Consider the following 60,504-nt stretch of genomic DNA (forward strand, 5'->3'; position numbering starts at 1 on the left):
CTCTTTTCCATGGCCAGAGATCACAGCCAGTGTCTCTGGGGGCTCTGTCCAGGGGGTTCCTGACCCCTGCCAGGGTCCCAGGGCAGCCAGAGGGAAGCTCTGGGTTCCCACAGGGAGGGACCCTAAAACTCATCCCATTCCACGCCCTGCCATGGCAGGGACACCTCCCACTGTCCCAGAGGGTTTTCCAAACCCTGTCCAACCTGACCTTGGACACTTCCAGGGATTTGGCAACCTGTGCCAGGGCCTCCCCATGCTCACAGAGAAGGATTCCTCCCTCAGATCCCATCTAACCTGCTCCCTGTCAGTCTGAAGCCATTCCCCCTTGTCCTGGCTCTCCACCCCTGTGAAAAGCCTCTTTTTGTGTTCCTGGTCAGCTCCCTGGTATTTTTGTTTCCTGCAGGAATATTGAGCTGCTCTCCCACTATTCCCCTGCACCACAGAGGGTGTTTGAGGTGTTTGAGGTGTTTGAGGGCTGTGGGCTCTGTCCCCCCAAAACTGGAGCAGAGCCAGGCCAATGCTGGGGAACAGGGAAGGATCCTGGATGCAGCCACGGGAAATAATTCCCCTGGGGATGTGAAATAATAATAATTCCCTTTCCTCAAAGGGAAAGAGCTGCTGATCCCCCTTTTCTCATCCCCACGTTGGTCTCTGGCCATAATGGATCAGCCATAAAAAGCGAGTAACACACTGTGCTCTCATTCCTTTGGCTTTGGACAGTACCAGCATAGCAGACACATATTGTTTATTTATTCTGCTGTGGAGCAAGGCAAGGAGGCAGTGCCCAGTGTTTCGATGGGGTGTTTTTAAATGCTTCCATTCCCTGGGCCCTTATGATGCATTAGCCATCAGTAGTCAAATTGCCTCATATTTGCAATTTTATGGGTTCATTTTATCAAGCACACTGGAGCTGCATTCAAAGCACGGAAATAAAGTATTCCACTTTTGTTAGGCAAGAGCTGCTTCAATGCAAGAGATGGCCAGAGAGCAGAAATCTCTTTTTATTTTCCCTGCCTTTGCTCCAGATTCATCCCCAGATATTGCTTCTCCTTTGCAGCAGAGAGCCCCTTTATGGCTGTGGAAGGTTCTGAGCACTCCAGGAGCTCCCCACCTCTGGATTTGTCCTGCTGGGAATCTCTCCCTGCTCCCTGGTGCTTTAAAAGAACTCCCAGCAAAGCCTTGCCCTGCTTGTCCCCAATTCCAGCAGCTCTGAGTGGCACCTCCTGAGCCACCCCCAGACCTCAGCTCCCACCATGGGGCAGGGAAAGTTTGGAAGCAGCAAATCCACCAGGAATCAGTGGAAAAGAAACGTTCAGGGTGGATTTGGCGTCGGGCAGCTCGTGCTCAGCCCATCCCAAGGACTTGGGGTCACCCAGTCTCGGGGTCTGGGTGTTGGGGTGACCCCAGCAGTGTCAGAGTCCTCATTTCCCAGCCAGAGAAGGAGTCTGAATGTGTAGGATCAGCTCCTCAAGGTTATTTATTTTTCCTTCTTTCTCTGCCCTGCTGAGCTCTGTCCAGCAGCTCGGCCATGCCATCCTGTCTGCCCTCAGAGCTGTGTTTATATTTTATAGAAAAAACTACCTGAACTATATTTACAATAATGTGCCAATATCTATAATTTATATTGGACAGTGTGTCTGTACCTTAAACCAACAGAAAAGTGTCACCAGCACAGCAAGACATGGAGGGCAAGGAGAAGGAGAAGAAGGTCAGGACATGCCCAAATCCATCTTGTCCTTTGAACCCCATTCCAAAAACCCCCAAAATTCCAAAGGAATAACTTTAAAAGTAATATTTGTTGTATATCTTTTATGGGTATGTATACGTTTTATTTAAAATAAGAACTTTGTTGTATGCTGTGTCTTTTCATTTTTAAGGTGTTTTTGAGTAAGGTTTGAAGAAATTAGCTTCTTCTGATAAGAAAATTATAAAATTTTTTGGAAGATGTAGGTGTTCTTTGAAGCGAGTATTTTATTCTTTTAAAAAAAACTTTCTTTACATATATAGTCTCTATTTTAACATTATTTTGGAACTTAAAACTATATTTAACACGCTACTTAAGAGAATTAACATAGTATAACTTTCTAACATTACACATATACTATTTATTGTAATACTTGTGAAAAGCCAATCATAAAATATATATTTTGCACAATATTATAAGACAATAAAAAGTAAAGCATTATGGATGTTTGAATGTTTTAGGATACTAAGTTATGGAAAATATACTTTGTGAACAAAGGAATAACTTTAAAAGTAATATTGTGTTGTATATTTCTATATCTTTTATGGTTATGTATATATTTTACTTAAAATAAGAATTTTGTTTGTTGTTTGTTAACTGTTTCTTTTAATTTTTAAGGTGTTTTTGAGTTTGAGTAAGGTTTGAAGAAATAGCTTCTTCTGATAAGAAAATTATAATTTTTTTTTCCCGGAAGATTAAGGTGTTCTTTGAAGTGAGTATTTTATTCTTAAAAAAACAAACAAACAAACAAACAAAAAAACCCCAAAAAAAGCCAAAACCAACTTTCTTTACATATATAGTCTCTATTTTAACATTATGTTGGAACTTAAAACTATATTTAACACGCTACTTAAGAGAATTAACATAGTATAACTATCTAACATTGCGCATGTATTTTTATTGTAATATTTTCGAAAATCCAATCATAAGCCATGTATTTTTCACAATATCAAAGTTAACTTTGATATTAAAGCTTTAATAATACGATATCAAAAGGACCGAGGGCAGCGGGGAGCGGCGGCCCGCGGGCTCCCTCTACCGGCCCGCCGGGGAACTGCCGCTGCCCGCGGCCGCTCCGCCCGGCCCCGCTGGGCACGGCAGCACGGCCCGGTGCCTCCCGCCGTCCCGGGGGCTCCGCGACCCCTCCGCCCGGCCCCGCTGGGCACGGCAGCACCGCCCCGGTGCCTCCTGCTGTCCCGGGGGCTCCGCGACCCCTCCGCCCTGCCCGGGCCGCCGCGGGGACCCCCGAGCCTCACGGTGCGGAACTACAACTCCCGGCATGCACCGGGACATGGGGGGAGACGCCGCGATCCCACAATGCATCCGGGCAACTCCGTCATAACTGCGGCGCGGAGGTGCCGTTGATAAAAGGACTTAAACGTCATTAAACGTCACTCAGTGCCGTTAATCGTTTATTGAAGGTTTATTAAAGATTTATTAAAGATTGAAAGCCTCAGGGGCGCGAAGGGGAGGAGGCGGCGGTTTTACTCCTTCACTTCCGGAGAAGCCCACCCCGGTAGAACTACACCTCCCAGCATGCCGCCGCGCTGCGCAGCGTTTCCGTTTCCGGCCGCGGCCGTGTCCCCGGAGGGACGGCGGGGCCCGGGCGGTGACAGCGGCGGTGCCACCGGGCAGGGCCGGGCCGGGCCGGGCACAGCCACCGCCGCTCCCCGGGCCGGGCCGCCGCTCCCCGGGCCGCCCGGGGTCACCTGCATGGGCGGGCGGGAGCGCGCGGCGCTGCCCGGGGCCTGCTGAGGCGGCGGCGGCGAAGCGCCGGGAGCGGGACCGGGAGCGATGTTCGTGCAGGAGGAGAAGATCTTTGCGGGGAAGGTGCTGAGGCTCCATGTGTGCACCATGGAGGGCGCCGAGTGGCTGGAGGAGGTGGCCGAGGACACCACGGTGGAGAAGCTGAAGGAGCGGTGCCTGAAGCACGTAAGGAGCGGGAGCGGGGCCGGGCGGAGGCGCCGGGGTTGCTCTGGGGGCTGGGAACCAGCAGGGAACGACGGGGAAACAGTCCCGGCAAAAGGAGAATTGTCCCCCGAGGAAAGCTGGCTTTTTTTTTTTTTTTTCAACGCCCTGTAAATGGTTTTTAAAAGAGGATGGGGTAAAAAATCAGCTCAGGTGGGCAGGTGGCTTTGTGCGCCGTGTCTGCTTTTCCCCAAGGATTGCCTGGAACTGCTCCGTGTGGGAATAAAATAAATCCGCCTTCTGGAGAGCTGTGTGTGTTGGCAGAGGGGGGTTTGGGCAGGGATCGCTTGGGGATGTTTTGTTCCAGAGTTTGGGGTGTGTTTTGGGGTGTCGGAGCAGTCTGTGCTGTGTGAGTTGAACTCCAGCCTGGTTTTTCTGTGGCTGAGCAAAGGAAGAAGAAACTGAGAACTGAAGAGCACAAATTGCCTGCTCTGTTAAAATCCGAGTGCAGCCTCCCCCTGTGCTGGCACTGAGGCGTTTCTGGGGGAGATCAAATGCCTCCTAACGCTCTCCCCGTGCTTTAAACAGGGAGATTTTGGTGGAGGTGGCCAAAGTGTCACCGTGTGGCAGGAGATTGTGCCCAGGGGCACAGGCAGTGCCAGGCTGCTGTCCCCAGAGCCCCACACACTGTGGGAGTGCTGGCCTGACTGACAGCAGCAGTGTGTGACACGGTGACCCGTGGCCAGGAGCCTGGGCTGGCAGCTGCACTCCTGACCTGCTGCATTTCTTCTTGGGGCTGGCAAGAGCTGGAGCCTCAGCCCGTCCCTCTGGGAGCACAGTTCACTAAATCACATTTAATGGTGGGGGGGGGTTTGCCTTCAAAGTCCTACAAAGATTTCTTTTTACATAAAACCTGTGCAATAGGAGAAAATCCTGTATTTTCTAACCGCTTAACTCCCGTTTGAAGGGTTAAATTTTTATTTCCTGGGTGAAATAAAGGTGCCCAGGATCCCTTCCAGTACAGGGAGAGAGGGATGGAGTTCTACAGGACGAGGGGGAATGGCTTCACACTGCCAGAGAGCAGGTTTAGGCACAATTTGATAACTCAGGGTGATATTTGATTTCAATCTCTGCTGCTTTGTGCAAAAATCCATCCTGGAGTGGATTCCCATAACCATAATGGATAATAAATGGTTTTATGAGGGGGAAAACAGATCTGGAGAAATCACAGCTCCTGCTCATGGACTGAATCTTGATAACACCTTGAGATCATTTCTGCAGCCACCTCTTCCAAGAGACTGATGAGTCTGTTCCTGAATGTCTCTGAAATTTGAAATCTTTCAGGAAGCAGAGGGAGATGTTTGTAACAGATTGCAGCTGGGGAAGTGGCCACTTTTCCCTCCATAACCTTCAAATGCTGGCTGATCTCTGAAGTGCCACTCTGGATGTCTTTATCTCCCCCAAATTTGATGTTTTGGGCTCTTTAGTTAGGCAAAGAAACAAACCTCTCCCACTGGTTTTATCCCCATTTGTTTAAACAGATGGTTTCAACCACCCAAGTTTAATAGGAGGGAGTGTCAGGGCTACTTTCAAATGTTTCTGTTATTAAAAGCAAGAAAAAAAAGAAGCCTTTTTTTTTTTTGTATTTTAAAACAAACAAAGCTTTGTGGTTTTACCAGGATTCCAAGCTTTGCAAGAGGTGTTTGGCATCACCAGGGCTTAGGATTTCAGCAGTTGCTTGGGCACCTGTGATAAATATTTGTCCCCTGCCAGGCAGAGCAAGCCTGCTGGGAACTCCAAAACTAAAAAGCAAAGGTGAGAATGAGTAAAGGCACTGCTGGTCAGGTGTTTTTTTCTATTTCCAGGGCATTTAAAATGTGAATATAAGCCATCTTAACTTAAGTGTCACTGATAACTGTTTCACTCAGCAGCCTCTTTGGTGTCTCTAGTGCCCATATCTGCCCTGTTATTCTCTGCAGTTGTTATCAAAATGGTTGGAAGAACTGGAAATAAGATTTGGTGGCCACAGAACTTTATTTTTTTGCTTAAACTCTTACCTGATTAGTTTTATGATTAATTACTGCCCACATCTATTATGTGATTGTCCTACATACTTTTTTATATGTGGTGGGGGAAATGGAAGTAGGTCTGTGTGCCCACCCCAAAAACACCTCCCAGCTGCCCTTTTCAGCTCCTCCTAGCTCAGGATCTGTCCCAGGAATATTCTGAGCTGCTTTGCAGAGATGTTCCACTGATGTCCCCAGGCATTTTGGACACCTTATCAGATCCATTCCAGGAGGTGCTCCCAGCTGCTGATGTGTTCTTTGGCCTGGGTTCAGCACTTCATGGGCTGGAGGCTCCCTGAGAAGCTCCTGTCAGACAAAGCAGGACTCAGATATTCTCACCTCAGTCTCACTGAGGCATCAGAACCAAAGTTCAGGTGAGAATCTGTATTGGGAGCAAGAGTGTTTTGTTGGACAAACAGCAGGGAGCTGAGTTTTCCATCAGTTGCAGGCAGCAGGAAAGGTGGTGATGGAGTTAAAATGCTCCTTTGCAGGAGGCTGGTGAAGAACAGCACTAAATGCTCCACCGAAATTAGGATTTTCAGTGGGATTTCTGGGTGCACAAAAGGTGCACACTCTCTTCTGCAGACATGGTGGAAGTGGCTTGGTGGAAATATTTAGAAGTGTCATTAAAAGCAGTTTGCTGTGGACACAGCAGGCAAGGTCAGTATGAAGTGTCCTGTTTTGTGGTGAGAACAGCAGCAGCAATTTCAGGTTGTTATTTCTAATCTTTGCCTTTCTGGAATTGCAAGCACTTTGCTTTCTTTTTTTGCACTCAAACAAATCGGAAGCCTTTAGATCCATTGATGGAATAATGTTCCTGAAGTCTTTCAGCGTGCATCTGGAGCCACTCTGGTGTGAGGAGGAGTCAGCTCAAGGCCTGTGTGAGCACTCTTTTTTTAGGATTTGAACTGATTTCCTGGTGAATTAATTGACATGCAATTTAGAATTGCAGTAAGGGAATGAACACACAAAAAAATCCATTGTATTCTGATTATTTATGGTTGGGAGGAAGAGCTGTGAATGGAAATTTAGTTCAGCCCTTTCAGCAGGAACCCAGGTTAGGGCTATAGCAGCAAAATCTCTTGATTTCAGCTTGAAACAAGGTGCAGAAACTGCCCAGTTTAAGGTCAGAGAAACCAAAACCACTGCTGGCAGTGCCCTGTTTACTCAGAGAGTAAATAATAATTATGAGGTGAAGCAGGGAGTCTGTCCTGTTTGGACACTCCAAATGAGGACATGAATCATTCCAGCCTTCCCTCCTGTAAAACACTGCTGCTCTTGGTAGATCTGCATTTTTATTTTGTGAAACCAGTTTCTGAGGGACCTCAGTGATCAGAATTAATGTAGCAGTGGGTCCTGGAGCATCCTTGCTTTGCTCCAAATCTCCAGCACTTCAGAGTTTAGTGTGAGAGAGATGTCCCGAGAAAGCACAAATCCACCGACACAGGCACAAATCAAACCTCATTTTCTTTAATAAAATGCTTCATGTGCACTGACCTCTGGCTCAGGCTCTTGAGAAGCCAGGAAATGATGCAGAGTTTGTATGTGGAGAATCCTGAGTGCCAGATGGTTCCCGAGGAGCCTCATTTTTGTCCTCTGATGTGCAGTATTTATTTATTGTCTCCTGCAGTGCCTTCCTGGGAGCTTGGAGGATCCCAAAACTGTGACACATCATAAGCTGATCCATGCTACTTCTGAGAAGGTGCTGACAGACACAAAAACAGTGCTGGAGGAGAACATTCAGGACAGAGGTGAGATTGTCTGGGTTTGAATTTTATCAGTCTGGAAGGAGGAGCTTGGGTTTCATCTGGCAAATTCCAAACGTTTTTAAGATCTTCTCTCTGCTCTAACATAGGAAGCTAAATAAATGGAACTAATACAAAATTCATCTCCAGGAGCAGTTGAATTTGAGGGATATCTTGCAGAGCTGCTCTCCCAGACCCTCTAACTTGTGGCAGTGTCCTTCCCTCTCTCACAGATGTGTTGCTGCTGGTCAAGAAGCGTGCACCAACGCTGCTGCCCAAGATGTCAGATGTGGTTGCAGAGGAGAAAGTGAGTCTGGAACACTTTAATTGTTTTATTGATGAAGTGTGGAGGGATTACTGTGATGTACTCTCCTTGTGGAGGCAGATGATGCCAGTTAAATTCTACAGGAACTGCTTCTTATTTCTTCCAAACTTAGAGGAAGCTGATGATGCATTTTTAACTGTCATTCTGAGAACATTTGACTTAAAATAAGACACACAGATATACTCTGTTAAAGTGTTACAGATTTGATCTTTGCACAAATGTCTAATAGCTAAAATACAGTTCAGCAAGTGCCTTAGTTTGTTAGAAAACCCAAAGAAATATGTTGGCTTGCTGTCAAGTTGTCTTCTGCCTTTAGCTCTGTGTGGTTTGTCACCCTCTAAGCAGCCTCTGGAGCTGGAATGTTGCCCTTCACTGTTTTATTTTGTTTTATTGGAGTTATTCCTGAGGGTCAGGGTGGTGTTGATGTATCACAGAAACTCAGAAGCCTCCAAGTTCTCTGGGATGCATCAGTCTCCCTCTTTGTGCTGGAATTTCCCTGCATGTTTGGGTGTAAGGACTGAGGGTGGGGCAGCCCAACAGGCCCAGCTGAGCTCTGTAATTGCAGGGAGACACTGGCGCTGTTAATCCGTGGCGTTACAAGTGACAGAGTGCTGCCTGGTGTCTTGGGGAGCAATATGAAACTCTGTGCTGTGGCTAATGGGTTATGAAACCTGCTCCTGTTCCCTTCCCTGCAGAGGAAGCAGGAACAGAAGGCTCCTGACAAGGATGCCATCCTCAAAGCCACTGCCAACCTTCCTGCCCGCAGCGTGGACCGCAGCGTGAGCCACCACAACATGAGGGATGTAAGTACTGCATCTCTTTGAAAACACACACCCAGAGCCCAACAGGCTGCTTTCTAGTTATGTACTAATCTTTTTTTTTTAATATAGTTCTCTTTTTTCTAGAAGAGAAATTTAGATGTCTGTAATGTGTATTAAATAGCTTAAGGTTTAGACATATGGTAATAAAATACCGTCCTAAATTGTGATTTAAACGTTTTGCTTGTGCTTGGAAAAAAGCCTCAGAGCATATTCAAAATCTGGAAAATGTGAAGCTATGGGGTTTTATTTCTTCAGTCTTAAATAATTCAGGGGTTTCCTGTGGTTTATTTCCCTTCCTTGACCACTGCCCAAGGGGTGTGGTAGAAATAAAAGGACCTTTCTGCCCAGGAGCTTTTACTTCCATGTAACACTTCACAGGAAGGTCGCAGACCTCCTGAGAGACTAAACAATGAAAAGAAAGCCCTAATAAAGCAACTTTGTGTACAGAGGGCCAGGCTGCTGCTGTGTTACTAACAATAGATAGATTAAGATTCACTGCTGGCTGGTAACTTCCTGTCTAAATGCTTTGACAGTTTCCTTTCTTGCAGTTCCAGACAGAGCTCCGGAAGATTTTAGTGTCTCTCATAGAAGTTGCACAGAAATTGCTAGCACTGAACCCCGATGCAGTTGAGCTGTTTAAGAAGGCAAATGGTATGAACATATCTTTAGCGTTGTTGGTTCAACACTGGGAATTTGTTTTTGGAGCATAAGAACAGGCTCAGAGTGAAGTTCAAACACTGATGTGGCAGCAAAGCTGCTGAGAACTTTGTGGTGAGAGTTTCACCTCGTGGATAAAAATCATGGATATAAAAAGTCCCTTTGGAATGGGTGAGAAGTTCCATTTAAAAATTGGTAGTAGGGGTGGTAAAGAACAGTTGAAAATTCACAAGGATGTAGTGAGATGAGGAGAAATGGTGGGGTTGGCAGGAAATGCTCATCCTTGAGATCTGCTACAGCCAGATCTAACTTAATTTCTGGAGAAATGCTTAATAGATCTTCAGTGAATCTCCTATGTTTAATTGTGTGGAAATCCCGTGGTCATGTGGCAGTTAGTGGCCTTTTGTTTGAGATCTTGAACACATCTGGACAAAGCCTTTGTCCTGGAAGAATCAATCTGAGCCGGAGCGAGCTGAGTGCGGCAAATTACATGATGAGGTGGCAAACTGAGGGCAGAAACAAAAGGAGGGATGGGAGAGAGAACGAGGCTTGAACTTAACACGTGCCTTTCCATTGACACAGGGGTTTATGTGAGGCTGCAATGCATCTGAGCTCTGTTTTGTTTGTGTGTGTGCAGCCATGCTGGATGAGGACGAGGAGGACAGGGTGGATGAGATCGCGCTGCGCCAGCTCACCGAGATGGGCTTCCCTGAGAGCAGAGCTGTCAAAGCCCTCCGCCTGAACCAGTGAGTGTGCAGCACTGCCTGGCACTTAAAACAGCTCTGCCTCGCCACACATTTGCATCTTTTTTGTCTCCTTATATGGGTCACCTCAGTGGAGGCTGGAGAAAGCCTGAACTCCAAGAAGTGCTGCCTCAGGCACAGCGCAGGTGGCACAGGAAGGGGGATCAGGGCTGGATGTGCTCTGCAAGGTCTGTGGGTCACAGGGCTGCCAGGCTGGCACTCTTTCCAAGTATCATACTCACATTTTCTTCATCTTTCAAAGTCAGATTTTACAGAGGAAAGGGCAAAGTTAGCCCATCCACACTGGCCTTTCAGCTGTAGAAATATGCTTTGTGCTGATCTTTAAAAAATTCAAAGACTATTGTCAAGTCCAGAGAGCAGCTGCAGTAAAATAGGAGGTTATGTAGTTCTCCTGCCCCAAGAACAGCCAGCTGTACTGTCTCACTCCTCAGAGGGGTTTGTTAGGCCATTCTTGAAAAATCTTGGTGATAAGAGTCCACAACATATTCCAATCTCACTTTTCCAGTATCTCAGGAAGACTTTCTCCCCTGCTGTCCTGCAGCTTTCATGTTGTAACAGAAAAGCCAAATAGGCAAAGGCTTTCCCTTCCATGAATATGCAGTAATTCCTGTGTGTCAAATGGAATGACACATTCCTTGCACTGTTGTTGTCTTGGCTTTTTCCTTTCTACCTGTTGGGGAGAGGTGTTTGGGAGCTCTGAGGACCCCCTAGCTGGAGCAGTTACACTGCACAGCAAGTGATGGTGTCACACTGTGGTGTTCTGCTCCCTCTCCCTGAGGAACAGAGCCCCTGGCACCTGAGACGTGGCTCCAGTGCACATTTGGAATGTGCTTTGTTGGCAGTTCTGTCCACAGCTGCATACAGCCAGTTCTTCTTTGGGAAACAAAGCAGATGCTGCAGAGAGAGAGGTGACTCCCTCAGAAACACCTTTCAAAATCTGGGTTGCAGGCCCAAGCTGGACTTGGAGCCTCCCTTTTCCTGAATTCAGAGACAATTGTGGATGCCCAGAGAATTGAAGTGCTCTGAGATTTCCTCCAAAACTTCATTTATGAGTTTTCAGGTCCTAATTAAGCTGCAGGTGCATCTGGCATGGGGTAGATGGATGCAGGTGGAGCGTGTCTGTCACATCCTCAGCGGTGTTCCCGTGTGTTTTCCAGCATGTCTGTCACCCAGGCCATGGAGTGGTTGATAGAACACGCTGATGACCCTTCTGTGGATGCTCCTCTGCCAGGTTCTGCTCCTGCAGAAGCCCCAGCTGAAGGTGCTGCCTCCTCTGCTGAGGCAGCTGCGGGTCCCAGCTCAGAGGAGGGCGGGGAGGAGGCCAAGGATGAGCTGACGGAAATCTTCAAGAAGATCCGGAGGAAAAGAGAGTTCCGTCCTGACCCACGGGTGGGTGCTGCTAATCCCCTCTGGGACTTGTGGGACTACGAGGGAATTCATGGGCACCATAAAATCCAAATGTTTTGTTCATAAATGAAATGGGCCCTCTCGGTAGATGGGTGTTGTGCTGGCTTGGCAGTATTTCAGTGGAGGTGTTTAAACTCAGGGATTTTACCTCAGGAATGCTTTACTGTCTGGGATAGCAGGATCTGCCTGAAAGGCACAGTTACTTCTGCACCTGGAAACTCTCTGAGGGGAGTGACATGAGCTCCAGACCCCTGGCATTGCTGTTTTCACTGCAGCCTGGGAAGGAAGGGTGGCAGGACAGGAGTAGATCCTTCGGCTGTAGAAAGGGTTGGATGGGGATCTGGAAACCCTGGGGTAGTGGAAACTGTCCCTGCTCCTGGCAGGGAATTGAGGCTGGATGATCTCTAAGGTCCCTTCCAACCCAAACCATTCCATGATTCTGTGGAAAGGACAGAAGAACATTATTGTTTTAGGGAACAAGGCAAAGTACCACCAGCAGGCTGAAGTCTTGCAGCAAGGACAGAAGTTGCCCTTTTTACAGAACACAGCATTACCTGCAGTGGGAATGTGTTGTTCTCCCACTGGGAACACAGCAGGAGGGGCTCTGGGACATCTGGCACCATGGGTTTACATCTGGCTGCTCTGCCATGTGGGTTAAGAGCTGCAAATGTGTTTGATGGCCTGGGTGCGATTCCCAAACAATGAAACATTTTGGTACCATTATCTGAGTAGGTTTGTGTGAACACATCACACTTCCCAGCAGTATGGTAGTCTGGGAAGTGAAATTAAATGGGGTGAACAGAACCACAAAAGCACATCAAGGCTGATCTGTCAGTGAGATGTGAACAAGAGCTTTGTGACAGGAGAGGAGTTCCAAAATGAGGGGTTTTTCCTCATTTTCCTTCTCTTTTCTACCCCAGGTATACATTTGCTTTTTGCCTTGCATTCAGCTTCCAGTGTTGAGGGTAGGAACTACCTTCACTCCTAAGATTTTTTAGTTCTTCCATAATAAAGACACTTTTGATATAGAATATTTGAAAACTTTGTTAATAAAACTACTGAGGGCTTTGCATGTGGAAATAATAAGGGGGTTTTACCTCACATAAACCTGTGCACAGAAGGTGAAGGGATATGATTGCTCTCATTTCTGATCTAAATGTAAGATTTGTTAAGCTGTGGGGTTCTGCTCTAGGCTGTCATTGCCCTGATGGAGATGGGATTTGATGAAAAGGAAGTGGTGGATGCACTCAGAGTGAACAACAACCAGCAAAATGCAGCTGTGAGTACAACATCCTTGCTGCTCCTTCCTGCTCCAAGGGTCTGTCCCACTGATGCTTCTCATCCTTCAACTGGATCATGTTTTGATCTGTCAGAAAGTCAGCTCCTGCTGGAGATTCAGGAGCACAAATTCTGTGCCTCCTTGAAATTTGGTGCACAACTGGGATGACTGCAGAGGGTTTGGACTCCTCAGAGGAGCTCCTTGGGGTCTGTGAGGCTGAGGCTGGGTTTTCAAAAAGCTTTTGAGAAACTCCCTCGCCTCAGTCTGCCAAAGAGATTGTGCTGTCATGAGAAAGGAGAAGGTTATTCCCAAGAATAACTGGTTTAGGACAGGAATAAATGATTCAAGCCATGCGATGTGTGAATTACCATTTGACAGCAATACTTCCACAGTTTCTAGAATCAGAAAACAGGAAGTTTTTCCAAGATTGATTAGTCTTGGAAATTTTCCTTATATTAAGGAAAAAAAATTTCTTTATGTAAAAGAAAATTTTGTGGGCCCAGCTGACAGCCAGGAAAGCCTCTCTCTAGTATCCAGTGCTGGCTACTGTTGGAGAGAGGATATTGGGTTGGATGGTACAAATGAACATGTGAAAAGAAATGTACAGCTCAGGCTTTAATTGCGAGAGGGAAAAGTATTTTTAAAATGCCACATTAGCAAAACTTTTGAGTAGAGACACTTTGGTTCTAATGAAATCTGATGTGCCTGCTGATTTCTTTCAGTGTGAGTGGCTGCTGGGAGACAGAAAACCTTCTCCAGAGGACTTAGATAAGGGCATTGACACCAACAGTCCTCTCTTCCAAGCCATCTTAGAAAACCCAGTGGTACAATTAGGGCTCACCAACCCTAAAACTCTACTAGGTAAGTCCTGTGTGGGTTCCAGCTGGATTTGCCAGGAAATCCAAGCAGAGATGATGATGCCAGCCCCCTCTGGGGGATAGGGGCAGCTCTGGAGCCTGTTCCTCACTTGCATGAGCTCTGCTGTTTGTTTGCTTCATCCTGAGCCCAGAGCAGGCCTTGGGGCTGTCCCAGAAATGGTTGTAATTCCCCAGGATTACACTTGCTAAACTCAGAACTTGAATAGCTGCTGGCTGCAAAGCTTTTGTGGATTTAGGAGACCTTTTGTGTGCTCCCTTTGGCCACGAGCGGAAAAATTAGGAATGTCTGTCTAGAACTCTGATTATTTCACAGAAAAAACAAGGCTGTCTCCAGCTGTGCAGCTCCCTGGGTGTGAGGCCTGATCACTGAGACAGAAGGGAACTTGTGGAAAAATATCCAAACAAGAAGGTTGAGCTAAGGTTTTGCCTATCAAATGGGGATAAAATGGGAATACACCCTTCCCCTTGCTTGGGTTTGAGCTCTGTGGTAAAGTCTGTGTGCTCAGGGTCAGAAAGGCTGTGGGCACAGTGCATGCCCAGCTGAGGACAGAGCCTCAAATCCCTGAGGAATTGCTCTTTTTGACAACACAGAGCAATGACTGACTCTGCCATGTAGATATAAAAAGTTTTGCATTTAATCTTTAGCTTCAAAACTTACTTGAAGCAATGCTTTTAAATAAAAGCTGTGTGCACAGCTCATTCAAGAGAGCCTTTAAAAATACAACTTTAAATGTAATCAGGAGAGTTTGCAAGCCTTTAAATAATTCAAGAGCAGAACCTTCCCACTCTTGATTTCTGAACAAATGGTCTCTTCATTTCCAACAGGGGTTCCTCACTGCAGCTCAGAATATAAATAGAAAATGAAATGCCATTATAGGAGCTCGTGGAGCTTGGATGAACACCAGAGAATGTATTCCTAATGATACATCTGCAAATTGCTTATGTCACAGGTTTTAATAATGAGGGTTTGCATTTAATGAGTTCCATACAGAATATCAATAAATCTTTAGTTTTAAGCTTGTGAGTCTGTGTAAAAGAAAATAGTTCAAATGCTGAAAGGGGAGATCTGGATTTTATTTTGGGCTTTCCTGGAGGCAAGTTGCATGACCTTGAGCAAGGTATTAATGAGGAACCTTTCAGAGGTGCCGGGCATTTCCAGCTCCCGCTAATGGCACTTGAGCTTTGTGCACTGCCACTCCTGGGAAAATTAACCCTGACCTTGGGCCAGGCTCTTACAACACTGACATTTTGGTAACTGTGCAGCTGCTTTTTTTGTCCCATTCTGTGATGACTGGCTCCAAATGTCCAGGAGCCCAGCTCAGTGGCTGTCAAAGGGCTTAAATGAGTGCCTGGCCCATTCCTCTGCCAGACTGGCAGCTCAGCTCTTGCAGTGCCTGTCTGGTTCCTTCAGCATGAGTAGAAGAATCAAAACTAGGAACAGTACAAGAAAACAACAGAAAGGCAAACAAACAGCAAAGCTTATTGTAATGACAGATTATTAAATATTTGGACCACTTGGAACAGGCAAGGGGTGGCCGTGGTTTCCATGAAATATCTTGCTTAAGTACCAGGGAGGAAAAGGATATTGGTGCAAAAAGTCCAGGCTGGGATGTGCAAAAAGCTTTGGTCAGAGGAGTTGGAGCTCCAGGAGAGCGTTCAGGAAGGGATAAATTTCATGGCATGATGCTGGAGACCGAGACCTGGACACATTTGTTAAGGCTTTACCTTTTCAACCTCATGTCCTTGAGGTTTTGTGGGCTGGCCTGTAATCCAGGCTGATTATTTAATCCCTGTCTGCAGTGAATTTAGTGCTGAGAAGGGAGGAAAGCACAAAGCCTGTAGCATCATGCCAGGCTGTGGACCCTTGTGAATGCACAAGGTGTATCCCCACCATTTCTGAGCACTGCCTTCGAGTTGTGGCTGTTTCTCAGTGCCCTGCTGTTGAAACCTCCCAAACATTGAAGGACTAACTGTTTGCAACCCCTGTTTCTTGGCAGCCTTCGAGGATATGCTTGAAAACCCCTTGAACAGCACTCAGTGGATGAACGATCCCGAAACGGGGCCGGTGATGTTACAGATCTCCCGAATCTTCCAGACACTGAATCGCACGTAGAGGGAGCTGCCAGTGCACTGTGCCACTTCCCCCTGGCCCTCACTCCCCCTCCACCTCCACGGGAGGCTGCCTGGATGGCTGGGAAGGGGTGGATGGAAGGGAGGGAGGGAGGGAAAGGAGGAGATCCTGGCTGGAGGGGTCTCTCACACGAGAGCTTTCGTAGTTACGGCCAACAGGAGTGAGTTGCCTTGTGGATTTAGTGTTAGTGGAAGAGGTTTGAGGATTTGTTTATGTTTTCAGGTATTAGGTTTAAAATAAAGTATATATATTAAAAAAAAAAAAATAGGAAAAAGGTTTTGTGAAAACGCTTAAGAATCTGATTGTTGGAAAGAAATACTGCTCGTTCAAAAGGCCTGTGACAGTTTTCTGGCCAGTTTTGCTAGGTTCTGGCTGGTGTTTACAAAAGGTCACTGACCACTAGCATAGGATATCAATCATCTCCATACAGTATTAATTTATAGCTCTTATCAAATTGCAAAACTGCTTTTTACAAAAAAAAAAATGATTCTTAGGAAATGTTTTTTAAAAGCCCAAATCTTGGGAGAGCAAGCACATTTCTATTCAAGCTTGTTTATCTGGCATTCTAATTTAAGCAGAATCATTCAGAGATGGAATTCTAATAAATAGCATTACTTTTTCCTATTTATTTGCTGCATTAGTGTTGTTGCAGTCCCACTGGGGTTGTACTTGCTGGAGGTTCTCTGGCAGGTACAATAAAGGTGCAGGACCTCTTTCAGCACAGAATTCACCACATCAAAACTTGGATTCCCAAGTGGCTGCAATTCCTAAGCTCACACTCTGCCATATCCCATTGCAAGGAGGGATATGTTCACACAGTGTTTTTTTTTTTCCCTTTTTTATGTGCACAGTTTTGGCAAGGGGCTTGTGGGGGTTTTATTCTGTTTACAAAAAAAAAAAAAAAAAAAAAAAGCAAAAAAAAAAAAAGCAGCTGAATTGCATGGGGGGTTGCTGTTGGTCTGTAAAGCAGCAGAACCACACAGGTTTTTATCTTGTTTAAGGTATTTAAAGCACGCTTGAAATTGCTATCTTTGAGTTAGAAGTGGGTTTTTCTTTATACTTATTTTTACCATGGTCATACCAAGAATGTCAGGTTTGGTCTTTCCTAATTTGCCAGAAGACTGACTTGAGATTTCAGAGAGGAATTCTGAGCTATTAAGAACAGAACTCACTGTGAATCCAGCTGGTGTTTATGACTGGGCCCTGCAGGTGTTTACTTTTTTAGCAGTCTGCTAAAAAAAGGGATTTATTTTCAACTTAGTGAAACATGATTGACATCTGTCACCATCCCTGCCATGCCTTGTGCTTCACAGCCCTGCAGGAAAGGCAGGAGAGGCAAATCTTGCAGAAAAAGCAGCTGGAGACCCTGTGCTGGAGCAGCACAGAGGTGTCCTGTCAGACAGGGAGATCCCGAGCAGCTCTGCAAGTCCCCTCTGAGGTGTGGGAGGGATTCATGTGCAGCTGGGGCTTTTTTAAACAAAAACTCAGCAAGATGCAACCCGAAACCCTACAACAAGTTTTGGCCTGAACTTGGCATCTGCTCTATGCTGTTATGCAGCTGAGGCACTGAAGTTGCCAATTTCTCATAATTAAGATGAAGGGTGGGGAAATCAAAACAGCCTGAGATTTTATCTTGTCTTGCTATCCCAGGATTCTTTTTTTTTTTTTTTAATTTTGTAATTTCATATTAAACTTTACAGCTGATGACTGCTGAAATATTTACTTCTACATGTAGAAATTCCAAGCTTTATAGAGATGTTTCTTCTGTTCAAATTGGACAGTAAAACCATTTTTGTGGGCTCTTGCTAAGAATAGACTGACACCATGACATGAAATTATAACCTTGTCCTGGAGCCTGATCCTGCACCCCAGTGAGCTCAGCACAGCTACTCATGAGAAGCTGTGACTGAATATTGTGGTCTTATGAAAGGTTTTGATTATTTAATCCAATTTTTTTTTTGCTTACTTCTGAAGCTTTTTGCCTGTAATAATACCAGAAGACTCTTTTACTTGAAGCTCTTAATGTTAGAGAGAAATGTCCTTCTCTACAGTCAGGATTGTGGTTAATACTCCTTTTAATGAGTGTTTTTAAAAGGCAAAGTTGGAAAAAACTACCCTGTAGTTTGGTGGGAGTTTTTTTGGCTTCTGAATGGATAAGGAGAGGTTCAGACATAGCAAACAGATCCTTTGGTGCAGTTGTGGCCCTTGAAGAATGTAAAATTCCCAGCTTGGGAAGTGCTGGGTTGGATTGCAGGAGTCCATGGTTGGACTGTGGAGCTCAGAGGGATAAAAGTGCTCAGAGCTGCCTCCCTTGGAATGCCAGCAGCCCTCAGTGCCCCTGAGCTGGTTATGAAGGGTGGGGAAAAGCATCAGTAAAATGGGTTATCCTATGTGACAAAGGGTGAGAATGCCCAGGTTCAGCAGCAGCAGTTGGGAGACCATAGGGATAAAGGAATTCTGCATTTTAGGGTGCTGGGAGGCTTGAGAAGATGTGGTTATTTCTGGGTTTTGTTACTCCAGAGCTCAACACTTCCACAGCTGAGGTGTTGTTTGGGATGGCTGTGACAGAGCCCTGCTTGGCTTGTGAGAAATGTGGTTTGCAGTGGCCAAAAGCTGAAGGAGACCAGAATTTAGGAGGTGTGGTGTTTGCAGCAAGGCACAGGAGTTGATTTAAACCCAGCAAAAACACCCCTGAGGCTGAAGGAATTGATCAAGACATCAGTGGTGCTGGGGTGTGAATTACACCAGGGGCTGTGTCCCGTCACCCCAGGGCTGGGATTGCTGCTTCATCCCAGAAAATGCAGAGGGGAGTTGAGAATCCACTGTGCTTGGAAAGGCACAGATTGGCTCAATTTTTAGAAAACCTGCAAAAGCTGAGGTGTCACCACTCTGGAGCTGGAACGTGCAGCCATGGGGCACAAGGAATGTGTGTGGCTTTGCCTGGTGAGGAACTGTGCTGTCCTTGTGTGCAGGACTGGGGGATCTGCTCTGAGGGCTAGTGAGAGATCCCTGAACACACAGGAAAGATTTTTGTTAAATAAAACCAGCAGGTTTTGTGAGGAGGAAATGCTCCCAGCAGTGAGGATTTACAGGCTCGAGTCCTGTGCTTGCAGCTCGGGTGTTCAAGTACAAACTAGCACAGACATGTCAGAGTTAATTTTCTCTTAACATGGTCAAGGGAATATTTGGAAGCCTGTGAGATGGAGCAGGAAAGGGATGGGGTGGTGGGTGACTAATAGTGTGATTCTTACACTTCCTGCTCTTTGCCCCATCGGTAGCCAGACAATCTTGTACCTTTTGATGTTGCAGGCCTCTTGCAAGTAGCCAGCTATTTATTGAAATATATCTAACTTATAACTGTGTCATCAGAACACTGATATTTTTAATGGCAATGTACTATGTGGAAGTGTGTTCTCAGGGCTTCATATTTATACTCTCTTTTTAGGGGGATGCATTTAAAGGGATGTATTTGGAAAATAGGCCAGTGGCTACTTTACAGCTTGGACCTTGATTGCTCTGACCTGTGAGCCCGAGCTGGTGTAACTCTCCTGCTGAACCTCTCTCCCTGGTCCATTCCAAAGAATCTGCCATTCCTCCTCTCCTGGTGAGCAGGGCCCCGAGTCTTCCTTTAGGATTGCTGCATCCCTCCATGGAATGGTCACCTGGGATTGCCCCGCTGGGCTTTAGACCATTTCAAGGACGTTTGTGCTCTCCATGCAGCTGCAGAATTGATTTGCACAGTTCCCAAAGCAGCCATCAGGGCATTCCTCCTCTGGGAAGTGTGAGGTTCTCTCCTGCACGAGTTCCAAGGCCTCCAGCTCCTGGCTGCTTCTTGGCAGCTCCTGTCACAGACCCGACCCTAAGCTTGACCCCTCCTCCCCTTTCTTTCCTTCTCTCCTGGAACCAAACTTGCATTTCAAAGATCGATTTTCATATCCAAGCAACTCTGTAGTGGTTATTGAAATCCTTTTTAGTTAGGACTGTTACAATTACTTTTTTTAGGCGTTCACACCAAAACAAGCATCGCACCAAACGAATGTAAAGCGACACTGTCAGCAAACATTGCCTGTGGAAGGGGCACAGGTTACTGTGAGCTCTGCTCCAGTGGCAATTTTCCCAAAGGTTTGTGCACAGGATAGCCAGTGCACAAAGGAAGGAAAGGAACCATCCAAAGGTACCATCCTGGTTTTCTACTTTTAATAATAAATACCATTTTTATTAACCAACAGAACAACAGCGCTTCCAGCTGATATTTCCATCCGACTGAGAGTCCTGGAGCTGTGGGGCTGGAGATCCTGCCTGGATCCCCCTCTCTGGGACAGCTCCTCCTTGGAAGGATGTGTGCTGGCTGTGGCAGGGCAGGGGGACAATCCCCACCTCCCCGCACGGGGTGTTACATCCACGTGAATGTTCTCATGGTGGTTCTCGCCTCCATCCCCACATCCAGTGTAGCAAAAGGGTTTTTTTAAGGACCTCTTGCCCTAGATTCGAAGATCTTCGATGCAGATCCTGTTTGCAGCATGTGAACTTCAGTAAATGTAAATGCATTAAATTCTTACTGAATTTGGGTATAGTTTTATATCGTGCTCTGGGGAGAGGGAGAAATTGGATCACATTTTAAACAAAGCCCCACAAACCCAAGTGTCTCTGTTGCAGCAGGTAACAGAGGCCTGTAGAGATTTTTAATTTTCATATTTTTATCGTGGCTTAATGAACTGTACACGAATGTGATTTGCTACCCAGCACTTCCCACGAGGCAGCACCAGTAAAATTACATTGCAAGGTACTGACTTCACATTTTCTCATTTCACCTGTGTATACAGCAATTAGCTACTGCATAGGATAACTTTGATCTGGCTCTGATGCCGGTGTGTGGCATGCACAGCTCTTCCTAAGGTGTAACATTACTTTTCTGAAGCTTAAACTAGGGCAGACATCCCCGAGCCTGTGGAATTCGGGATTCATTCTGGCCACGCTCGTGTGGGTCGCTGACCTCTCCCTGAGCAGGAAAACCAGCAGGATTTGCTCCCTGCAGAAATCCTCCAGGCCAAAAGCAAGGAATGCTGCTAATTTGTGATCATTTTAAGCAGTTGCTGTTCTGAAATATATTCCTGGAAGTCAGGGAGGTGTTGGCAAAGCCAGACCTGTTCAGCCTGGAATTGTTTTGTGTGGAGATGTGGAACCCACGGCCAGGGCTGGAATGAATGCTGAGGCTCTAAACCTGCTCACACATAACCCCAGACACTGATGTTGTGTGTGCTGTACATTTATAATATATCTTCAAAATAAAGTTTTTTGATTTATTACAAGGTGTTCGGAGCCATCATTTGCAGGAGCAGCAAAGGTTTGTGGATCCACATTGTTCAGTGTTCCTTGTTACCTGCAGGTTGCTGGAATTGTTTCTCAGAAAGTGGGGTGTGAGAGCTGGTCATACAGAGTTTGTGCAGGAAATCCTGGTTCAGCAGCTGTTCCTACACCTGGAAGGTACTTCTCTATTTTTCAGGAAAAGTTGCACTTGGGGAGATTTGATTGCAAGGGCTTTGTGGAACACGATCTGCTGATCCCCTGGGATGTTCCGATGCCACTGAGGATGGATTGATCTTGACAGTTGTTGACTGACAAATTGAAGTCTTTTCTTTCCCAACAAGGGAAGCCTCATTAAGGAAAACAGCTCCAGCAAGCAGCAGCTGGTGGGATGCAGCAACTTGCACGTGACGTAACCAAAATTCCCATCTGGCTGTCGTGGTGCCAGCACTGCTCTGGGAGATTGGGAAGCACCTCCAAGCCTTGGCCCCTCTGTGGGTACCTTGGAGGCAACTGATGGTGTTGCAAATGTGTGAGCTTGTTTCTGTAAAGGAGAGAGAATTTGTAGAGTTCATTTGGGGTTTTTTGGCGGTTGGGTTGTTTAATTAATTAGCATTTTCTTCCATGTTCAGGGCAAGGAGCCTGCCAGCAGCCTGTTTATTTAGCATTTACAGCAACTGCTGAGGAGTTCAGAGTGATTTTCATTGTGTTCCATGAGAGATGGAGGATTGGAGTGTGAGACATCAAAATGCTGCTTGCTCAGATCACGTTGGTAAATGTGGAGGTGTCAGTGCAGGTGATTGTGGTGTCAGGTCCTAACCCAGGTTCACTGTAATGCACAGCTCAAGTAGCAGGACAATTCAAAGGTTTGGCTGTCCACTAATTTACAATTAAAACAAAAAAAAAAAAATTACCTTAAAGCAGCTTGGGATGTCATTAGATAATGACACTCATGAACCTAAACTGGTGCAGCAGGTCTGGGCAGAAATCCACACCTTAAAAATGAAGAAGTGCTGCTGTGTGAGTGACAGGAGGGGCTGTAATTGGCGTGTGTTTGGCAGCTCCCGGTGCGCCCTCGGCGCAGGGACGTGTCCCGGGGTGCTCCAGCAGGGATGAGCAGCAGTTCCAGCCCGGGAGCCGCCTCCAGCAGGGCCCAAATCCATCACGAAGGGCGGGGAAGGGGAGCACAGGTTGCACTTGGCTGTGCAGAAGCAGCTCGGTGTTGGCAAGGTGAGCCAGTGCTGACAGCACAGCGGTGTGGCAAGAGTCGCTCCCAGCACTCCGTGGGCACTTGGCCAGTGCCATCCCAGGGCTGGGCTGGGTTTTCTCCTTCCCTGTGTTCACTCCCATGAATCCATGGGCATGGTCACACTGCCCCATAAAGGAGCAGAATACTGAACATTACCCATCAGATCCTCTGGACCTCCTCCTGGAGATGGTTCCAGTGACTGCCCAGAGCAGCCATGGCTACCCCATCCCTGGAAGTGTTCAAGGCCAGGTTGGACGGGGCTGGGAACAACCTGGTCTGGTGGCAGGGAGTGGAACAGGACGGTCTGTAAGGTCCCTTCCAATCCAAACCATGCTGTGACTGTGAAACAGATGGAAGCAGCAGATGCTTCCCCTGGGAGCTCCTGTGTCCTGACAGCCCGGTGAGCTCAGACCAGGCTGCCGTCCCCTTGGTGACAATCCTGTCATGTGCTCTCTGCTTGATCATGCCTTTCTTTAAAATTGATTTTATTATTAACCGGCCAAAGGAAGCAGCAGCTCTGGATGCTGCTGGGGATGATTTGATATAGGGAAATTTGGTTTGGAACAGAATTAAGGGAGAGCTTTCATTTCAGCTGTAGGAGTTGTGAGCTGGATGTTGGTCCTGGAAAATGGCTGGAAGGAGGGCAGGGCTGCAGTGTACGTGTGTGAGCTCAGTCCAAGTGCCAGGGAGTGTGACCTGAGCTGGGGCACGGCCCGAGCCCTGCGGATCCGGTGTCACCAGGAATCCGGGCACTGCTGGGGCTGGGGGAGGGCCTCCCGTAACTCGAGATGTGCTGGACCAGACCCCACTGAACTGAAATAAACCTGGAGAGGTGACCAGCTCTGTAAGCCAGGGCTGTGATTCAGATGCCTGGCAGAACAGCTGGTGCCCAAATAAAAGGCCTGAGTTCAGAGCTGTGATGCCAGGGCGGCTCCAGCAGCACATCCAGCTGTGGGCTGCAGGTGGGCTGCAAACCCCACGTGGTGAGGTCCTGCACCAACCCTGCACCCTGGGATGCAGCACTGCAGCTTCCCCAGTGTCGCAGGGAGAGTCCCAGCTCTCCGACAGGTTTTGTTACCCATCCATCAGCAGTTGCATAAGGAGCTCTCCCACTCTGGGAAGCAGCGAGTGGAGCAGGAGCTGGTTCCAGCTCAGGGTGCACGATGTGAGCGGTGGCCTCACTCCTAATCCCTGGTGAGGCTGCTGGAGCCTCTTGGGGCTGTGCAGGTGTGTGGCTGCTGCTGCACCCCGAGACTGAATTATTCATGGCAGACTCGCTGTGTTTATGCATGATGTGGTTTCTTGGCTTTTATGAGCTGTAGCTTGGGCATAAACCACATTCATGTAGCTGTGAACCTTTTTGTCCTCTGAGGAAGAGCTGCTCCCCAGGGAATCTGTGCCTGGGAGCCCCGTACCTACAGCAGCTCCCACACGCCCCAAGTTTGGGTGAATTATTTATTGAGCTCCTCCTCAATCTGGCTGTGCAGGAAAACCCCTGGAACAGTGAAGCCCCAGGGCCACACACAACCTCAGCCCCTTCCCACTGTGCAAGGCTTGGAGAGAGGAGTTTTGAACAAATCTCTGGATTTCTTGGCACATGGGATTAGAGTTTTCACTCTGTCCCCATGGCCTTAGTTGGGGTGAGGTGCTGGGAGCTGCTGGACACCCAGAAGCCCCACACAGCTCCTCCATGAAGTGTGCAAGGGAAGGGAGCAGTTCAGACCTTCAAAATCATCCTTCAGAGGACACCAGCCGGCTGTTGCCATGCTGTTGGATCGGTGTTGCAGCATCCCTGTTCCATCTGTGTTTTCCCCTACACAGGAGCTGGTTGCCAGGCTGCCTATACCCCCCTACTCCTGGCTTCCTCACAGCCAGGCACTTAACTCCCCTGCTCCCACACATTGGGAACATTCACCAAAAAAAGAAAAACTGCACAATCCCCCCTGAAATCTGTGCTTTGGTCTCCAGTGAACCTTCCCCATCCCTCCTCTCTCCTTTCCTGTCAGCCAAAAGCAGCAGCCCACTCCTCCTGCCAGCCCTTCTCCCCTCTGCAGCAGCCCCGTGCCTGGTGCAGCCCAATCCATAAGTGGTTTGAGGTATTTCCATCCAGCCCAGGTGTCTGGAAGCAGGACAGAGCCCTTCCTGCTGGAGCCCTGGAGGTGCAGCTCTGGCAGCCACGGGCTTCCCTGGTGCCGTCACTTCCCGGGCCGAGCAGTGGCTCAGATTCCCGTGGGTTACCGTGGGCTGTATTTATAGTCTGCTGGGCTAAAAATAAAATCCCCAAGTGTTGGGTTCCCTGATCCCAGCCTCATGGAAGGAGGGATACCCAAGAGCCCTCAGGAGGGGTCTGGTGGGGGTGTTGCCTGGGGCTGTGATGTTTTTGGGGCTGCTCCCATGGAGGGCTGGTCAGAGTTTATTTTTTGGAGATGGTGTAGCTGCTGCATCACTGGCTGCTCTTGCTCAGCACAGAGCCTCGTGCAGGACTCTCAGCCCACTAAAAATACTTCCTCTGTCTCATCAGGCTCAGTCTAACGGAGCCTGTGAGTGGAGGGGAAGGAGCCATCGGTGCTCCTGGCTTGGCTACCAGATGGCACGTGAGGAAGCCCCACAGGGCCCAGCTCTGAGAAAACGTGCTGCCAAATCCCTCTGAAAAACGTCTGTATGTGTAGCATTGCTTTGTGCTGGTCCTGAACCCCCTGTGTGTGTGCCCAGCAAACATTCCTGCCTGCTCCTGACTGGTTTCCAAGCGAGGTCCCTTTTCAGCTCCCACCATGCTGGGCACGGCAGGGCAGTGTTCCAGAGGGAGGATGTGCAGGAGAAACGTGCCCGAGCATGAGGGGCCCAATGCACCCCTCTAAGGAGAGACCTTCACCCATTCCTGGTGCCGAGGGAAGCCAAAGTAAGTAATTTCTCAAGTGTTTTCTTAATCTGGGGTTTTGTGGACAGAACTGAAGTCTAAGGGCAGTATGGGGGAGCGGGATCTCCTCTGTCCCTCTGGCTCTGTCCCAGTCCTGCCACGCCACCAGCACTGGGCAGCTTTCAGAGCCGATGGGCTCCAACATCTTCCCCACTCCTGACTCCGTGGCTCTCCTGCAAAAAAAAAAAAAAGAAAAAAGCGAAGATCCCGGCGTGGCACTGCCTTGCGGGGCTGCACCGCAAAGCTCTCCCTGCACACAACCTTGCAGCTTGAACCAAAAGCAAAGCGGGAATATCTGCTCCCGGCATCGCCCCGCAGCCCCCGGCCCCCTCCTCCGCATCTCTGATGTCACCGGCAAGGAGCGTGAGTCAGCCCGCGGTTGCCGCGGTGATGCCGGCGATGCCGGGGAGCGCGGCGCTGCCCCGCTGCCCCCGGCCCTTCGCGGGGAGCGCAGGGCACCGAGCCCCGCGGCGCTGAGCCCCGCCACCTGCCATGGGCTCCCATGCCACGGGCAGCTGCCCAGAGCCCCCGGCGACCCCCGAGGCTGCGAGGATGGCGGCGGCGGCCGGCGGTAAGTCGGTGCTGTCGGGGATTCGGGCGGTCAGGGGCTCCTGGAGCGATTTGGGGTCTCGGAGCAGCCGTGTCCAGCCGGACAGACAGCGGCACCCGGTGCCCCAGCCCCACGGATAGGGCGTCCTTTAGAGCACCCCCTTCTCCACTGGCTCCTGGCTGCCCTGGGGGTCCCATCACCCCTGTTCCCGGGGCCAGCTGAGGGTTCTCAGCCGGTTCCGAGCCCGGGGAGGGAATGGACCCGAGGCAGGGTGGTGCTGGGCGGGCGGCAGCCTTGGCACGCGAGGGGAGCGGGCTGGGATGGCACCAGGGCCATGCACCCCACTCGTGTGGGCAGCACCCACAGCCGATGTGAGCAGCACTGTGAGTGGGGATGGAAGGACCACCACGAGCCATGTTGGTCACCCTCCTCGCCCAGACCCGTCCTGGTGTGGGGCTGTGTCCTGCCCACATCTCTGCCAAGCTCGGCAGGTGCCAAAGCCATCAGAAGGGGTTGTGGGGGGAATCTGGGGATGGGCACCCCAGGGGAACACACCGTGTGCCCCTTTGGCATCCCTGCCAGGAGTGTGGGGGCCAGGCTGGCCACTGCCCACCCCTGACCCTGGGGCTCTGCTCTGAGGTCCATCAGAGCTCCCTGCCGGCGGATCAGAGGCTCTGGTTCTGTTTCCTGCTCGGTGTCTCCGTCTTACAGCCATCGAGTTCTTGCTGTAAATAACACCTGGATGAGCAGGATGGGGATGTTTCAATTCCTCTGACTAATTCGTACATTCCCATATTTCTCTGGCTGCAGATTTAGGAGTGTTGGAGCATGTGCAAGCTGGCTGGGGCCCAGGCGGGTGAGGAGGGCAGTGTTTGCCTTGGCCTCTCCCTGCAGGCAGGGCAGGAGGGCACAGGGCTGCCAGGTGAAGCCTTTGGCTGTGGCACAGAGCAGGCAGCAAGGGGAACTGGGAGCAGGAGCTAAAAATACTGAATGGGAATGAGGCAAAATGCAGTGAGAAGCCACTGCCCACCCCCGCCAGACCCTGCTGTGGGAGAATTAGAGGAGCTCTCATTTGCTTTTGAGGCAGTTTTTGCTGCACTGAAGCACAATAAAATCACTCAGAGCAAGTTTCTGGGCTGGCCACTCACACAGGGCTGAAGGTTTATGTTTGTGGAGGAAGAAGCCTTAAAATCCAGAAATTACAGCCCTGTCCTCAAAATATCCTGTGTTGCAAGACCATAGCTCAAATCTGCCCCAGGGAATGGGAAGTGCTGGGTCAGGTGCATCCCTCCTGTGGCAGGGATGGATTTTCCAGGACCTGGCAGGCAGTGTTTGCCTTTGTGCATCCCCTGGGGGACCTGGAACAAGGCAGCCACAGATTTGTTCCCTCCCTCTGTGCGAAGGATGTTGAACATTTTGGTGAAATCACCATGTTGTAACAGCTTTTTGGAAAGGGTTGTCTGAGTTGGTGAATTCCCAAAGGTAATGCTTAGCAGGGGATCAGGATGTTGTTTTTGAGGATAACCACGTGCCAGCTCATGGCAAGAGGAGGGCTCTGTGCCATGCTGATGGATGCCAGGTTATTCCTGTGCCAGGGATTTGCACTGCTCCACAATCCCAGCAGCATTTCTTGGGATGATGATGCTGAGTATGTTCCATCTTGCTCTGGGCTCTTGCACCTTGCAAAGCCAGGAGCAGGGGAAGATGTTGCATTTTGGAATACAATTAGATTTTTTTTTGTTCATTTCTCTTGCCTTTCGCTCACTCATTGATTTCCTGCAATGCTTAAATGGTGAAAAAGTTGGGGATAAGTAATTCTGTCTTGCATAGTTGTAGAGTTGTGGTAAATATAGTTTTACTTGAAGTGTCCTTAGGAAAAAAAAAGCATTTTAGAAAGAAATCATCTGGGAAAAGAAAATAAACAGTCCCCATCAAAATTGATCTGTTTGAGTACTACTCAAATGTGGTTGCTAAAAATGGTTTAATGAATATAAAGATACATAGATAGAGACATCTAATCTGCTCATTAATTAGACCATGACAACACTCAGAACCCTTTCAGCGCTCACCCAGCTCATCCCTGGGGTCTCCCTGCTTGGGGTTGCCTGAGGAATGACAAGGCATGGTGGGATGAGACTCCCAGGAGAACCTGGTGGGCTGTAAGTGCTATTGACCTGTTATCCTCCTAAACATAGTCCAGGGACTTTAAAAAGAAATAATCTTATGGATAAAAATATCTCACAGGCAAAACCCCCTCCTATTATTGATGCAGGCACTTAGAACCCACCAGCAGCACTTCCAGAGCTGTAATTGCTGGAGGTAACTGAGGCCTGGGGATGGAGCATCCCTCTCCTCGCAGCAGGGGAAGGGAGCTCTGGCTCCCAGCAAGGAAGGCAGGCAGGCTGAGCTGTCACCCCTCCCTCAGCCAGCTCTTCCCCCTGGCAATAACAGAGTCATTAATTAATGTTTGCACAGCACTTTGAACATAAGTGCTGAACACAAGAATTCTTTCAAATGTGATGGGGCTTGTCCCTGGCTGGGGGGAAGCCCCTCTCTGTGAGGAGCAGAGCTGCCTGTGCTCCCTGCCCGTCCCATTTCTTGGGTTTGATACGCATCAAACACTCCAAGCAGCGGAAAAAGAAATAAATCTGAATAACTTGTTGCACTCATCAGCATAACAGCTGAGTTGCATATACATTACCTTTGAAATAACACAAAAGCATGAATGAAATGGAGCCCTACTCCATGCACCTCATTTGTTTTCTTTATTTACATGAAAAATGTTGCTCGTTGCCTGTGGTTCCCTGATGCACGAGGCCTCGCCACTGCATATTCCTGCCGAGCCACAGAAGTGGAGATAAGGAGTTGCTGACAGCGGCGCTGTGCCTCAGAATCTGTTCCCGTGCTGCTGGGAATGGCACTGAAGTGACGCTTCCATTACTAAGAATAATATCCTGCTCTCTGCTCCTCCAGGCTGGCTCCGTGATGGGCTGCCACAGGAAACTATTTTGTACAAGGCAGGAAAAGATATTTGGAGCTGTCAGAGCAGCAGGAGCATGAGGAGGCTGCCAGTCCCCCCACTCCCCCTTCTGTGATGGGGCTCAGGCTCCAGTCAGTCAGGAGATATTTCAAGTGTCTTCTTGACCATATCTCCTTTTCCTTCTGGAATTTCTAGTAAGATGCACCTTTTGTTTTGGTCCCTCTGCCCCCCAGGCAGTGCCAGCGTTGTCCCCACGCTCTCACCTCGGGCTGTGTCCAGGTTCTAAGTCAATCCTGGCTGGGGATATTAAGTGCTCAGCACCAGGGCAAACGAGGCCCTGCAGAACTAAGCACAGGGAAGCAGCTACAGCAGGGTTCAAAATTAGTCCAGGCTGAAAATAGGGCCCTGAGGAGAGAGCTGCAAGCAGCCAGGGCTGTGAGTGTGCCTGAGCTGCTCGCTGCTCTGCTGGGGCCATCTCCAGCACTCGTGGCTCTCTTGGAAAATGTGCAAGGATAAGAGATAAAAATGTTCATTCATTTGAGTGTTTCCTCTCACTGCTCTGCAGAGCACAGGCAGAAGCTCTTGGGCAAGACTGAAGGCAAAAAATCTCTTCCCAGAGAGAGCCACCTGCCTTTATTGGCTGCTGAGGACAAGCCGTGGCTGCCCATCCTTGGAAATGTTCCAGGCCAGGTTGGATGGGGTGTGGAGAAACTTGGGATAGTGGAAGGTGTCCCTCCCACTGCAGGGGTTTGGGACAAAATGATCTTCAAGGTCCTTTCAAACCCAAACCATTCCAGGAATGGAAGCTCTTCCTCTACATACCCAGGACAAACTTCAGCCTGTAAGTCCCAGGCCACAGCACATGTATATTTTTACAGAAGATACTTATTTTTACAACATTAATTTAGATCTGCTGTCCTTGGGGACATCAGATATTCTGGGAACTAATACTCTTATTCTATTCATAGTCTTCCAATATTGATAAGTAAAATAAGATGGAAGAAACTAAAATCCCAGGCTTTTATCCAGTATGGCAGAAAACAAGGACCAGGGTCCAGCTTTGCTACCTGCAATGAGTGTCATGTGTGAATATGGTGATTTCTCAAAGGAATTGCCTGCTAGTAATTAACCTCAGAGCTCTGCTGGAAGACAAGTTGTGTCAGTTCACGTGTACACCCACTCTCAGTGCATGAGGAATCCAGAAGACTAATAGGAAAATTATTTCATGTAGAAAAGCAATGTATTACCATTTTCCAGAAGAAAAGCCTTGGAGCATGTTTGGTAGTGTAGCACAGAAAGAAACAAGCAGCACGCAAATTACAGATGAATTTGTTGCTGCTGAATATGGGAGAGTCATTTATTTTCTCACAGAAAAGGCAAACATGCTTAGCAATCCACTGGTGACCCTCCCACTTTAAATGCAGGCTTTTTATCTCCAGGACAAGTTTGAGGACGCTGGTGTGGGATGATGCCGAGTTCTCGACAAACCACTTCATCATCACCTACAAAGTTCCCCAAAACATCAATTTCAGCTTCCACTTAAGGACATGTAAATGCCCTCAATAGCAGAGTTTCAGGGAGTTACCATAGAGGAAGAAGTGGCAGCACATTCCACACCAGACTGGAAGAGCTGCAGAGAGGAGGAAAAGGGGCAGAGCAAGAGGTAATTCCAAGGCCAGGATGCTACGTGCAGCAGAGGCTGGGAAAGGAGAGCACTCCCCTTGATGCTTTTCCCAGTTTTCTATTCCAAGAGTTTCAGAAGTTGAGGTGATACTGGTTTTGTGGGGGTTTTCTGCCGCCTTCTTAGAGCATATTTTTGTTCCTGATAAGCTTAACAATTGGATCCATTCATTACCTCAAGGATAAATATGTCAGAGGAAGATGTAGGTCAGTTTTCTCACCCTCAACACAGGTCACCTGCTCCAGGAGTCCAAGGGCTGCTCTGTTCCTGCTGTGGGTCTATTGCCCAACCCGCCAGGAAAATGAAAACATTCTTCTCAAATGTAAGGGGATTTGGATTCGGCCTTAATGCTAAATCTACAAACAAGAGCAGCTTGTTCTGATGATAACGCCCCAAATCGAGAGCCTGTAACCACTGTGTTGGAAACCAAACCCTTCGAACAGAGATTATTAAACAACCAGCAAGTTGTTTGCAAAGACAATTTTATTGCACACAATTCTGCAATATGGGAGAGTGATAGAGGCTGGAATAACCTTTGGACACCAGATTGTATTTCCTGGTGACACAAACAAAGAATGCCCTCCTCCTGTACTTTGAGAAGACACAGGGAAACAAAGGTTAAATCTTAAGACATACCCAAATGAATCTTTAATGATTCTGAAACATTCATATTATCTACCAGTTACATGCAGCAGGAAAAGAATTTATGAGGATCATAACAAAATTAGGTAGAATAAGGTCAGTCTGCTATCACTGTTGTGCAGCTAAACTTATAATCATGGTTTCAGCAGATGGATATGAAGATAATTCATCTGGCCAGCACAGGCATTAAAAGCTCGAAGCTCAATCATGCAGCTTCACTTTTCAGACGAGCCCTAAAACTCACTTGTCAAGTGAGCTAATCTGCAGGATCCGGTTTTGATCACGAGCCTGGTACGCAGTGGTGGCCAAAACTGCTCAGAGATTTGGGCACCACAGGATAAGCAGGATCTGAAGCTGTCAGAGAGCATCCAGAGGAGGCCATGAGGTTGGCTGGGTGTCTGTGCAGGGACACGGGCTGGGCTCAGTGATCCCTGTGGGTTCCTTCCAGCTCAGGATATTCCATGATTCTATTCTAGGACTCTGTGACCCCTGCTTGCCGTGTGGACAGCAGGAGACAGGGCTGGAGACAAGAGTGTGTCTAACAGCAAAAAAAACCCCACATCTTGAACCCGTCACACATTTCTTGCTGTTGTTACAGATCATGACATAAAGCAGGGAAAGAAATTATCTTTTTGCCAAGAAACGTAAGATGTGTAAGTCAGGCTTTGGCCTGAAAACCTATCCAACATCCTTTGATGGTGAGCAGGGAGTAACTCAGCAAATCTTGAAGGACATTATTTGTAATACCATGAAAAAAAGTGTTGCTGATACTTTTTGATACAAACCCAATGTTTTATTGAGCCATGCTGACAGCAGAGAGATATTTCAAACCTTCCAGCACTTAAGAAAACGACTGCTTTGGTACAGAGGAATCTATTATGCACCTAAAGGCTCCCACAGCTGGTGGTTTTTGTGGAGAGGCAGTTTCTTTGGCATTTCTGTGTTTCCCTGCATCCAAAGGGAAGGCTGGGTGAAGATGCCGAGGGGTTGTGACTCTGTGGGGTGAGGATGGGATGGGGGCCCAGCAGCCCCAATTCCACCTCCTGCCGAGGAGCTGATTCCCCAAACCCCTGCAGACCCCACATTTCCCCCGGGCTGTGGGTTGGCAGGGCCAGGACCTGCCTGACAGATCACTGGAGTGGAACACAGCTCAAGTCACTCTCACTTTTAACCAAAGAGGCTCTTTCTCCATCATGACTCCCACAGTCATGGGAGCTGTGACCCCAATGCTCCCTCGGCAGCCCTGGTCACCACCTGCCCCTCAAGATGGGGATGGGGTGGCAGAGCTGTGAGGGCAGGAGGACCATGATGGTTGTGGGTCTGTGAGGTGGGATGTGGTTCCATGAGGGGCCGTGGTTCTATGAGGGGCCGTGGGTCCATGAGGGGCCGTGGGTCCATGAGGGGCTGTGTTTCTGTGCGGGACTCTGTTTCTATGAGCAGCCCGTGGATCTGTGAGGGGCTGTGGGTCCATGAGGGGCTGTGGGTCGGTGAGGGGCCGTGGTTCTATGAGTGACCATGGTTCTAGGAATGGCTGTGGTTCCGTGAGGGGCCGTGGGTCTATGAGAAGCCTGTGGTTCTGTGAGGGGCTGTGGTTCTAGGAGTGACCATGGTTCTAGGAATGGCCATGGTTCTGTGAGGGGCCATGGGTCCATGAAGGGCTGTGTTATTGTGCGGGACTCTGTTTCTATGAGGAGCCCGTGGTTCTATGAGGGGCTGTGGGTCCATGAGGGGCTGTGGGTCAGTGAGGTGCCATGGTTCTATGAGAGGCTGTGTTTCTGTGAGGGGCTGTGTTTCTGTGAGGGGCCGTGGGTCCATGAGGGGCTGTGTTTCTGTGCGGGACTCTGTTTCTATGAGGAGCCCATGGTTCCATGAGGGGCTGTGGGTCCATGAGGGGCTGTGTTTCTGTGAGGAGCCGTGGGTCCATGAGGGGCTGTGTTTCTATGAGGAGCCCGTGGGTCCATGAGGGGCTGTGTTTCTATGAGGAGCCCGTGGGTCCATGAGGGAGTGTTTCTGTGCGGGACTCTGTTTCTATCAGGAGCCCGTGGGTCCATGAGGGGCTGTGTTTCTATGAGGGGCCGTGGGTCCATGAGGGGCTGTGTTTCTGTGCGGGACTCTGTTTCTATGAGGAGCCCATGGTTCCATGAGGGGCTGTGGGTCCATGAGGGGCTGTGTTTCTATGAGGAGCCCGTGGGTCCATGAGGGAGTGTTTCTGTGCGGGACTCTGTTTCTATCAGGAGCCCGTGGGTCCATGAGGGGCTGTGTTTCTATGAGCGGCCGTGGGTCCATGGGGGGCTGTGTTTCTGTGAGGGGCCGTGGGTCCATGAGGGAGTGTTTCTGTGCGGGACTCTGTTTCTATCAGGAGCCCGTGGTTCCGTGAGGGCCGTGCGGGCGGCGGGCCCGTGAGGGGCGGGTCCGCGCTCCCCGCGCTCACGGTCGCCATGGCAACGGTTGCCTGGCGGGCGGGCGGGCGCGCGCGCGCGGGCGGCGGCCCGGCCGTGCGCCCCGCGTGCGCGCGCAGGCGCTCCCGCCTCTCCCTCTTTTCCCGCCGAGCGCGCGCGCGCGCGCGCCCCGGCCCGGGCGAGGCGGGAGCGGCGGGAGCGAGCGGCGGGGGGGGGGGGTCGGGAGAGAGGGAGAGGGCGCGGGCGCGCGCGCGGAGCGGGAGGCGGGCGCATGCGCGCGCGCGCGCGCGGCCCCGAGCGCTGTGGCAGCCGCGGCCCCTCGGCGGCGGCGGCGGCGGCTCCGTCCGTGCCACCCGCACCCGCACCGGGCCCGCCCAGCCTGCCCACCCCCGCCCCGCCGGGGCTCCGGGCACCGCCGTGCCCACTTCTCGCGCCGGGGATGAGGCAGCGGTAGCGCGGCAAAGGTGAGGCGGCGGGGCCTGCAGGCCGCGGCGGGCGGCGGGCGGCGGCGGCGCCGGGGGCTCGGCGGGGCCCCGCGCGGAGCCGGCGCCGGGTGGGCTGCGCCCCCCGCTCCCCCGCCCCTCCTCCGCCCGGGCGGGGCGGGGATGCGGGGAGGGGGCGCCGCCGGCCCGCGGCTCGGCCCGGCCATGGGCGTGCGGGCGCGGAGCCTCTGCTGCTTCTCGGGGGCTCGGCGGGGGCAGCAGCCGCAGGTGCTGCCCCGGCTCTGCCCCGGCGCGGCCCCGCGGGCGGGGAGGGGGCGGCGGTACCTGCCCGCATTGTTCCGGAGAGCCCCATCCTCCCTTTATCCCGTCGGCAGGTGACGGGGCTGCGCCTTTCTCCGCTGCCGAGCCAGGCCCTGCCCTTGACAATAAGGGATGCTCGCCCCGGGCTCCGATGCCTTTTGATTCCCGAATCGTTACATCAGCCCTCCCGATGGAAATCCCGAAGGATGCGGGGCCTGTTGTGTGCAGCCGGGCCAGCCCCTCTCCTGTGTGTGGCTTTAGAACCGTCGGCTGGTGTGAAAGTCTCTGCCTTTTGTTTTTGTTTTAGATGGTGGATGTTGATGTTTGTGCGGGTGGAGATAGTACCAGAAGAAAAATGGATGCTCTGACAGATAGTGCAGTTGAGATTGTCCCTTTGGAGCTCTATGATTCAGCCAGAGCAAAAATAGCTGCTAATCTACAATGGATCTGTGCTAAAGCCTACGGAATAGGTAAGATCACCTCTGTCAAGAAGTCATTCTTGATTTTGTTCTTGCTTTTTCTGTCTCCCCTGCTGTTTCAGGAGTAATTAAATTTGGCTTTGTTTTAAATATCAATAATATGGCAGCCTGTTCTCTTGTAATACTGTATCTTTGCTGGTACCTTAAACAGGAATAACGGGACTGTGTGAGATGCCCTGAATCAGCAAACCTAATGGTGAACGCTCCCAGATGGTGCTTGGCAAGAACTGCCTGCCTCAAAATGTTTAAATCCTTGCTTTAGCTAAGCAGACTTTGTTCCACAGAGCTTTATGTCACTGCTTGCAGGCCCCAAGTCCCTCCAGGCTTTAGGTTCTTCTTGTCTGGTCATCGTGGCCAACAGATGCTGGCACCTTGACACCCTTTGTATGCTCAGTTAGAACTTCTTTTTGTATCAGGTTATGGTTTTATGTTCAAAATGTTCTAAAAAAACAATCCGTTTATGTTCAGCAACCTTTTTCTTTTATGGAAAGAAATGTTGAATGAGCAAGTGTAGTTTGGGTGCTGTGACATTAAAGAGCAGGTTGTAGGGCATAGAGGAGTTCTTCCTTCCCTCACATTGTCACAAACTTTTACTGTCAAACGTGGAAAAAGAAATGTTCTTGGAGTATATTTGTACAGTGTTTTCCTGACAGCTGTTGGAATATGCTTTTTTGTTTTGAACTAGATCTGTCTCGATGTACAAGATGCATCTCGAGTTTAAGTAGCTTCATTATGAAGAAACAGGATGCAATACTAGTGGGCCTGTTTTATCCAGAACAAAAGATGTAATAAAAACATATATAGAGTCTTGTTTTGGAAAATGAGGTGGCCCTGTTAATCTAAGTCTAATTCTCCAAACTCATAATATGCTTAATGGATTAGCACTGGCTTACTTGGTGACAAGGCTGAAGAAAAGTGGTCCATTCCTCCATTAAATATTAATCCTTGCTGGAATATTTTTTTATAAATTATTTTTCTTCTTAAACATTTCCAGCCCTGTCAATGTTTCCCTCATCTTGGTGACTGTGGGCACAAAAAATCATGGGGTTTACAGTGTTTAATGTATTTTGTTACAAGCAGTAAGAGGCCAGAAAACCCCACGGATCAGATGACGTCTGAAAATGTGGGAATTTGGGGAGGGAACATTGATAACTTGAAAGAACAGAACAGGCGCTTCCTGATGTAAATATTTCTCAGTTACTGGAATTGTTTGTAACATTTCCTGAAACTTTTTAGCCATCCATGATAAAACAGCTACTCCAGACCTGAGGATGCACTATTTATATTGTGACTTTGTTTCGGAGGAAAGCTGATCCTAAATGGGAAGGGACTGGCACGGATCCTGCGCTGCAGAGAGGGCTCCGTGGCCTCGTGCTGCTCCAGCACTCAGAGTTGTGTCTGAACCTCTTGGACCAGTTAATTGCTTAATGGCAAGTCTGTTTATGCTCCTGACAACACAGGTTGTAAAAGTATTTGGCTTTCCTATGACTAAAAGCTAAAAAGAATCATCTATTCCCGTGGCAGAACTGGGATCTCTGGCTGCGGCAGTCTCTGCCAGTTATTCTCCTTGTATTTAGGCTGCTTCAGATTACAAAGAAACAACACTTAAATGCCACAAACAATAGGGAAAAGTCATTTTTTCCCCAGTGAGTGAGGATTGGTGTCCGTGTGTGTCTTAGCAGAACTGTGGCCCATGGAAATGTAGTTTGATTTTTTGAAATGGTTCCTGCAAGTCTCTGTCACATGTTAGCCATTACTGCTGGAATAGCATTGCACAATCCCTAGAAATTTATAAGCCTCTTTAATTCATAGAGAGATGGGTTTAAGAAGGTTTCCTGTGTGATTAAAATTATGAATAATACTTGAATTTAACACATTACTTGTCATCTCTCATGGTTGTGTTTAGTTTTAAGACATTTGATGTTGTTCAATGAGTCTTGGGCAGCTACAATCAATTGTGATTTAATTATTTAAAATCTCTCTATGCAGATTAAAGGGTTTGAGGACTTTTTACTATTTTAGACTTGTTTCTGGTTAATTTGGTAAATAAAAGCTTATCTGTTTGTAACATTAAAACACTTCTGTTCTGAAGTAAATCTTACCATCCTACCAGGTTTCCGTAACTGCCCTCACGTGAATGATTATTTTTATGAAATATTAGATTTTGATTTGATTTATGAATTGACATAATTTTATGCCTTAATCCTTCAAATTCTGGTGCATTTCATTTTCATCTGGGTGAGGCTGAGCTGATGGTGAAGAGTGGAAAGGGTCAAGAACAGGAACTTGATGCTGGTGTAGACTGTTCCTGAAAGCCATTCATCACTGCAGGTTCTACCCGCAAATGTATTTTCTCTTTGCTGTTAAAGGATATTTAAATTCTCAGCTTCTTAGCTGGCATTTAAATAGGAAAATTCTTCATCCTTTGGGGTTTTTTTCCTCAAGGACAAATCACTGGGAGCATGCATGACAAATACTTTGAAGTCCTAGTTTGGACTTTGTTTTATTTGATAATACAAGATCATGCAGTCCTCCTTTTTTTTTTTTTTTTGTTTTTGCTTTTTTTCACCTTCTGGCCATGAAAAGAGAATTTTGGTAGCCAAACAACTGAGCAGCTACACAAAGACTGTGAGCCAGCTCCTGTTCTTGCAGAGGAGCTGGGCTGGGTGGTTTGTTCCTGGAAACCTGCAGCTCCTGGCTGTGGTGGAAGCCTGGCTGGCACAGATGGGCTCCAGAGGGAGGTCCTACAACTGTTTGTCTGAATTCCAGAAAGCAGAGGGGAAGGATGTCATGAAGGAAGGTCTTTCCCCATTCACTGTCATCCATCTCCCCAAATAAATCTGGGAGTACCGACATAGATCACTCTCACTCTGAGCACATCTGGAAACCTTCTGTACCCTGGAAAGGTTCTGAGTCCCTTTAGCTTAGACAGGTTTGAGAAAATGGAGTTTAATTAGACCAGGATTAGCTTTTTTCATCCTCAAACTTTGATGAGAACCAAACGGCCGCTTCAGGGAATTCTGATTCCTGATGTTTAAAGGGTTGAGGAGCAAAGCTGCCACTGAGTGTGGGGAGCTTCAGCTGACAGAGGGTGAGCGTGGGAGGGCTGGAGAGCCTTGGCAAGCCCTGCATGGGGAGATCACTTTTCCACAGTGCTTGGAACGATCCAGATTGCCAGGCAGGAATGAGGCCACGCAGAGCAGTGGGAAGTGGAGCTGGCCCTTCAGCCCCACTGGCCCCTGCAGCTCTGAGCAGCAGCAGTTGGAAAGAACAAACTCAGGATGGTTTTATTTGGGACCACTTGGGAAAATAGACAATGACAATGAAAAATCCAGATTTCTCAGCAGATTTAGTGTGGCACTAATTTATGTGTGGAAATTATGTTTTCCATCATCATGGCTATAATATTAAAATTTAGGTACTGAAGGATATGGAAGTGTCTCAGTGTTGCAGCTTGCTGTGAGCAGTGGGTTCTTTCCAATCCTTTCCATAGCAAATAATGTTGGTTCTGTAAGACAGTGTGCAAAATTCAGATTTTTCAAAAGGGACCTGATGGGTTTTACTTATTTATCAGGGCTGAGAGCTTTACATAGTTTCCAGACTTAATGCTGACAGTAGCCTGAAACCTTTGGCAAGATGCAGGCAGGAAAGCCAAGGACTGATGGAATGCATTGGAGGGGAAGTGCAAGTTTGGTATTTTTGGTTTTTTGATACTTAGAACTTGCTTGCTAAATAAGGTTTTACAGTGCTGTAATAGCTATCAGTTGGTAGAGGCAGTGTGAGGATGTTTCCTGTGCTAAATTCCCTAAATCCCTGGATTCCCTGCTTATCTTTTGTCAGCTTTTTTCTCAGGCTCATAGTAAAAATCCTTTTAAGAAAGCTGTTGTGTTTAGCAAATATTAACTGTTAAACATTTGTTTCTTGAATAGCACTTGTTTCATAAACACTGAGTATTATTGTGTGAAGTTTACAGGGGTGAAGGATTCCATAATTATTATTTTGTCTCTTCTGCTTTATCCAGGATTGTGGTTTTATCCTTGATCAAAAGATATGGTAATAAGTGCACAGGCTCTCCCAGCAGTTTGCAAAGCCTTTAGCTTGGGGTTTTCCTGCCTGTTGTATGTAAATTTTCATGTGTCCTATTACAGATCACTTACAGGCTTTAGAATTCAGTGCTGCAATGAGAACCAACACAAAATGTTTATGTTCTGGGGTCTTAGTGCTGAGAAGGTGAAGTTTGTGCTCAGCTTGGATATTCACCAGTGCTGAATAATTCTGGGAGCAGATACTGATACTAATGAAATCCTACTCAGAATCTGAATAAGCTTCGTGCTGTTTACCAGGACAGCTTGGCTCCCTTTCCATGTGAAACCAGTTCTTCATGCTTTTGGAAGTAAAATAACATCTGGGGTGGATCCACCCTGTCAGTTTAAGGGATAAGTCAAATTTGTTCAGATTGTTGTATTTTTCTTTATCAAGTCATAATCAAGTGGTTGTCTTTGAATAGGTTTTTGTAAGTGAGATGATAAAGAAATGCTCCTTCCCTGAAGCAAGAAGAGTCTGGCAATAATTGTCTCTCTGACAGTTGTTGCAAGTTAAGTTATTTTTGTAATCCTCTCAAGGATTTTTTTGTACTTGGAGATTTATACTCAGAACTGACAGTTTTTGAGATATTAGAACTATGGAACAGACCAAAATAATGGCTGAATGAAAAAATTGTATTGGAGAATTCTTTATAAGCAAAAAAATAAAGACATGATTTAAATTGGTTTTCTTTAGTGTGATTTGTTAAACTTCTCGCAGAAATTTTTGTAGCTACAGCTTAGGTATTAATTTCTCAGAAGTTAATTTTTCATGTTGATTTCTCCAAAATCCAAGGCATAAATGTGTAAAAACTCAAGTTTTAATGAACAGAACTTTTCTAACTTCCAAGTTCAGTTATAGGTCATGGAATTAAGGTGTTGGAAAAGATGCTGATAGAAACTGGGGCTTGAAAAGCCTGGGACATTTTCTTCCAAAAGAGCATTGGCACATTCTGTAGTGAGACAAGCACAAAGCCTGTGACACCTTTGGTTTGTCTGATCCATAAAAACTGGGGAGAAAAGGTGTCCATGATAGCAGTGGCTGCTTGTGTGTCCATGGTGTGTGATTTAAATTAGCCCTGGGTAAATCTGATGGGGTGGAATTGTCTAAAAGTGACAGCAGTATTCCTGGGATTTCTGGCAGTGTGGGAATGTTGCCATTTTTGAGGGGGGTTGGGGAAGGAGCAGCCCTGGCTGCTGCAGGTAAGGATAATTAACAGGTGTGAAAGGTAAGATCAGTGGCTTCAGTTGCACTTTCAGATGCAGATTTCAAATATTGAAGACACCTCTAAATTAAAGCTCCTTTTTGTCTGTTCTGTGTTACCCCATTTGAGACAACTGCATTGAGTACACAACATCAATTGTATTTGGAAGTTTCCCAACTTAGAATTACACACTTACTTAGCATCCTGTTTATATTGCAAGTTTTCCTGCCATTTATTTCTCATTTATTTGTGCCTGCTATTACGTCCAGCATGAAATAAATTTGTATGAAATAGTAAAGTTAGTATTATCACTCTTGAGCTTTGATGTTGTTTTTATATCTTAATTTTTTATAGATCTTCAGGACATAAATGACCTACAAGACTGTTCCTATGAGTGAAAGAAGTGTTCCATGTACTAATGTAAAAAAATGAACCTGGGCAAGTGTGTACAGTGAAATAAACTGCAATTTTGTGAGGATTAATGTTGATTAATAACTTCCTATGATAGTAGGAAGTCAAATTATTAATCCTGGTACTAAAAGTTATTCCCACACAGCCCTTCCCTTAATTCTGGTCAATCCAAATACATTCAGTCCTTAAACAATTATATGGATATCAAAAACATGAAATGAGAGGATTCTTCAGTAAAAATAAACAGATTTGAGATTGCTTGACTGGACTTTCAGATTGAATGACACAATACAAGTTGTGGGGGTTTTTTTTCTTAATTTTGGTTGTGTGGTTTGGGTTGTTTGTTTGGGTTGTTTTTTTTTTTTTAACATATTGATTTCTGTGACATGGAATCTCCTTACTAAGAGCTAGATCCATTTAGTGCTAGAAAAGGCTTTTAGAACTCATTGCAATGGAGCTGGTTTAATCAGAAATTGATGTGGGAGGTCTGCCTGCCCCTGTCACGGGGGGCTCAGCTCCCCTGGCCTCTCCTGTGTTAGCAGTGTGTGTAAAGACCCCCGTCCTATGGACTGCTTCCCTCCTGGGCGTGTTAGTGTTGCAGAGAAACCTTTTTCCTTGCTGTGGTAACAGTCTATAAAATAATCACAGTCTCTCTACCTTGTGGAGAAGGGAAAATCCCCAGGAAAATCCAGACTGAGGGGCAGGAGGTGTCTTAGAGGGATTTCGGGGCTCTTTGTCCACCATTCCAGCCCAATTCCAGGCAGTCACCTCAGTTCCTGAGCTGGTGGAGAGCAGGTGTTGGAACTAAACCCCTCATCCAAATGCTTCAGATTTCAGACTTCTGGAATTTGCTTTTTTATTTGTGTTGTTTTAAAAAATGCCTTTAAAATTTGGAGTGGTGCTCATGCTCTGCCAGAGATGTACAACTTCATGGATATTTTATGAGCTTGTATTATTTCCTTTCACAAATAATTCTAGCACAAAGCAACATGCCTTTGGTTGTTAAAGGTGTAGCTGCTTGTAATAAACCAGAATATTGAATTTTACAAGCTGCTTTGCATTTGGATTTTTGCATCTTTCCTCAGTCTTTAAAAATGGAAGCTTGAGTTTTCTATCTGGAAATCGAAATGACCATTAACTGGAATGAGCTTTCAACAGCCTTTGATTTTAGGTCAGGTTGACTAATGTTAAGAAGATTAAAAATATCTGAATTTATTATGTGCTTCAGTGAAAATGGACATCCATGTTAACAAATGCTACTCAGGTAGTGCCAGTGGGTTTATTGTGTGTCTTCCAACCATCTTCAGTGGAAACTCACATTCAGTGTCACAGAAAGGAAAGATAATTACCTTAATTTTAAAAAATCTTCAGAAAGCTTTTTCAACTTCCTATTTTGAAAAGGAGGGCCAGCACTGTCTGACTGACAGGAGCTGTTAGACAGCACTGGTTTGCTGCATATTTTTATCTAAGTGAGATGTACTTGTAGCTCATACAATAACACTCTGTCTCCATTCTTCTTCTTTATCAAGTGCTCTGCAGTATACAAATATTGTGTGGCTTATTTTGCAGCTCAAAGATATGGACAGGAGTTTCTTGGAATGGGAAAATTTAATTATTCTGGGAATGAGCTGAATGAAAAGTAAATATGCTGCCAAATTAATAATTCTTTTAAGTGTAACTGTATATATTTAAAATGAACTGTTTAAGTGACTTTGGGGAAAGATGTTCAGAGTGACTGGATAGCATCAGATACAATTTTATGTTTGAAATTAGGAAATGTCAGACTTCTATTAAGACAATACACTTGAGGCTAGAAAATATTTTTCTTAGAATTGCAGACTCATTGTTCCTGCTTGGTTGTTATAAAGATCAATAGCTTCCAGACTGATTACCCAATATGAGGAGAAGGATTTATTTTGGGATATAGAGCAAGGGATGGATTTGAGATGTCTTGGTCATATTTAGAGTGATTGGAATATTAGTTGTTGTTAGTGCCTTTCTCTCCTGCCAGCTCTGAGCTGTGCTGGGGAGTAGTAAAAATGTGTTTATGGCTGGTGGTGTGCAAGGGTGAGGCCTTCTGTGTGGCTATTTTTAGCTTCTTCCAAATTACTACACTCAGGGTTAGACTCAGTTTGATAAAATCCTAACACAACTTGTGGAAATTGGGCCAAGGCAGAAGAAGTTCAATTTTAGACTTGGTTTAAAGTTCCTGCTTAATCCAAATGGAGTGGTTTTGCTTCCTAGGCTTGAATTATTTAAAGGCTGAAAGCTGCAAGACTTTGATTAATGCTCTTGACAAAAAATAGATAATCAGCTCACTGGTTGGTTTGTAAAATGTTCCAGGTTTTAGTCAGATATTTTGGTCTTTTCATTCTGAATTGCCAAAATTCATAAAAACATCAGTGGCTTGTTTTTGAAACTGGTCAGCCCCTCTTGGTGACAGAGCTTTGAGGTGTCCAGTTGCTGTGCACGGATGCTTTGGGATTTTGCTTTGAGACTATGGATAAACCTTGCCCATGTGTCACCCATTTTAACCCGTGATCTAACAGCAATAATCCCAAATAAAACACGAATCTCCTTGACGTTGCCCAAGCTCTCCTGGTGACGCGTGGCGCTGTTCTCTCGTGTTGCAGACAACGTCCCGGAGGAGCTGAAGGACCCGTTCTACATCGACCAGTACGAGCAGGAGCACATCAAACCCCCCGTGATCAAACTGCTGCTCTCCAGCGAGCTCTACTGCCGCGTCTGCAGCCTCATCCTCAAGGGGGACCAGGTGGCTGCTCTGCAGGGACACCAGTCCGTGATCCAGGCGCTGTCTCGCAAGGGGATTTACGTCATGGAGAGCGATGATACACCTGTGTCTGAATCTGATCTGGGCTCTGCACCAATCAAAATGGTTAGCTTAATTAAATCCACCTAATCATCTGCTTTTTATTTAACGCTATTTAAAATAGGAAATGGAGTGAGGAGCTCTTCATTTCTAGGTCGTAAACCTTAGGAATGTTTTGTTCTAAATACAGTTAGGGCATACCATTTTGTAAAAGTGATTTTATTTTCCAGTCCTCTCTATTTTCTTCTTTCAGAGTTCTCATATGGCAATGATTGATGCTCTTATGATGGCCTACACTGTGGAAATGATCAGCATTGAGAAGGTGGTTGCCAGTGTCAAGCGTTTCTCTACATTCAGTGCCTCAAAAGAACTGCCCTATGATTTGGAGGATGCCATGGTTTTCTGGATTAACAAGGTAAAATTTACTTTGGGAAAAGCCTTCCTTTCTTTTCTTGTCACCTTTCAGATTTTTAAAATGGATTCTGATGTGCGTCTTCCTTTCTTACTTGTGTATTTCTACAATCTCTTCTACTTTTGCAGCTTGTGTTTCTTATGGAAAAATAAAGATGGTACATTTAAAAATAAAGAAGATAATCAGGAACTAACTTAGAAAAACTGTAAAAATTTGATTCTTTATTTTCAGACAAGTTGCTATGAGGTGTCTTTTCTTCGTTGATGGGGTTTCTTTTAGGTGAAGCCCTGTTTCATGCTAAATAAGAGTATGGACTTAACTCTGACTAGATGGAACATTTCACAGAAATGCTGGAATTTTTCCAAGGGCAGCAGTTAAGTTACTCAAATTCTTTTTAGTGACAAGAGTCACATTCCAAAGAGAATGTCCTTGCAAACCCAGGATTGTGATTTCAGCTACTGCTAATAGAGACTTGGTGTAGAAAACTGCTGTACCATGCTTTGCTATGAATTTTTTGCTTGTAGCATGAATTGACTATTAAGTAACTGGAGCAAGAAGGACATTCGTGGAAACATATCCAGGTGTGTTTTAATTCATTTTCTATGCTATGTCCTTTTAGGTGAACCTTAAAATGAGAGAGATAACAGAAAAAGAGATTAAATTAAAACAACAACTAATGGAAAGTCCAGGGCATCAAAAGGTAAAACAAATTTGTCTTCAGTTGTGATATTGTGTTGATGATGAATGGATTTAAATATCAATATTTTCTTTGTCAGAGAAGTGTGAGGGTTCTAATTCTCAAAAGTGAGATTTTTTTGCATGCAATTTGTTTTGTCTCTGTCATCAGTGCCCTTCCCTGCCTTTGAAGTCCACTGGTATCTCCTGACTTTCCTTTAAGTTTAAGCAGGATGAAAACAACTTGTTTCAACTAAAATAACCTGTATCAACTGTGTGTGGGTAAATATGACTCAGCTTTCACAGCACAAAATATATGTTATATATTTTGAAAGCTCCTGGGGCATGTTCTTTTTGCATGTTATTTGTATAGTGTGTATTTAGGGACTTATTCAGGTTCTGTCCAGGAAGGATACTCTTGGCATTCAAATGTTATATATGTGTGTTTGTAGTTTTTTCCAGCTTTTTCCCTTGAAATTATATTACAATGCACTAATATTGCAAAATATAGCACACTTTCATTTATGGAGAATGTCAAATAGATCTTTCTCCAACATAATGTCTGTCTGAGCTCCCAATTTGTGATTTCATAAAACTTTAAGGTAAATTATAAATAACACATTCTTTTCTCAAATTGGCATTGCTAGGCAAAGGGCTCAAAATGTGACCTATGAACAAGGCACAGTTTAATTTTCATGTTAGTGGCAAAGGTTTTTTTATGTGCCTTTTATGGAAAATAATATCCTTCAGCAAAAAAAGATCTGTTTAATTTACAAGTTGATCTGTGGTCTAAAGGATCACTTGAATTATTTGACCCTATTGGCTATTGGGTCTAATTTGGTATCTTTAAATCTAAATTTCTAGGCTAGAAGCCCTCTGAAATATGAAAGTGTTTATTGCTGAAGTGCATTTATGTATTACTGCTTTTAACTTGCATTGCTGATGTTCCTTTCCTATTCCTACGTTCCTTTCCTTGCTTCCTGAGCAGTCTCCTTCCAAATGGTATTGGAAATTAGTACCTGTAAGTGAACTACTTTTACACCAGTTGTCATCCACCAAACCATGGCTTTTTAAACTTCCTCAGAGTGTTTGCTTCCATTGCAATGCTTCTCAGCTGCTCTTTAAAAAACACCTGTGTGAGCTTTTGGGTCATCAGGCTTTGTTTTCCTGACATGCTTTGTGCATACTGTACAGCATACAGCATACTCACTTTGCAGCATCTCCAAATTGCTTCCACACTGCAGCAGTGAGGGAGGTGGAGTAACAATAAAAAAAAAACCTAAAGAATTACCAGTTGAAATGGTTGCATTTGCTGGGTTTGCTTGTAAGTAGGCACTGATGACAGCACTGAGGTGAGAGAAAAGCTGGGCGGCTTAAACGGCTGCCTAAGCTTGGAATCCATAGTTAAGATACTCAGATGTTTGTGCTTAAATAATGCTCTTACACTGCTCCTGCACCTGCTCTGCTGCAGATTTGTGAATCTGTCAGAGCCAGAGCACTGCTGTTCTGAGGTGGGGTAGGAGATTGGCCACAACAGTTTGGTGGGACAGTTGCTGGGACTGTGTGCCCAGTTGAGCCTGGAGCTGGCACAGTGGGAGAGAAGACAGTTTGCACATTGGAACAGAATCCTGATTTTTCTTTGTGTTGAAGTATGAAATTGGAATATCAATTCCACTATATATTTAAACAACAACAACAGAATTGTGCTTCTAGAAATCCTGCTTTATTTGTCAGAGTTTTCTGAGTTTATTTCAACTTGCAGAGGTTTTCCTTTGTTCCTTTGCTTGCCTCAGCTTTGATGCCCTTTCTCTTGCCCTTGCAGGAGCTGGTGTTACTCATTTTCTCTCTGGGAAGATGAGCTGTTGTCTCAGTTGTTAATTCCAAAGGGCAGAGCACTTGGAAAAGGCAGGTGTGATCAGGCAGCTCCCCATGATCTCTTTGCCTTCCCACAGAGAGCTCAGTCCCACTGCAGCCTCCTAATCCTTTGTTTGAACCAGATCTTTAGGCTGGAGTAAAAACTTTAAATATCTGAAATTAAAGGAAGGAGTAAACAAAGGTTGTGTCACTTCTGGTCCACGTAGATTTTAATGGTTTACTCTCAGGATTTGCGGTCTCTCAAATTTGTTGTCAGGTTCTGTCAATTCTGTGCTTTTTTAATTTGTGGTTTTTGTTTGGTTGGGGTATTTTTTTATACAGAATTATCTCTATTTCAGTAGCAGTGTTTCTGCAGTTAATGCATACAAATGTCATTCATTGTATGCATGGGCAGGAGGGTTACAAACCACAACACTCAGCTTAGAAAACAAGGAAGAATTCAGAATTTTCAATATAAAAGACTGAAGGGTTAAGAGACTAACAGCTGAGCAAAAAATAAGAAATTAAGTCCATAAAAACTCTCTTTGGTAAATTTGTGGGGTTTTTCACCAAAGCCAAAAGAAACCAGAAATCTTTACAGATTTTAGTTCTTGGTATTGACTGTCATTGATTTAAATTCCATTTAAGCCTATTGGAAAAGAAATATTTTTATCTACTTTAACTACAGGAGGAATTAAAGTTGGAAAAGAATTTCTGAAGGTTTCCTTTTTTAATATGCTTACTTTAAGTGGATAAATGCTGACCCTTTCAAGCTAACCAGTTTACCTTGGTGTGCACACTTATTCTACGAGACTTAACAATCACATTTCTAGTGCATAATGGATGTTGCTGATGCCTTTGCTTTGTTTCTTGTTTGAATAATCACCATCCTATATCTCACTGTTTCTCTCTGTGTAAGCCTGATCTGATGCATGCCCTATCGCACTGCATGCTGGAACCAGTGGAATATGCTCGTGTGGTACAGTATGATTCCCATTCCATTACATCTTCATGGAGTGCTCCAGGCTGGGGAAAAACCCAATTTGCACCTGAGAAAAGGACAGGAAAAATAACATTAGCATGCAGAGATAGATGTGAGTTCCTTGGGAAACTTGGTGTAGCATATGCAAAATAAAGAGAAGAAACTGGTTCTCATTGCTCCAAGTGATCTTCATTGCTCTGAACAGATTTTTTCACAGCCTGTGCCATCCTAAACTGACACCTAGGAGTGTGTCTGTGTGTGTGTGTGTGTCTGGAGCTTTCCCAGGCTGGCTTGGGAAGTGTAGGGTGTTGGTAAAACCCAGCTTTCCTCTGATGATTCAATATGTGATTGGTGTGTCTGCCCAGAGAAGAGATTCTGTTCAATCCCAGTGCTATCAATGCCCTGAAGTGTCCAAGGGATGTTTTCCCAGCACTGCCAGGTGCTTCTGCCAGGCCCTGCAGTGCATTCTGCTTTTGCTTTCCCACCTGCTTTGCTGCTCAGTTTAGACACAGCCTCCCATAGTGTGTGGATGCTCAGGAAACAGCAACCCTGGAACTTGCAAAACTTGCAAGAAGCAATGCCAAGATTTGTTCTTCAGCTGACTGGCTTTGGCAGCTCCAGATTGCCTGAGGGCTGCAGGGTGGTTTGCACCAGAGCTTGATTTTGATCTGTAGTAAATCAAGGGGAGTTTTTCTGGGGATGTCAAGGCCTCCTCCTCTCTATTTTGAAAAAGGCCATGGGTTTTATTTTTGCACAACACCTGCGTTGCACATAGATGTGCCATGTTCTGGTTCTCTCTGAGAGAACTTTGCTGTCTGTGGATGCAACAGCAAATCCATGGATGTGGGTAAGGTATGAGAGATCACCAGCCCATCAGAATGATTTTTGCTGTGTTTTTTTTGTTTTTCCCAAGCTGTAAGTGTTCTCATGTAGTTCCCCATGTCTCTTTCTTTGGATATGCTGCACTCATACATCTATGTGGAAGGGGTTTGAGTTAAATTGATTATAATAAGTTAAAATGTGTGAATGAAGTAAGGAATCCAGCAGCACAGATTGCTCGCAGGCATGAGGAGACTGAATAGCAGATGAGCAGCCTGCTCTAGTGCAAGGAGGTTGGGTTAGATGATCTTTAAGGTCCCTTCCAACCCAAACCAATCTAGGATTAAAAGAGAAACACCATTTCCTTCAGAATTGGGCTTCCACAGGGAGAAAAGCACAACTTTGTCAGCTGGGCTTGACTTGAAGCAGAATGGCAGAAAGGATCCAGTGAAAAGAGTTTTCAATGCTTAACACAGATTCCTTTTCCTTTGCTTTTTTTGGTTTTCTTTGTCTTTTTGCCTCTTCAGCATTATGTGAGCCCTTGTTTCTCTCTGTAGGTGCGTTACAGAAGGGACCACCTCTCCAGCAGGCAGTTACCTTATTTCCCTGTGCTGGAAGATCTGATGAAGGATGGTAGCGATGGTGCTGCTCTTCTAGCTGTGATTCACTATTATTGTCCAGAGCAAATGAAACTGGATGGTATGTAATAAAGGTTTTGAGGGAATAAAAGGAATAAAAGGCTTTCAGGCTTTGAAAGCTGAGCTAGAAATACATGAAAAATTAAAAATACAGCACATTTAATAGGTAGTGGACTATGGCAGGATGGAGACAGGTCACATTTGGAATCTGCATTTTAAAAATAATCTCTCTTTTTTTACTTTTAATGTATTTAGAAGAGTATGTTCTTTATGTTATGAACTACAAAAGAATCCTTTCTTTTCCACATCAGTTTTAGATGATGTGGCTTCCTTTGCTCAAATAACTGAGCTTGGTTTCAATGCCATAAAAATGAAGTACATGTCTACCAGTGTGAGCTAATAATTCTTATTTTCTTCTTGGCATAACTTGGCATTTTAAAATCTAGATTTTGAAATAGTTTCTCTCAATCTGCAGAAATTGTTGCTCTTGAGCATTGCAAAACTTGAGTTCTCTTCCCCAGAAAATGTTTTTCTTAATAAATCAATGTCCTTGTTGCATTAACTTCTGCAAATCAACATTTTGTATTGGTTTTTAAATTCTCAGATATGTTGTACCTTGCAGAGCTCCTGAGTGTTTTCAGAAGGAACCAACACTGTGAATCCTAGGAGTAACCCTTTATTATATGCAAATCAAGATGTCTGGTTTTAATGGCTTTTGTATTTTGTCATTATGTGTGTTCTCTGTAGCCTGTTTACCTTTTTTGTGGCTGTGATAGGCAGAATCCCCTGTGGATTCAGAAATGAATGCGGAACTGATACTGTTCTCTGTGGTTTTCTTCCTCCTTTTCCTGTCCCTCTGGTTCTGAGCAGGTAGAGAAATGTCACTGGTAGCCAGTAAATATCCAGTGCTGGTGTAGAGTCTGTGGAGTTCCTGTATTTAGTATTTCTGTGAGCTGGGGGTGGAAGGGTGATCCCTTGGGACAGTGCCAGAACTTACTCAGCCCTCTCTCCTTCCCAGATATCTGTTTGAAGGAGGTGACATCAATTGCAGACAGCCTCTATAACATTCAGCTCTTGAGAGAATTCTCAAATGAATACCTAAACAAATGCTTTTACCTCACCTTGGAAGACATGTTGTATGCTCCTTTGGTTTTAAAGGTAGGAAACATAATAAAAGATGTATTTTTCAATAAGATGTGGGTAATTCAGGAGTGTTTTGTTAACGTGAGGTGTAATTTTCCTTTTTTTCTCTTTCAGCCTAATGTCATGGTGTTCATTGCAGAGCTCTTCTGGTGGTTTGAGAATGTCAAACCAGACTTTGTACAACCAAGAGATATCCAGGAAATAAAAGATGGTAAGTTTGCAACCACAGATAACTGATAGCATGTTATTTAGAAATTACTTACATTGCAGTGAAATTGCTGCCTAGTGGTGTTTCTGTGGAAGGTTTATTTCTACCCAAGGTTTATTTGTGCTGAGGATCTTTGAAAAGCAGTAAAGTAGAAGGAAAATTAGTCCTAGATCCACTTGCGTTCCAATTTTTTGGATGGATAATTTTTGAACAGGTAATTTTCCCCCCTAAACCGACTAATTAATTATTAACATGTAACTTTCATTAAACTCACCAGAAGACAGATATTTGAAATAAAGACCAGTACTTCAGTTTACACTGTAGACAAAGTTTTCATTCTGCCCTCTGCAATCTGAGAGCTTCCTGTCCTGTTCTGCTGCTCCCTGGCCCCTGTGAGTCGTGCTGATGCTGTCCCTTTGTGCCCAGTCAAGGCAGTGATGCAGCAGAAGAGCAGCCGGCCCCCTGTCCCCATTTCCAACGCCACCAAGCGCAGTTTCCTGGCCACTCCTGCCAGCCCAAGCCCAGCAGAGCTGCAGCCCCCAGCCCAGGCAGCCCCCGAGGCCTGCAGCAGGTACTACCTGCACCCCGAGGAGCCTGACTACCTGTGAGTCTGTCTTCATCTTCTTCCACCTTCTGTTTGTGCCTCTCTTTGGATACCCTGGGGATTTGTGCTGCTGGATGTTGTCATTTTGCCACAAACTGAGTGACCCAAAGGGGCTCCAGGAGAGCTGGTCAGGTGCTTGGAGCAAGCTGCTCCTGTGGAAGGTGTCCATGCCATGGCAGGGCCTGGAACTGGGTGGTCTTTCAGATCGCTTCCAACCCAAACCATTCTGGGGATCTGTGAAAACAAACTTCAGCATGGTCTGATGTGGTTAATGAAGGGTTTTCAGCTGACATAAATCTCATTGTGACCTCTACGTTATTTCAGCCTTTACTTCATTTTGAATTTACTATTTACATAAGCATCGTCTTAAATCTACTGTATTTAGAAACTTTGTTTGATTTCAGGTAATAGATTTACTTTTGTGTTGTTACATGTGAAAAAATTATTGTTAATGAACTTCTTAAAAATAAATGATACTGTGTTTTAAAGAGGATGAGGGTAACTTACCAGTGTGACTTTGCAATTTGATTTTTTTTCTGATTATAGAAAAAAAACATTCTTTGTAGTAATGAATTTTTGCCTTTCTGAATTAGTGGCAAAGGAGGAAGCCCTGCCTTCAGCCCTTCCCATCCACTGCTCCCTTTGAGGCAAAAGCAACAAAAATCTTTACAGGGAGAAGACAGCCCTGGTAAGTCTGCCTTGAATTTGCCTTTCAACAGACAATGACTGTCAATGTCAATAAAATAATTAAAATATAGGTTAACTTCTATAAGTTATTTAGAATTTAATTAATCTGCAGTAACACAAGTGGGTGAGCATGTTGAGTTTCAGTAAATCATAAAGATAATTTAAGAAATGTAGTGGATTTAAATTTTTTCAGGCTTTGACTGTCTGTCTGGTAGCAGCTGCAGCAAATCTGTTTTCTGCTGCCATCTGTTGGGGAAGGAGCTATTCTGTTTCTATGTTTGCTCTTAAATGAGGCAAAGGTGCTGGTTTAAAGACCATTTGTGAACTATTATCAATTAAAAACCATTTCAGGCCATCGGCACCGTTCGAATTCTCTGACCCGCGTTGATGGGCAGCCACGAGGGGCAGTTCTGGCATGGCCAGAGAAGAAACCCAGGTAATTATTTATTACAGCATTGCTTGAGGAAGTGTTACTGTGGCAATTTGATTATGGTAATGTGGTATCACTGCCCTAGAACTGCACTGACAGTCACTTAATTTTTTTTTCTCCTTACGTGCACTTTCAGAGCTGACTGATTTTAGATTTGCAGTTGAAAATAAGTTAGCCATTATTTTCAGGAAGTGCTGTTGAAAATGGAAGTATCTGAAGTTGCTGCTTGGTATTGCTGGTCACTTGTGGTACAGGATGCATTTTTAAAATAAAACAACTATTTTAGCTGTCTGTATCATGGTCTTTATTTCAACAAATTGTACCTTGTTGTGCTTGAGTGTCAGTAGATTCTGCTTATGTTTTCTAGGCCTCTGTCTCAGCCAACACCATTTGCCCTTCATCATTCTGCCAGTACTGATGTGGATCCTGGCTCTGGTGACAGCATTAGCCTGGCCAGGTCCATCAGCAAGGACAGTCTTGCTTCCAACATTGTCAATGTAACCCCCAAAAATCAGCCCCACCCTCCATCGGTGAAAGCTAACGGGAAGAGCTTGCTGAACAACGTAGAAATGGAAGATGAAGATGAAGAGCTCATTGCAATCATCAGATCTGAAGAAAGGCCAAACCGTGGTGACCCTGAGGTGCAGAATGCAGCCGCCAGGGTGCCCAGCATAGTGGCCACAACGTGGTCTCCAAAAACAAACAGTGACCCTTCAGACAGCAAACCTGAGAGTTTTTACCTGGAGCCTTTAATGCCTGCAGTCCTGAAACCAGCCAAGGAAAAACAGGTCATCAATAAGGAGGATGAGTGTGGGGAGGGGAAACAGAGGAGTTTTGTAACCAAGAGGTTAAATGAAGGACACTTGTCTTTGATCCGCAAGAAAGCGACGAGCAGTCATGGTGAGCATGACCTCAATAGGACTTTTACTCCAATTTCTAGCTCTGATTTCACTCCAGTTGCAGATCCCAGTTCTGCAGATGCAATGGCCCTGGGGGAGGCAGGTGTAGAAGCTTCCAGACCATTGGCCAGTAGCAGTTTAGATCCTTCCTCTCAGGAGCTATCCACTGGAGGATTCTTTCTTCATGCTGCTAAACCTGATGACGAGGTAACAAGTAAAGTCAGTGTGAATTATGGGAAAGGTCTCAGCTTGCACGTTCAGGATGCCACCTGGACCATGGTGAGACACGACTCAGAGCCAGATCTCTTGGACATGGAAGATGCTGACCAGGATTTGGTGGCCATAGACAACCATCCTATAGTCACTAAGTACATTGGTGAGGAGGAATCTGCCAAGCTGCAGGAGGACATGAAGGTGAAGGAACACGAGGACAAGGATGACGCCAGCGGCCGCTCCAGCCCGTGCCTGAGCACCATTTCCCAGGTGAGCAGCGTGTCCGTGGCCAGCGGCAGTGTCCGCATGACCAGCTTTGCAGAGAGGAAGCTGCAGAGGCTCAACAGCTACGAGACCAAGTCCAGCACAAGTAGTTCCCAAAAAACCACCCCAGATGGGTCAGAAAGCTGCCCAGCACCCCTGACCACGTGGAAACAAAAGCGAGAACAGAGCCCCAACAGGCAGAACAAAGACAATGTTAATCTTTTGGCTTCAGAGCTGGTGCAGCTCCACATGCAGCTGGAAGAGAAACGCAGGGCCATTGAGGCTCAGAAGAAGAAGATGGAAGCCTTATCAGCAAGGCAGAGACTAAAATTGGGCAAGGCAGCTTTCCTGCATGTTGTTAAAAAAGGGAAGTCTCCCGATGGTCCACAACCTCTTAAACCAGAACATTTTGCAAAAGAATATTCCCGGCACAATGGGGAAGATTTAGATGAGGTTTCTTTGGGTTCCAAATCTGAGGAGTTTCTTGTGAAGGAGGAGGAGAGAGAAGAAATGCTCAACGATGCTCAAGAAGTAGCAAAAGTAAAAATGCAGGAAGGCTTGGCTTTTGCTGAGCAACATAAACCAAAAGACCCTGCTGCTATACACGATTTGGAAAAAAGTAAAATTATTTCTGTTGCCCTCCTAGAAGACAACGTGACTGAAGCAGATATAAATGAATGTGATCTTTCTATCGAGAAGCTGAATGAAACCATCAGCACCCTGCAGCAGGCCATCTTAAAGATATCCCAGCAGCAGGAGCTGCTCATGAAATCTCCAACAGTGCCATCCCCAGGAACCAGAAGTAACTCTCAGGACCAAAAGGTGAAACCTTCCATTCATTTTGTTGAGCCCCTGTCTCCAACTGGAATGAACAGCCTGCGGAAACCGCCGCGGCTTGGCCAAGGAAGGACTCCCCGGCCAGGAAGGCCTTCAGAGCTGAAAGTCCCAAAGGACAGGCAGCAGAATTCAGCACGTGTTAAAACCCCTACTCCCAGCCTAGAAAACCTTCCACATTTGAGACCTTTCCCACCCAATAGCTTGGCAAAGACACCCACGGAAGTGGGACTGGAAAGCAGCCCTGATCATGGAAGTGGTTCCCAAGAGAAGTGTTTCTTTGATACCTATAGACTTCATGATGAGAGCAATCAAAGGGCACTTGTTCTCTCCACCTCCAAAGATGCAAATATTCTGTCTGAAATGAGTAAAGAGATGAATAACAGCCTCAAGGAGACAGGGTTGAATTCTTCTGATGGCTCAGGAAAAGAAAATGTCCCAGTGGATGAGCCCCTGAGAAGCAAGGCTAATCTCATTGAAGTAGATTTGTCTGACTTAAAAGCTCCAGATGAAGGAGAACTTGAAAACCAGGATAGCTCCACGGATATGATTAGTGAAGGTGATCAGAAGTCTGGTGTGGGTTTTTTCTTCAAGGTAAATGTGTTACCTTTCTCTCTTTTGTTACTGTTACACACTCACCCAGCATTAGAGCTGGTGTTTCCCAGTCTCCTGATGGAGCACAGCCTTCACTGGTTGCAATATTTGGATATAAAAAAGCTGCATTGGAAAACAGTTACTTTTGGAAAAAAGAGAGAGATCTGCTCTCAAAACATTTAGTGTCTTAATTTGTTTTTAGCAATGATTATTGTCAATACCACAAATGTGCTGATATTATACATTCTTTCAGCAAAGTCAAACTACTCTCAGTCTCAGGGAATTTAACTTTTGGGGTCTTTGTAGTGTAATTAATTTGGACTGATTGTCATTCACTGGAATTATTTGTGGTGTCTATCTTGGCCCACATCATAGTTGCATTGTACTTTGCAGGTCTAGAAGGTTTTGTGATGATTAAAGATATTTAAAAACAAATCAGAGTAAGATGAGCCCCTTTTTTTCTCCTCACAGACTTAAGGGAACACTAAAACTATCTCTTAATATTTTCTTGAGCAATAAGAGGTTTTGATTTATGCTCATCAATTCGAAAAACATAAAGATTTCCAAACGGAATAGTTTTTCTTCAAATTTTCCTGGAATCATCAGCAATCTTGTGATGTCCAGCTCAATATATTGTCCACTATTCCTTAAAACTTCCATCCCTTTGGGTTTTGCAGGATGAACAGAAGGCAGAGGATGAGCTGGCCAAAAAGCGTGCGGCCTTCCTCCTGAAGCAGCAGCGCAAGGCCGAGGAGGCTCGGCTGCGGAAGCAGCAGCTGGAGGCCGAGGTGGAACAAAAAAGGGATGAAGCTCGGTAATGATGCACAGAAAAGAATTAAAAGAATTTCTCTTAATTTTAACCTGAGGAGGCTGTTCCATGCTGAGTGCACTGTCCTTGTGTTCTGTGGCAGCCGCAAAGCTGAGGAGGACCGGATACGGAAAGAAGAGGAGAAGGCTCGGCGAGAACTCATCAAGCAGGAGTATCTAAGGAAAAAGCAGCAGCAGATTTTGGAGGAGCAAGGGCTTGGGAAGCCCAAATCCAAGCCCAAAAAACCCAGGCCAAAGTCGGTCCATCGTGAGGAATCTTACAGTGACTCAGGCACGAAGTGTTCTTCCACACGTAAGGATCTGCATTGGTTTGCTCTCCCTGAGTTTCAAATCTGCTGTGACTGAATGTGTTTGACATTTTCTCTCCTGTTTTGTAGCTGACAATTTGAGCAGTGCTCAGTCTGGTTCCAGTCTGTCTTTGGCCTCAGCAGCAACAACTGAGCCTGAAAGTGTTCACTCTGGTGGCACTCCCTCACAGAGGTACAGCCAGGTTCTCTTGGGTTTCTCTGGTCCTGGGGGATGGAACAGTTTTGGCCTTCAGTGCTGTTTGCTTCACCTCACTGGCAGAGGGGCACAATCAGCATTGCTGAATTCATCTGGTTTTTGTGGCTGCCAACTGCAGTGTTCTGTACAAACTTGCAATTTTGTTTTGTTTTCTCCCAGAGGAGTCAAGAGTTTTGCTTTGATTTCTAGCAAGGAGAATCTGACTGTTCTGGGATGGATAAGAGAGAATATTTTGTTCCATTCAGGGACAGCAGCATTTATGTGAGATTACAGGGCCAACCCCCAAAATCTTGGAATATAATTTTTAATTTATTTCCCTCCCAGAGTTGAATCCATGGAGTCCTTACCCATTCTGAGCAGAAATCCCAGCAGAAACACAGAGAGAGACTGGGAGAATGCTTCCACAGCATCTTCTATTGCTTCAGTGGCAGAATACACAGGTACCTTCTTTGTTTTAGTTTAGTTTCCTTCTGTTTCGTTTGTTTTATTCATTGATTATAAATCCCAAGAAGACCTCTGATGTGTTTCATGTTATTTTTGAGAAGTTGTCAGGTATATTTTGTTCTACTTAATATCTCTAAAACAAGTAATTCTAGAAAAATAATGAGTTTTTTTTTCTTTTTTTCACTTTGAATGAAAATCTTTGTGTTCATAAGTGTAAGGCTGATAATTTTGACTTATTTTTCTTCCTTAGGTCCAAAATTATTTAAGGAACCCAGCAGCAAATCCAACAAACCCATTATTCACAACGCTATATCTCACTGCTGTCTTGCTGGAAAAGTGAATGAACCACATAAGAACTCAATATTAGAGGTAAACATTGAAATTATTAATGCACCCTCAATCCCATGGGTCTGTAATGCTGATTCCATAATCCCAGTACTGTGCAGTGTGAATTCCATTCCCTGTCATGTGGCTGTGGAGAGCATTTTTGCTTTCCACGTGGAAAACACAATCCTGTATTTAGAGTTCTGCTTTTAGGTTTATAAAGGGACTGGAAAATTATGTTAAGAGGAACAACTATTCATCTTAATGAATTAATGGCATGATTCTCCCAGTGAGCAGCCCCTGAACGTGGTTGTTTTTGTTGCAGGAGCTGGAGAAGTGCGATGCCAACCACTACATCATCCTGTTCCGCGACGCCGGCTGCCAGTTCCGAGCACTTTACTGCTACTACCCCGACACGGAGGAGATCTACAAGCTCACTGGGACAGGGCCAAAGAGCATCACCAAGAAAATGATTGATAAACTCTATAAGTACAGCTCGGACAGAAAACAGTTTAACGTGATCCCAGCCAAAACCATGTCCGTGAGCGTGGATGCTCTCACCATCCACAACCACTTGTGGCAGGCCAAGCGACCCGCGGTGCCAAAGAAGAGCCAGACTCGGAAATGACACCCAGCCCCTGGGGAGAAGGTTGGCTCACTGGGATTGCATCGAGAGAAGACATGTTTACCATTTTCCTCCAGTTTGGTATGAAATGTGCAGAACCATAGACATTTTTTAAGAAGCTTCGGGACAGAGAGCCGTGGATGCAAGTTCTTGAGGATGAAGGAACGTTGCCAGTGTTTTTTATGAATGATGAATCTGCTGTTACACCCAATGCTAACTACTGTGGCTTTCAGCTGACGAGGGACTGTGCATGTAGCAAGATCTTGAACAAGTGGATTTCCTTTTACTTGAAGCTTTTCATCGGTACAAATTGGGAATAATTTAATTCTCTTTCCTCTCCACCTCATTCCCTCCTTTTTCCTGGCATTCTTAAAAGTTGGCAAGCTCTGAACTTGGGTAGAAGGATTGAACAGATCTTGGGTGAAGTGCTTTGGGTTTGGTTTGGTTTTTTAAACAGTCTTTAGGGAAATCTTCCTTTCAGACCTTTTTGAGGAACTGTTGAATACATCCAGTTGTTGTACTGTACCTACTGCCAACGTGCTCTCAGATTTCTGAAAAAAGCCCCGACTTGTGCTGCTCAGAACAGAGTTTACTTGCAGGATCTGTGTAGAATAAGCATTGCAAGGATTGCAAAAGCCAGTCTTTTTCTAAAAAAACAAATATAAAAATTGTTCACAAATGTAAAAGATCTCTGGAATACAATCATGAAGAGGCATAACAGGTGCTACTAGCTGGAATGTGCCTGGCTGAAACTTAAGGCAAGCTGAATGGAGCCCAGTTTCTGATTTCAGTTTCAGGTAGTGTCCTAAAGATTTGTTTGCTTTAATAAAGGTGGATGCTGGTAGGTATAGAACATTTCCACTCTGAGCACGCTACTCCTGTACGATGGTGCACTTAATGATCACAGATTTTAATGTTTTTATTACATCATGAAATGTAATTCTACTTTCTTTGTCCTGTCTTTATTCTGAATGAGCAGCATGCTCTACAATGAAGAGTGTGTTATGTTTTTTATTTTGGGTGATATATTAATATATATTGATTTGTTTTTCTCATTTGAAAGCGATTTTTAAACAGAGACATTTGCATTTGTTTCAAAAGCCCAAATAAGTCGAATGGCTTGGATTTCTTTTCATGTTGAAATATTAAATCTTGAGTTATGACCTTAAAAGTCTTTGTGTTTTGGCAGATTAAATTTTTGTCTGTGGTAACAGGGTACATTTGCAGTTCCTTTTTTTTTTTTTTTTTTTCTTTGTTTTGTTTTGTTTTTATTTTTAACCACTCCCATGTCTCATTCTTGGCCCCAGCTGGTTCCCAAGTAGGTTTCTGTAGCTATTCCCAAATTAATTTAATTTGCTAACAAGCTCCTGCTCCGTGGGTTCAACACTTATTACCTGCAGCTCCTGTAGGTTCTGACGTGGGTTTGCACATGTTTACTTTTCTTTGAAGTGTTACTTGAATTTGTGTCTCTCGAGTGCAGGAGGTCCTGCCCGTCCTCGAGAGGAACTGAGTTCTAAATCCGGTGTAATTCCTGACCTTGGAGATGATGGAAGGTGCAGAGTTGTTGTACATAGGGGATGGGGTAAAGTGCTGGCTAGCTAGAGCAGAGTGAAGGTCTTCCAGTGCAGTCTCTCCGTGTTTTTTCCCCTTCCAGGACTCCCTGGCTAGGCTGCTGCAACTTTGTAAATTATGTTAGATAGTTTGCTGCTTGTAAATAATTAAAGGCTTTATGGTTTCTAAAGTGCTTAAGTATTAAACACCGTCATGAGTGTAACTTTTGTTACCATGCTTTTCATGCTTGTGCTTTATTTCTCACTGTTTGATATTATAAACCATATTTATTTTATGAAACACTGAAATTTAATAAAAATCATTAACTGATTTCCTTTTTATTTCATGTGTACTTTTGTTGGTGTGACACTTCATCCCCTCCAAGAACTAATACACTTTAAAGATGTGCTGTTCTGTTTGGTAAAGCTTCACCTGCACGGAGCTGCAATGACTTTGTGACAAGAGCTTGCAGTGGGCAAGAATGGGACCAAAAACCTCTCAGAAAATTGGGAAATAGTTGAAAGATTTATTTCATCAGACTCTTGAATCTGTCTGCTGGGGCTCCTTTGATCTGTGCAGTCACTCAGTGGCAGAATTTTGGTAATTTTCTAGTCAGTGTTGAGGTTTGGGTTAAATTTATGGAATTCTGAACACAGAGGATTTCTGACTGTGGTTTTAGTGACCTCATGTTTAACCTTCCCTCCCAAGGACAGAAAATCCTCATGTCCTAATAAAATCCTAATAAAGTGATCTGGACCCTAATAACTTCTAAAATTCCCTGTTTAGAAAATGGGGTTTTGTCCTTCCAGACAGGGCTGAGTGTGAATCCCTGAAATCAGGGAGATGTGTGGGAGTTCCCTCAGCCCCAGGGGCTGTGACCCTGCAGGTAAATGGAATTAATTTGGCAGCCTGCAGCTTAAGCTGCTTGTTTGGGTTGGTTTTCCCCGGGATTAGTTGGAGCCAGGGCTGTTCCCTCTCAGCTCTGTCCAAAGAAGCAGAACTGGATAAAAACTTCCAGCTGCTCCCAGAGGTTCTGGCTGTGCTTCCTGGGAAGGAGGAGGAAAAATGGGAGCTCTGTCTGTGACCTCTCTCTGATTCTTACAAATCCAAGCGTGTGCATCTTTAAAGTGCTTTCAGGTGCAATTTCTGCCCCTCCAGCTCTGTCCATCAGTCTGTGTGTTCCACGTGCTGTTTGCATCTGTACTTGGTGTGGTTTTGTCCCATTTTCATCCTGCTCTCAGGTGGGGGAAGAGTTCATGCCAAAATAATCTGAATTTGGAAAATGCTAACTTACTTTGCAAGCCTTCACCTGCACTGGGAGGGTTGAGGGTGCCAAGAAAATAAAGCTGATTTTTGTCCCCACTGCACTGGGGAGTTGAATGTAGAAATCTCTGGAGTTTCTCCTACAAGCCAGGGGTTTGGGGCTGTAGTTTGAAGCAAGAATGACACGAATGAGTTGTCAGGACTTGAATTTTCCATTCCTTTTGCTTTCCCCCCCCACAAATCCCTAGAACTGATGACTAGAGCAGTGTCAGACCACCCCAAACCCCCTCACTTTCTATTTTATTTGATTTATTATTAAAATACAGCAACAAATGGGATGTCCCCTGTTCCCTCTGAGCTGGCTGCCCTGGGAATTTGGTCCTGGTCCCACCCCTGGAATGGAGCAGTCCTTGTGGATGTGGACTAAGCTGCTATCCGTGCTGTGCTTATCCAATTAAGTGGCTTGCAGTTAATTAGGGGGTTAAATGTAATTAATTTTCAGCAGTTGAGGG

The 60,504-nt window shown here is 45.8% G+C and overlaps 2 protein-coding genes across 7 annotated transcripts; both read left to right on the forward strand.

Annotated features, from left to right (window-relative positions):
- The first annotated feature begins 3,349 nt into the window (after positions 1–3,349).
- UBAC1 (UBA domain containing 1) lies at positions 3,350–21,034 on the forward strand. Of its 2 annotated transcripts, none has more exons than XM_021543617.3 (10): positions 3,350–3,676; positions 7,349–7,469; positions 7,697–7,770; positions 8,484–8,591; positions 9,143–9,260; positions 9,904–10,012; positions 11,188–11,419; positions 12,630–12,716; positions 13,439–13,577; positions 15,592–21,034. In XM_021543617.3, exons 1-10 carry the CDS (start codon positions 3,539–3,541, stop codon positions 15,705–15,707), a joined length of 1,242 nt encoding a protein of 413 aa, XP_021399292.1. In that variant the 5' UTR covers positions 3,350–3,538; the 3' UTR covers positions 15,708–21,034. The 2 variants fall into 2 exon arrangements, with proteins under 2 accessions (XP_021399292.1, XP_021399293.1); XM_021543618.4 differs by having other exon boundaries at positions 3,353–3,676; positions 9,158–9,260.
- Positions 21,035–24,797: 3,763 nt separating this feature from the next.
- Positions 24,798–59,059, forward strand: CAMSAP1 (calmodulin regulated spectrin associated protein 1). Of its 5 annotated transcripts, none has more exons than XM_021543621.4 (19): positions 24,798–25,177; positions 34,498–34,660; positions 43,001–43,263; positions 43,451–43,612; positions 44,229–44,309; positions 45,273–45,305; positions 48,497–48,638; positions 49,596–49,735; positions 49,835–49,931; positions 50,355–50,532; positions 51,126–51,220; positions 51,571–51,655; positions 52,017–54,453; positions 55,131–55,267; positions 55,365–55,573; positions 55,659–55,761; positions 56,110–56,225; positions 56,480–56,598; positions 56,879–59,059. In XM_021543621.4, the coding sequence occupies exons 2-19, from the start codon at positions 34,498–34,500 to the stop codon at positions 57,179–57,181; spliced, it is 4,863 nt and encodes a 1,620-aa protein (XP_021399296.1). In that variant the 5' UTR covers positions 24,798–25,177; the 3' UTR covers positions 57,182–59,059. The 5 variants fall into 5 exon arrangements, with proteins under 5 accessions (XP_021399296.1, XP_021399294.1, XP_021399295.1 ...); XM_021543619.4 differs by lacking the exon at positions 24,798–25,177 and adding an exon at positions 25,562–25,766; XM_077787919.2 differs by lacking the exon at positions 24,798–25,177 and adding an exon at positions 33,740–33,911.
- The last annotated feature ends 1,445 nt before the right edge of the window (positions 59,060–60,504 follow it).

This window comes from Lonchura striata, chromosome 17 (genome assembly GCF_050655825.1).
Source record: "Lonchura striata isolate lonStrDom1 chromosome 17, ASM5065582v1, whole genome shotgun sequence".
Classification (NCBI taxonomy): Eukaryota; Metazoa; Chordata; class Aves; order Passeriformes; family Estrildidae; genus Lonchura; species Lonchura striata.

Excerpts from the sequence above, each read along its gene's own strand:
- UBAC1 (XM_021543617.3), top strand. The coding sequence starts at position 3,539 with ATGTTCGTGCAGGAGGAGAAGATCTTTGCGGGGAAGGTGCTGAGGCTC. Across the intron at positions 8,592-9,142 it reads GCCACCACAACATGAGGGAT|TTTCCTTTCTTGCAGTTCCA; the intron begins GTAAGTACTGCA and ends ATGCTTTGACAG. Across the intron at positions 13,578-15,591 it reads CAACCCTAAAACTCTACTAG|CCTTCGAGGATATGCTTGAA; the intron begins GTAAGTCCTGTG and ends GTTTCTTGGCAG.
- CAMSAP1 (XM_021543619.4), top strand. The coding sequence starts at position 25,698 with ATGCCACGGGCAGCTGCCCAGAGCCCCCGGCGACCCCCGAGGCTGCGA. Across the intron at positions 55,574-55,658 it reads CACGAAGTGTTCTTCCACAC|CTGACAATTTGAGCAGTGCT; the intron begins GTAAGGATCTGC and ends CCTGTTTTGTAG. Across the intron at positions 56,599-56,878 it reads ATAAGAACTCAATATTAGAG|GAGCTGGAGAAGTGCGATGC; the intron begins GTAAACATTGAA and ends TTTTTGTTGCAG.